Source organism: Camellia sinensis, chromosome 4, assembly GCF_055761805.1.
Source record: "Camellia sinensis isolate YWXY chromosome 4, ASM5576180v1, whole genome shotgun sequence".
NCBI classification, from domain to species: domain Eukaryota; kingdom Viridiplantae; phylum Streptophyta; class Magnoliopsida; order Ericales; family Theaceae; genus Camellia; species Camellia sinensis.
Genome location: NC_138964.1, coordinates 65,431,327 through 65,503,415, shown reverse-complemented (window position 1 = coordinate 65,503,415; position 72,089 = coordinate 65,431,327). Strand labels below are relative to the sequence as shown.

At 37.6% G+C, this 72,089-nt stretch overlaps 2 long non-coding RNA genes across 4 annotated transcripts; both read left to right on the top strand.

Annotated features, from left to right (window-relative positions):
• The first annotated feature begins 30,302 nt into the window (after positions 1 to 30,302).
• LOC145789152 (uncharacterized) lies at positions 30,303 to 34,351 on the top strand. Its single transcript, XR_014366652.1, has 6 exons — positions 30,303 to 30,472; positions 30,803 to 30,847; positions 31,601 to 31,648; positions 31,796 to 31,905; positions 31,988 to 32,064; positions 33,379 to 34,351. It is a non-coding gene; the product is annotated as an uncharacterized LOC145789152 (long non-coding RNA).
• Positions 34,352 to 34,590: 239 nt separating this feature from the next.
• On the top strand, positions 34,591 to 64,215 carry LOC145824697 (uncharacterized). Of its 3 annotated transcripts, none has more exons than XR_014366658.1 (4): positions 34,591 to 35,048; positions 49,008 to 49,184; positions 49,258 to 49,370; positions 64,016 to 64,215. It is a non-coding gene; the product is annotated as an uncharacterized LOC145824697 (long non-coding RNA). The 3 variants fall into 3 exon arrangements; XR_014366657.1 differs by lacking the exon at positions 64,016 to 64,215 and adding an exon at positions 51,178 to 51,358; XR_014366656.1 differs by lacking the exon at positions 64,016 to 64,215 and adding an exon at positions 49,597 to 49,791.
• The last annotated feature ends 7,874 nt before the right edge of the window (positions 64,216 to 72,089 follow it).

Sequence of the window (72,089 nt, the reverse complement as noted above, 5' to 3'; positions counted from 1 at the left end):
GGGTGATGCACCTATGTTGGGTCCAGAGTTAGTCCGAGAAACGATGAAAAAAATTTCACTTATCCGTAAGAGGTTGGTCACAGCTTAGAGTTGTTAGAAAAGCTATGCCGATCGTAGGAGGAGGCATTGTCTTTTGAGGTGGGAGATCACGTCTTTCTGAAGATATCACCTAGATGTGGTTTGATGAGGTTTGAAAAGAGCAGGAAGTTGTCTTCTAGGTTTATTGGGCCTATTGAGATCCTAGAGCGGATTGGGGAGATAGTTTATCGTTTGGCCTTGCCGCCATAGCTTTCTGGGTGTATGACATGTTCCATATCTGTATACTTCAGAAGTATGAGCCTGAATTAGAGGTTGATGAGGATGCCTCGTATGAAGAGAGACTGGTTAGAGTTTTAGATACTTAAGACCAAATCTTTCGAGGCAAGACGATTCCTTTGCTAAAAGTGTTGTGGCAACACCACGAGGTTGAGGAGGCCACTTGGGAACGTGAGGCAGATGTCTGTGAGAAATATCCGGACTTGTTTATTGATGTTTGAACATGCATTAAGACATTATTATGTTAATGTAATATAAACATTGTATATGTTTTAAAAATATGAATCGTATATCCAGTTATGAACAAATATTTATCTTGTTGATAAGGATAGATGACCGGTGGATGGGTCATGGTGATGATTTGAAATTATTATCAATGTTGTAATTGGTCAAAACATGGTTTTAAATGTTTGGTTTAAATTTCAGTGAAAAAATTCCTTAAGGGGGGAGGTCATAGCATTTCTGGTTTAAGCCCGGCCCATTTGACTTTTGGATTCAGTTTTCTTTTCCTTATATAGTTGTTTTTGCCTTGTTTCCTACTATTTCTCCTTGAGTTGAGCTATTGGGTTGTGTTGATTGCGTTTGAAACAGGTTGATAGCTTGTTTTTCAAACTTTTGTTGCCCAGATTTTCATTCCTTCGCTCGAGCGGTCTTTGTGAACATCTAGTATTTTTGCAAGTTTGCAAAACTACTGGGAGTTTGTATTCTTCGCTCGAGCAAAGCTTCTTGCACTCAAGCGAAACAACTTATTGTGTCTAGTCCCTCGAGCGACATATGTTGTGCTTGAGCGAACTATACGTATATCAGTTCGTAAAAACACTTTTCTTAGTCACTTTTTCATCTCTCTCTCTCTCTCTCTTTAGACATTTCAAAACCATAATATCTCTCACTCTCTCTAAAACTTGTCTCTTTCCCTCAAATACACCTAAATCTGTCGATCTTTTCACTTGTGTGCCTTCGTGAAAAAGGTAGAGTTTGATGAGGGCTTCGTTCTAACCAGAGCAAAGTTGAATTTCGACATCTTTGAATTTCCATCCCTCCTTCAATTATCTTTTAAGCTTGAGGTAGGGATATTTTCGCTCTTTCTATGAGTTAAGTTAGTTATTTATTATTTCTAAGCCATATTGAGATCTTTGGGAGATTTGGAACAATCTAGGGTTTTGAATAAAAATCAAAAGAGAGGTTTTTCAAATGGATCCTTGAAAATGATTTTGTTATGGAAGATGATGTTGAGTTGGGAATGAATCGTTGATTTTGAATGTTATTATTGGTTTTGGGAAGAAAATGGATTTTGCCCTACATGCCTCAAATGTTGATTTTATATAAATTATGGGATTGATATTGGAATTGTGAAATTGGACTGACGTTGATGAGAATGATGGAGTTAGATATGTATTATTACCTACCTTTTGAAAATTTGGAGAGTTCATCTTTATTCGTGATTGTTTGTCTGTTTAGAAATAACTATTTTGGACTATCAGAGTGTTATAGAAATTGCATATGAATTAAAATAATTGAAACTATTTTTCTCATTTATTTGCATTGAGCATTATCACACACTTATACATTCGAAATGTTACTGTTTGGAGAAAATGGGTAAATCTAGGAAAAGTATTGTTGTTATATCAAATAAGTTGGCTTGTGTGTCCAAGGTGAAAGTTTCGAAAACCACGCGTATACATGGGTGTCGATCCCTCGGATGAAATTTTCATGAAATGGCAATAGTAGTGCTTGTATAGTCTACATTTACATGGGTCCTGGCTTACGATTTCCTCCAGACAAAATTTCTAGGAAAGGTTTTATTGTTTTGAAATTTCAAAGGTGTGATTCACTACCCTGTTTTCTATTGTAAAGGAAATGATGTATGAACCATGATATTGATTTTGTAATACATGGTTTTGGAAAGAGATATAAAATGTTTTAACACATGCATTACATATGCATTCACCTTATAGCTTTGTTAAGATTCATATATTGTGATGGATTATTTTTACTGAACTTTGGCTTACCCTATGTGGGAAAAACATTTCAGATACTGATGATATGTCTCCGCCAAGGCAATAGCTTTGGAGGACTTGGAGTGAGAGCTTATGGTTATCTGTTTAGCCTTCATTTCTTTTCACTATCTTGTAACACATGCTGTAGATTCAGGATATACTGTTTGTGAATGTATATCGCATGTGTCATCTTTTGTATATCAAACTCTGATTAATGAAAGCTTATCATTTCATTTATGTTGCTATTTATTAGTTATTATGAGACGGGTATATTGTGTTTATTTCGGGGTGTTACAGTGTTCTAAATTTTTGGGAAAAAACTTACGCATTTTTTTGGTGAACTTACACATTTTTTTGAAATCAGTTACATGATTTATGAGAACTTACACATTTTGTGTTATTTTAAATTTTTGTGAACAAACTTATGCATTTTGTGTTGTTTTAAATTTTTGTGAACAACTTACGCATTTTTGTGTTCAGTTACGCATTTTTGTGAAATAATTTACTTGATTTGTGAAATCTTATGCATATTTGTGTTTTAAATTTTTTAGAACAAATTTACACATTTTTGTGAAATCACTTACGTAATTCGTGAAAACTTACGCATTTTGTGTTGTTCTAAATTGTTTAAAACAAACTTACGCATTTTTGTGTTCACTTGCGTATTTTTGTGAAATCACTTACATGATTTGTGAAAACTTATATATTTTGTGTTAATGTAAATTTTTGGCAACAAACTTACACATTTTTGTGTTCAGTTATGTATTTTTGTGAAATCAGTTACGTGATTTGTGAAAATTTACGCAATTTGTGTTATTCTAAATTTTTTAGAACAAACCTATGCGTTTTTGTGTTTAGTTATGCATTTTTGTGAAATCAATTACGTGATTTGTGAAAACTTATGCCATTTGTGTTGTTCTAAATTTTTGAGAATAAACTTGCCTGTTTTATGTAAACTTACGCATTTTTTTAGATATCATTTATGTGATTTGTAAAAATTTACGCATTTTGTGTTGTTTTAAATTTTTAGAAATAAAATTATGCATTTTTTTTTGTTCAGTTAAGCATATTTGTCTTCTTCTACATTATTTAGAACATACTTACGCATTTTTGTGTTCACTTACGCATTTTTGTCACCTACATGATTTGTAAAATCTTACGTATTTTGTATTGTTCTAAATTTTTGAGAATAAATTTACGCATTTTTGTGAAAATACTTACACGTATATAGTGTAATATATTATTTTTATATGTTTACCTGTAAGTTGACCTACTTAGCAGGCCAACAATATATAAATTTTAGGGGTACTTACGTGTAGGTCCTAATAAGTGGACTTATTATTTAATAGGTCCTATGAGAAAAAGTTGTCATAAAAAAAAGTCACTAATTGTAAATTTTAGTGTCAATTTATAAAAATCATGACAAAAAAAATCAATAATTGTCAATTTTTAGCGACATATATAAAAAATTGTCACCAAAAAAAAAAATTTTTAGTGACAATTTTACCAAGACCTATTTTCAATACGACTTGATAGAAATTAAGTCCAACTATTAGGACATATTGATAGTTTACCCTAAATTTTCTAACACAAAAATGTAGGAGTTTTAACAAAAATGTATGTATCCCAAACAATAAAAATATATGAGGATTCATATATGCCTTGCATATCTAAGAATTATCCAACCGTAAAGCTCAAGTTTATCACAAAATTAGGATTAGGTATGAAGTATTCAAATTTGACAAAAGAAAGTTATCTTGTTTTGAATCAATGCATTACACCTCATAAAAATAAAAAATAAAAATTACTTGTAAAATTTCAAACATGAAATGCAAGAAAAAAATTAATTTGAATTATACATATCAAACAGTAGAATTAATTACATTACAATGACTAAAATTTAACAGTGAGAAAATAAGCTGTATTATATTAAATTCAACAATCTAGCTCAATATATATATATATATATATAGAATATTCAACAATGACTTAAATTCATGTTTGTTATATATTTTATATTTATTAATAACAGAATTTGGGCTGTTCAAATTAGTGTTCATACATAACCAAAATAAAAATTTATATTGCTTATACTTCTAAAAAATTTCAAGTTGGACACGTGACATTCGGTATGGATCTACCAATCTTTTCTTCTTTCTTCTTTCAATTTTTTTTGTGGTAATAGATCTAGGAATTTCAAAATCATTACTCCCCCCAGCACAATCACTCTAATTCACTGCAAATTACTCCAAATTTATGGAGTTAACTAACTTTAGAGACACTAACAATAATAGTCAGCCTCACCTTAAGTGCTGATATAAAACCCATAATGATTATAAGTAATAAATTTTAAAAGATAGAGTAATTTAGCTAATGTGGTATATTGGAATGGCAAACACACAGGGTCACCTCATTAATGTTTTTCAGTTAGAAATGAAGAAGTGCCAAAGCAATAATCTAAACTGGTTCACATACAATTTTTGCAGAAATGGCCGAGCAAGTAAGAGTTGGAGGCAAAACCATAAATATATTTAAAACTTACCAAATGAAGTAGCATACATATAAACTGAATTGATTGTTCATCAACAAGTTAATTTTAAGTTAAATTACAACCATGGTGGTTGAAAAAGAGAAGCTCAAGTTGTTGTTGTCCATGTGTAAACCTGGCCTCCACTTGTGGCTCCTGCAAGCATCCCAATCTGGTAAGGGTGTGTATCAAAGCGGCATGGAATTGCAGACAAATTTGGGCTCTGTATAGGCGCAACACGTACTCTCCTAGCCGTGGAGATAACATGAACTTCTCTTTTCATATTACCAATGAAGAGATATGAATCATCCCAACCCCATATTGCTCTGCTTTTTCAACAAAAAGAAGAAGCTCTATTAGCGATCAATCCCATCTTATATAGATAGATACAAAGTTTTATATACAAATTTCTTGCGTTAAAATGAAGATCCAAAAGGTCGAGATTAATTTATCCTATTAAATCTTTTAATCACCAAAAGAACAACAAATCGTGCACGAGTATTGGTTATTTTCACACTAAATACTCTTAGAATTTGTATTGTGAAGTTTTCACAAAAAGAAGGAAAAAGGGGTACAAAATCTATCCAACTCGACAGTTCAAAAATCATATGAATTGTAGTGTTAATCGAATTGTCACTACTATAAAAACAATTAAAGATCATACTTTGACAAAATATCTCACTTTTATTAAAAGTGTGATAAAAAAAAATTAAATTAATATTTTAATCACACTTGATTTGATTAAGTGTGATAATATTTATTTTTTATCTCATTTTTCAATTAAGTGTGATTATATATATATTTTTTAATCACACATTCTAATTAACATGTGATTAAAGATCACATGAAAAAAATTTAAAATATCTTACTTTTATTAAAAGTGATTGAAAAAATTAAAATAATTTTTTAAGCACACATAATTTAATGAGTGAGATAATATTTTTTTTTTAATCACACATGTCTAAACTCTAACCTAACCACCATATCCTTATATATATATACGAGCGTATCACCCGTGCTATGCACAGATTGTGTTTACAATTATCTATATATGTGAATTGCGATTTTTAATTTTTTTTTAAATGTCTTCCTTTTTTTCCTTTTTTATATTATATTAAAGTTTAATATTTTAATAATAATCATATGTGTTAGACTTTTTAAGGAATTAAATGTCTTTTTTTATTATTATATTATATTAAAGTTTAATATTTTGATAATAATCAGATATGATAGACTTTTCAAGAAATTATTTTTATGCTTGTTCTCAATACATTAAAGTGTTATTATGAGAGATAATAATCATATGTGCTGGGACTTTTCAAAGAATTCATGTGTTGGATTTAAAATTTTTTTTTTTATGCTTGTTCTTAATGCATTAAGTGTTATTATGAGGGTAAGACTTGGGGGTTAGGAGAAGTTAATAAATGTTAAGGTTTTTTTTTTAAAATCAAAAAATCAGGAAATTTAGATTAAGAGATTGGAGCTCCCACAAGGCTTGGGGTTAAAAACCCCCCATTTGCTTAATATATAGTACTAGCATATCACCCGTGCTATACACGGATTGTGTTTACAATTATCTATATATGTGAATTGTGATTTTTAAATGTTTTTATTTTTATTTTTTAAATGTCTTTTTTTTCCCTTTTTTATATTATATTAAAGTTTATTATTTTGATAATAATTATATGTGTTGGATTTTTTAAGGAATTAAATGTCTTTTTATTATTATTATATTATATTAAAGTTTAATATTTTGATAATAATCATTTGTGTTAGACTTTTCAAGAATTTTTTTATATTTGTTCTTAATACATTAAAGTGTTATTATGAGAGATAATAATCATATGTGTTGGGACTTTTCAAAAAATTCATATATGTTGGATTTCAAAGAATTTTTTGTATGCTTGTTCTTAATGCATTAAAGTGTTATTATGAGGGTAAGACTTGGGAGTTGGGAGAAGTTAATAAATGTTAAGATTTTATTTTTTTTTAAATAAAAAAATCAGGAAATTTAGATTGGGAGATTAGAGCTGTCACAAGGTTTGAAATTAGAATCTCCCGTTTGCTTAATATATAGTATAGATAGATAGATAGATTTTCAAAGAATTCATATGTGTTGGATTTCAAAGAATTTTTTTTATGCTTGTTCTTAATGCATTAAAGTGTTATTATGAGGGTAAGACTTGGGGGTTAGAAGAAGTTAATATATGATAAGTTTTTTGTTTTTTTTAAATTAAAAAATCAAGAAATTTAATTTGAGAGATTAGAACTCCCACAAGATTTGAGTTAAAAATCCCTTTTCCTTAATATATAGTATAGATAGATAGATATATTATACAGAGGATAAATCCTAACCTAACATTCCCTCTCACTCTCCTCTCTCTTTTGCCCTGCTTGGTAGGGTTTATTTCTAACTTATTTCAGTTTTTAACTTAATTTAAGTTATTTTGATGTGTTTAATTTAACTTAACAATACAGTTTATAACTTTTTATAAGTTAAAAATCAACTTATTCTTTAATTAAGGGAAAAAAAACTTAATTTATAAGTCAAAAATTAACTTATATTTACAACTACAAAATATAAACTGTTAAATCTATATAATAAGCTAAGAGGTTTTTTGAAAATGTCTTAAAATGTATGTGAGATACATTTTAATCCAATGGCTGAGATAATCCCCAATCAATATCCAACGGTTGTCATCAATTTTTTTACCGCCCAAACAATTTCTGCTCTCTCTCTCACGTCTGCCTAAATCCCTTACCCTTTCCTCTCTCATCCAACGGTTCTTCTTCTTTCCTACCCTCCATCTTCGCTAGCTCCCGACGCTGCTCCCAGTCCTTGATATCTACCTCTCTCCTTCTCTCTCTGTCGGGTTGTGAGGTTTTTGTCTGATAGATTTCTTGCTGGTTCTGTTTGTGCAAATGATAGTGTTGCTTATTCTTCCGATTAAATCGCCGACAACGGGGAGCTCACGATTGTCGGACTGGAAATCGACCTCGAAGATCTCGAGATTCACCGACGAAGGCCATCGTCCTCGCCGCCATGTATGGGGGGGTCCGGTGCGAACGCCATCGACGCCGATCTGTTAACCCTCTTCACACACGCCATAACCACCACGACCAAAACTGATAGGTACAAACACACACACACACATATATATATATATATATATAGAGAGAGAGAGAGAGAGAGAGAGAGAGAAATTGGGGATCTGGGAAATGGATAAATAAGGAATTAGGGTTAGGGTTGAGAGATGTTATTGAAAATTGAGGAAGATTTAGATGCGAGAGATAGACAGATCATGAATGTGAATGTATTTTTCCATTATTTGTTCATTTGTATTTTTTCATTGTTTATTCTAGGTTGATCATTGAAGGATTTTCTGGTAATTGTGGAAAGGGGCTTCATTTCTTCAACATTTGAGCCTTTGGGGGCCTACATTGTGCTCTCTCTCCCCTCTCTCTATTCAAGTGTAAATAATTTCCTTATTGTTTCTTAGTTTTTAGTTTCATATCTCAGGTGATTTCTGCTGGGTTAAAACTCATACATTTGTGACTTTGTGCCTTAAAACTCTGCTGCCTTGAATTCTGACTTTGTGCCTTAAAATTCTGCTGGGTTAGTCTATCACTCCAGAGATGAATTTCAGAATAATAAAATTGACTCAGGTTGACTGATTTCCTGTTTTTTACACCATGCCTTGAGTAAAAATTAAAGAGTAGTCATGTTAATAACTCATGCTAAAATAACCGCAACTGGAGTTAAATGTGTGTTAAATTCTGAAATCACGTGTTAAATGTGTGTTAAATTCTGAAATCATGCTATGCTAAGAGAAAGACAAAGAAAGTGTTGTTGAATGAATTATAACCGCAACTGGAGTTAAATGTGTGGGGAATTGGAACGCATAGTATTATATATAATAATTTGACTTCCTATAGTCATCAAATTCTGAAATCACAAAATCAAATTTGACTTCCTGTAGTCATGAAATTCTGAAATCAAATTTGACTTCCTGTAATCAAATTCTGAATCAAATTCTGAAATCAATTTGAACACAATGGAACACACGGTGTAACTCAGTCAATTTGAACACAATCGAACACAAAATCAATGGAACACACGGTGTAACTCAGTCAAATTTGTGTTAAAATCTGTGTTTCCATTACTAAAAGGCAAAGTTTATTTAAGTGGAAAATCATAACTTCATCACTGATTTGACACAATCATTGAAGTGTGAGCTTTGCTCAAATTCTCTTGGTCCCCTGAACAACCACAAAAGAAGAGAGAGAGAGAGAGAGCTCTTTTTCCATTCTCAATATATTGTTATGTTCTGTCATTTTTTTTGGCTACGGTAATGGCCAAAACATAGATTATGTTTAGTCTGCCTTATTGTATAATCTTTTTTTTCTTTTTTTTTAAGTGTCACTTATTGTATAGTCTGCCTTAAATTGTTCAATTTTCCACTTTGAAGTTGGATGAACATACGTTTATTATATTTGCTAATTATTTTTACAGGTGTTGGAGGCTATTCATATTTGTATGAGCCACTTTGGTGGCTGGCATGATAACAAGTGAGTTTATTTTGTGCTTTCCTTTCAATAGATAACAAACTAAACTGGTTAATGCTATATTGCTATTGCATTATGTGATCTCAGTTTCCTAAGTTTTTTTAATTCATAATCTTCCCATTCTTAGTTTCTGCAGTCAAGGATTTTATTTTGCACAGAAGTTAATGGCTCTAGAATTCAAACGTCACATTTTCCTTTTTACCCCCTGTTTTACCATTTATTGTGTGGGAACTTCCTTATCAATTTTTTCATATTATACATCCTACAAATCACAATGCAAACGCAGAAAAGCACCAATAATAAAATTAGTAATTAAACAATGAATAAAACAAAACACATTGACTTGGTAAGTAATTGTTTTGTAACAAACTAACCATCATCTGTAGATTTTTCTCTTCAAGATAACATGGTCTCATGTTTAAATATTCACTGAAAGATAAATGGCAGTTATAATTAGCGTTACGGGTATAAATACAATTGTTGCTCGATACATGGTGTGCAAGGTGTTGATTTCCTGTTAAATAACTCATGTTAATAACTCATGCTAAAATAAAGGAAACAGAATTTCAATAACTCATGTGTTATCTCATGTTAATTTCAGAATTTCAATAACTCATGTGAGTCCTTGGAAGCTATCTCCCTATTCTGTCTGTTTGACTCTTTGTTGATTTCAGAATTTTTTTCCGGATTATCTTGATTACTCTTTGTTGTATTTTTTTTAGTTAGATACAATGTGTTGTCTCCTCTGTTATTGAGTTTTCCTCTATTATTGTGTTCCTTTATTCCTATAGTCAAATTTATTGTGTTTATTATTATTTTTATTTTTAAAATCTTAATTTATTTTGCTTTTATTGTTTGTTGGACAAACTACTAAATTGAAATTCTTAAACAACATAATAATTATTTATTTTGTAACGCCCTCAAAATAACAACATTAAACCCATCAGATAAGACATGCATTTACATATAAACTAACCACATTCTTTTATTCAACAGAGTTCCATTACATGAGTATTACATGTTAACATCAAAACAAAATACCCTACGGGCTTACAGCTTTCCAAGTAAACACTTGGTTACAACAAAAGAGTACTAACTCGTTTACACATTTAGCCCTTGGCTTGAAGTTACATGTAATACATCAAAAGTGTAACGCCCTCAAAATAAACCCATAATAACCATAACATTAACATGCATTTATAAAAGAAAATGAATCATTTGAGTTAGTCATCAGAGTATTCTTATTGACAGACTTTACTTGTAACATCCTGCAACATCAAAATAAATGCCCTAAGGGCTTACATCTTTCCAAGCTAACGCTTGGACCCAAAAAGGATGAGTACTAACTCATTTACAAGTTAAGCCCTAGGCTTGAATGTTTACATGAAATCCCAAAATAACAAAATAAAACATATAACTAAAGACAAGTCTTCAACATCCCAAACATCAAATCCTTCCAGGCTAAGTCCGTGGAGGTAGCTTATCACCTAAACCTGAAAATGATGTTCCCATAAAGGGTGAGCCACAGCCCAGTAGAAAAATACTAAACCAAATATAAGCATTGAATAAAGCTATAGCATTCAATAGATGGTTAATCAAGATAATCAATTTTATTATTAAACAGTCTCATGACACTAATGTCTAAGACACATTTCACTTTCCATTATTATCAACATGGCTCAGAACCTGGCCAAACTTACAACAGTGAATTATATATCATAATCACATTTCTTCCAATATCAACAAAACAAATGAGACTCATGCTCATGTCAAAACACTTCATACTTCCCATTTGATACACATTTTAGTGCTGTATCAATAATCATGTAAAAACACTTCAATATAATAAGCACACATAAAAAATGGTGCTAATGGAGTCCATCCCCTATCTCCTCCCAAACAAAAATCCGGTTTAGAGGTACATCCCCTATCTTCCCCTAAACCGTGGAGTACATCCCCTATCTCCTCCCACACAATATGCAAATGCAATGCTCAACCAATACACGTATTTTCAGTATTAATTCAATAGTCAAATTAATGACTTAACCAATGTGATTAGTTTCAGTTATTCCTAATCCACATGCAATGTCTACAACAATCACGACTATCCTCCACCGATAGCCCAAAACAGTTATTTCTAGACTGGAAATAAATATATCAACAATTTAATAGGTGAGTGATTTAAATCATCCAACTACACCATTTAATCTATGAATTCATCAATTTCATGAATTTAACCAAATTCCCCAATTCCCTTAAATTAATTTTACAAATTAATTAATTTATACAACTAGGGTTTTTCCCAAAATTATCTAAGTGACCTCAACATCTTAAAATACCAAAACTTAGAACAAAGCTTATAGAATAGAGTAGGAAATCCCTACCTTGAAGATCACAACTAAAATAGAGAAGATGGAGATGATGACCCAAAATCCAAAGTGCTCCAAATCCTCTCTTTTTCAGATTAAAAGAAAGATCTCGTGAAGCTCTACCTTTCTTCCAAAGGAACTAGGGTAGAAGACCACCGGAAATAGATCAAATCTTGGAGAGAAGGTAAGAGTAGAGAGAGAGACTCTCAAGGGGCGGTTTTTAAAAGTTAAGAGATGAAAAGGTAGGTCAAAAAGTGATCAGAAAAGTGAAATCACGGACTGATGTAGTCGACTCTACGCTCGAGCGTAGAAAGCCCCGCTCGAGCGTAAGACACAGAATCATGCTCGAGCGTGAAGAAAGCCGCTCGAGCGTCGATTGCACCCTTACAGAAGTTTTGCAGGCGCTGCACCCGCTCGAGCGTCAAACTCCCCGCTCGAGCGGAGGAGCAAAAACAAGGGATCACGCTCGAGCGTAAAAACTACCGCTCGAGCGGAAGAACTGCAGAGCAAAATACTGGGAGATGGAAAATCCCGCTCGAGCGTTAAAACTCCCGCTCGAGCGGAGAAGCAACAACGAAGGGCCCGCTCGAGCGTTAAAACCTCCGCTCGAGCGTGAAGGCCAAAATCTGGGCATCACCTATTGGCATCAACAATCAACCAACCTGTAACAGACCCGCCCAACACAACCTATAATTCAAATACTAAGAGATTAAAGGACAACAACAACCAATAAGTAATGACAGGATCCACGGAACCTAAGTCCGGATACAATAATCTAAAGATAAAAGACCGGGGTCGCTATAACCTCCCCCCCTTAAAAGAATTTCGTCCCCGAAATTAAGCACAAGGTTTTAAAAACAAGTTTTCTCAAATTCCAACAATATGTTAACTCAATAATAAACAACTTGACCCAACACCGGCCATTCCATCTCTCAACTAAGAGGCATGCCACAATATGCAAAACAAACATATATTTCAACCTGCATTAACACTATGCAATTTTCTTTCAATGTCAACAATTTTCAATATATTAAATATATACAATGTTCCATTAAACTTCCATTTCGAGGTAAGTTCCAAAATGTTTCCATTAACCAAAACATTCTAAATGTTTTACAGCTTAAGACATATATAAAAAGCTTTAAGGTTTGACAATATTACAAAATCTAACTACAAGATTACAAATCATTAAACATGTCCGGATATTTCTCGCGGACTTCCAACTCACGTTCCCATGTGGCTTCCTCCACCCCGTGATGTTTCCACAAAACTTTCACCAAAGGAATGGTCTTGCCTCGCAAGACTTGATCCCGCTTATCCAAGACCCTAACCGGTCTCTCTTCATACGAGACATCCTCATCAACTACTAAATCGGTCCAATCCAATACATGTGATGGATCCGGCTCATACTTCCGAAGCATACTCACATGAAACACGTCATGTACTCCGGATAACTGCGGCGGCAAAGCTAAACGATAAGCAGTCTCACCAATCCTCTCAAGGATCTCAAAAGGACCAATGAATCGAGGGGACAACTTCCCGCTCTTCCCAAACCTCATCAATCCCCGTCTTGGTGATATCTTCAAAAAGACGTGATCACTCACCTCAAACACCAAAGGTCTTCTCCTACGGTCGGCGTAAGATTTCTGACGACTCTGGGCTGTAACAAGCCTCTTACGGATAAGCTCAACCTTCTCCGTCGTTTCCCTCACTAACTCCGGACCCAACAGAGGTGCATCACCCACCTCGGCCCAACAAACAGGAGACCTACACGGTCGGCCGTATAAGGCCTCAAACGGTGCCATACCGATACTAGACTGGAAGCTGCTGTTGTAGGCAAACTCCACCAAAGGCAAGTGCCTCTCCCACGACCCACCAAAGTCAAGAACACAACCCCGAAGCATATCCTCAAGGATCTGAATAGTACGCTCGGACTGCCCGTCAGTCTGAGGATGATAAGCTGTGCTAAAGGTCAACTTAGTGCCTAAGGCACTCTGCAAGCTCTGCCACAACCTGGCAGTAAAACGAGGATCTCTATCTGAAACGATCGTCACGGGAACCCCGTGTAACCTCACTATGTCCTGAATATATAAATCGGCCAGATGATCAACTGAATCTTTAACACGCATAGGAATAAAATGCGCCGACTTAGTCAACCGGTCCACAACTACCCAAATAGCATCACTACCCCGTTGAGTCCTCGGAAGACCCACAACGAAGTCCATAGTGACATGTTCCCACTTCCACTCGGCAATAGGCAAGGGTTGCAACAAACCCGCTGGCCTCTGATGTTCGGCCTTCACTTGCTGACAAGTAAGGCACTTAGATACGAAAGCTGCCACATCTCTCTTCATACCCCGCCACCAAAACTGGCGACCCAAATCCCGATACATCTTAGTACCTCCCGGATGCACCGCAAGGCGTGAATAATGAAACTCTCGGAGTACCTCCTCTCGATGAGACTCCGGCACAAATAGACGGTCTCGGTATCTCACACTCAGGTCGGGATACACCGTCAAACCTTTCTCAACCTTCCCACCAGAAATCTTCTCACGGAGGGATTCTATCTCAAGGTCGCCCCTCTGAGCCTCTAACACTCGAGTCACAAGTGTAGGTTGTGCAACAACAGAAAACAAGGCCGCAGCCTCAACGGATTCGCCCAGAAGCAAATCAAACTCTCCAAGTGCACCTAACATCTCCCACTCTCGGATGGCTATACTAGCTATGTCACCAACAGGTTTCCTGCTAAGGGCGTCGGCCACCACATTGGCCTTTCCCGGATGATAATGCAATTCAAAGTCATAATCCTCTATGAACTCCATCCACCTCCTCTGCCTCAAGTTCAAGTCTTTCTGTGTAAACAAATATTTCAGACTCTTATGATCCGAGAATACCTCAAATCTCTCACCATAAAGATAATGCCTCCAAACCTTCAAGGCAAATATCACAGCTGCTAACTCTAGATCATGCGTAGGGTAATTCTGCTCGTGAATTTTCAACTGACGTGAACCATAGGCAACTACTTTCCCTTCTTGCATTAATACACAACCCAGACCCTCTCGTGAGGCGTCACAATAGACTGCATAACCCAACCCTCTCTCTGGAATAATCAATACTGGAGCGGTAGTCAGTCTAACTTTCAACTCCTGAAACGACTTTTCACAAGTCTCACTCCATACAAATTTAACTCCCTTCCGAGTCAGTCTAGTCAACGGTGATGCTAACCTGGAGAAGTCTTTCACAAACCGACGGTAATACCCAGCTAACCCCAGAAAACTGCGGATCTCAAACACACTCTTAGGCTGTGCCCAATCTTGCACTGCCTCTACCTTGGATGTATCAACAGACACTCCTTCACCGGATACCACATGGCCTAAGAATTTGACTTCTCTCAGCCAGAACTCACACTTCCCAAACTTGGCATACAGCCTATGGGCTCTAAGTAACTCAAGCACCACCCTCAAGTGTGCCTCGTGCTCCTCCTCAGAAGGCGAATAGATAAGGATGTCGTCCACAAAAACGACTACAAACTGATCCAAGAATTCCCGGAAGATCCGGTTCATCAAGTCCATAAAGACTGCCGGTGCATTGGTGAGCCCGAATGGCATTACCAAAAACTCATAATGGCCATACCGCGTACGGAATGCCGTCTTCGGAATATCCTCTTCCCTGACCCTCAACTGGTGGTAACCCGATCTCAAGTCTATCTTTGAGAAACAACGGGAACCCTTCAACTGGTCAAACAGGTAATCGATACGAGGCATAGGGTACTTATTCTTAACCGTAGCCCGATTCAATTTCCGATAATCTATGCAAAGTCTCAAAGCACCACCTTTCTTTTTAACAAAGAGGGCCGGTGCTCCCCACGGCGAAACACTAGGGCGTATAAAACCCTTGTCTAGTAACTCCTGGAGTTGGATCTTCAACTCAACTAACTCGGCTGGGGCAAAACGATAAGGTGACATAGAAATCGGCGCCGTGCCGGGCATTAGGTCAATAGAGAATTCAATCTCTCGATGCGGTGGCAAACCAACAAGATCCTCGAGAAAGACGTCCGAGTACTCACAAACCACCCTTGGCAACACAACCTGGGTCTCATCATCCTCACTAATCAAAAGGTTAGCAAGTAGCCCACTAAGCTCACTCCTTCCTCGTCGAACATACCCCGGTGGCAACACATCACCAACCCGGTCCCCCAGAAAATGAAAATACTCTCCGCTCACGGTACAACAAGTGACCCTCTGGCGGTAGCAATCAATAACTGCCCGGTATGACGATAACCAGTCCATACCCAAAATAACATCGAAACCTCTCATAGGCATAACTACAAAAGAAAATGGGATTCTATGGTAATCAACCTCTATATCACAACCCCTAACACCGTGTTTCAAAATCAATTCACCCCCAAGAGGCGACACTACACAAATAGGAGATGCCAACTGTGCTAACTCCAACTCCAAAACAGATGCAAATGCAGCAGACACAAAGGAATGAGATGCACCCGTATCAATCAAAACATTAGCAACCGAGTTGCAAAACAAGAAAGTACCTCTCACAACAGATGGAGCCGGTACAGGATCCTGCGCGGTAACAGCATACACGCGCCCAGATGACCTCTGATCAACCTGCTCACCCCTAGGAGCATAAGATTGCTGCACCGACTGAGACGATGAAGCCCCCTGATTAGCCCTCGAGGCCTGACCCGACTGAGCTGGCTGTTGACCCTGAATCTGCCTCAAACCAGATGCACCAGGTGTGCCACCCAACTGGGGGCAATACCTCTTCATATGCCCTGGCTGACCACACTGATAACACGAGAGTGGCTGACCTCTACCCTGACTCTGGCTCTAAGATCGAGCCGAAGAAGATGCTGCTCTCTGAACTCCTCCCCTCTGAGGACAAACTGGAGACTTGTGGCCCAACTGGCCACACTTGAAACAGGTAATGTCTCCCTGACTGCCTTTCCCCGAACTAGCACTCGGTACAGGAAAAGTCGATCTCGAAAAGCTACCATGAGACTGCTGGGGATTAAAACCCTTCTGTCTCCTACCATCACTCTGACTATCCTGACTCCTCTTGGAGCCCTTCTGCCCTTCCTCCTCCTCTTGCATCATGATCTCCATATGGGCTACAGTATCAACCATACGCCCATAATCCCGAATCATAGTTCCCCCAACTCTCAGCTTGAGGCCACGCCTCAACTTCTTCTCAAACTCAATACAGCGGCGTTCCTCAGATGCCACCAATTCAGGTGCAAACCTGGATAAACTAGTAAATGCAGCCTCAAACTCGGCCACAGAAGAACTCGACTGCTTAAGCTGACAAAACTGATCTCGCAGCTTCTCCCTAACTGCCGGAGATAAAAACTTCTCCTGGAAAGCATTCACAAAAGCCTCCCACGTACCTCCTATACGCCCCTTAGTAAACTTCCACCACTGACCCGCATCCCCCTTCAACTGGAAAGATGCCAAGGTCACTTTCAACCCCTCGTCTTCGATGCCAAGCATCTCAAACGTCTTCGTTGTCTGTTCGAGCCATTCATCTGCCTTAAGCGGCTCTTTAGGATCACCCACAAATTCATCCAGATTGGACCGGAAGAACTCCCTCTTCAGAAAGGAAGGTCCTGCATCCGCAATACCAGCCTGAGCTTGATTCTCAGCTCTGAGAATGCCTACTGACTCCCTGAATGCCCCCGCTATCTCTCGAGCTAAAGCGCCCAAAGCCTGCTGGCCTACTGGCTCGGCCACATTGGCCTGGCCAATTCCCTCCTGAACTATCGGAATCTCCTCTGGCGCAGGCACCTCCTGCCTACCCGGCCTACCACGCCTACCGCGTCCTCGTCCTCGTCCTGACATCCTAATAAAGGAAACAAAGACATTAGCACATTAATAAATGTGCCAAAGCTAAACACTCGCGTCCTAATACAATGGACAACAACAATTCATTCCACGTAAGCACATAATCACATAAGCACCTACGAATTTCATTCCCGGATAATGATAGTCCCAATGCGTTACTATAGTTCCGGTTGGAAGCAGCAGTGATCAAGTGCCTTTCCAACAAGACTACTAGAAACTCAAGGGTCAAATCACCATCCTAGAAACTACATTCCATACCCACATAGTCACATAAACATGTTATCACGTAAGCATATAACATTACACTAAGTCTCTATCAAACGAGACGAACCCATTGTGATACTAATCACTTCCCACGTACCCAAAGTATTCAAACCCGGTACGCTCTGATACCAAGTTGTAACGCCCTCAAAATAAACCCATAATAACCATAACATTAACATGCATTTATAAAAGAAAATGAATCATTTGAGTTAGTCATCAGAGTATTCTTATTGACAGACTTTACTTGTAACATCCTGCAACATCAAAATAAATGCCCTAAGGGCTTACATCTTTCCAAGCTAACGCTTGGACACAAAAAGGATGAGTACTAACTCATTTACAAGTTAAGCCCTAGGCTTGAATGTTTACATGAAATCCCAAAATAACAAAATAAAACATATAACTAAAGACAAGTCTTCAACAACCCAAACATCAAATCCTTCCAGGCTAAGTCCGTGGAGGTAGCTTATCACCTGAACCTGAAAATGATGTTCCCATAAAGGGTGAGCCACAGCCCAGTAGAAAAATACTAAACCAAATATAAGCATTGAATAAAGCTATAGCATTCAATAGATGGTTAATCAAGATAATCAATTTTATTATTAAACAGTCTCATGACACTAATGTCTAAGACACATTTCACTTTCCATTATTATCAACATGGCTCAGAACCTGGCCAAACTTACAACAGTGAATTATATATCATAATCACATTTCTTCCAATATCAACAAAACAAATGAGACTCATGCTCATGTCAAAACACTTCATACTTCCCATTTGATACACATTTTAGTGCTGTATCAATAATCATGTAAAAACACTTCAATATAATAAGCACACATAAAAAATGGTGCTAATGGAGTCCATCCCCTATCTCCTCCCAAACAAAAATCCGGTTTAGAGGTCCATCCCCTATCTTCCCCTAAACCGTGGAGTACATCCCCTATCTCCTCCCACACAATATGCAAATGCAATGCTCAACCAATACACGTATTTTCAGTATTAATTCAATAGTCAAATTAATGACTTAACCAATGTGATTAGTTTCAGTTATTCCTAATCCACATGCAATGTCTACAACAATCACGACTATCCTCCACCGATAGCCCAAAACAGTTATTTCTAGACTGGAAATAAATATATCAACAATTTAATAGGTGAGTGATTTAAATCATCCAACTACACCATTTAATCTATGAATTCATCAATTTCATGAATTTAACCAAATTCCCCAATTCCCTTAAATTAATTTTACAAATTAATTAATTTATACAACTAGGGTTTTTCCCAAAATTATCTAAGTGACCTCAACATCTTAAAATACCAAAACTTAGAACAAAGCTTATAGAATAGAGTAGGAAATCCCTACCTTGAAGATCACAACTAAAATAGAGAAGATGGAGATGATGACCCAAAATCCAAAGTGCTCCAAATCCTCTCTTTTTCAGATTAAAAGAAAGATCTCGTGAAGCTCTACCTTTCTTCCAAAGGAACTAGGGTAGAAGACCACCGGAAATAGATCAAATCTTGGAGAGAAGGTAAGAGTAGAGAGAGAGACTCTCAAGGGGCGGTTTTTAAAAGTTAAGAGATGAAAAGGTAGGTCAAAAAGTGATCAGAAAAGTGAAATCACGGACTGATGTAGTCGACTCTACGCTCGAGCGTAGAAAGCCCCGCTCGAGCGTAAGACACAGAATCATGCTCGAGCGTGAAGAAAGCCGCTCGAGCGTCGATTGCACCCTTACAGAAGTTTTGCAGGCGGTGCACCCGCTCGAGCGTCAAACTCCCTGCTCGAGCGGAGGAGCAAAAACAAGGGATCACGCTCGAGCGTAAAAACTACCGCTCGAGCGGAAGAACTGCAGAGCAAAATACTGGGAGATGGAAAATCCCGCTCGAGCGTTAAAACTCCCGCTCGAGCGGAGAAGCAACAACGAAGGGCCCGCTCGAGCGTTAAAACCTCCGCTCGAGCGTGAAGGCCAAAATCTGGGCATCACCTATTGGCATCAACAATCAACCAACCTGTAACAGACCCGCCCAACACAACCTATAATTCAAATACTAAGAGATTAAAGGACAACAACAACCAATAAGTAATGACAGGATCCACGGAACCTAAGTCCGGATACAATAATCTAAAGATAAAAGACCGGGGTCGCTATAACCTCCCCCCCTTAAAAGAATTTCGTCCCCGAAATTAAGCACAAGGTTTTAAAAACAAGTTTTCTCAAATTCCAACAATATGTTAACTCAATAATAAACAACTTGACCCAACACCGGCCATTCCATCTCTCAACTAAGAGGCATGCCACAATATGCAAAACAAACATATATTTCAACCTGCATTAACACTATGCAATTTTCTTTCAATGTCAACAATTTTCAATATATTAAATATATACAATGTTCCATTAAACTTCCATTTCGAGGTAAGTTCCAAAATGTTTCCATTAACCAAAACATTCTAAATGTTTTACAGCTTAAGACATATATAAAAAGCTTTAAGGTTTGACAATATTACAAAATCTAACTACAAGATTACAAATCATTAAACATGTCCGGATATTTCTCGCGGACTTCCAACTCACGTTCCCATGTGGCTTCCTCCACCCCGTGATGTTTCCACAAAACTTTCACCAAAGGAATGGTCTTGCCTCGCAAGACTTGATCCCGCTTATCCAAGACCCTAACCGGTCTCTCTTCATACGAGACATCCTCATCAACTACTAAATCGGTCCAATCCAATACATGTGATGGATCCGGCTCATACTTCCGAAGCATACTCACATGAAACACGTCATGTACTCCGGATAACTGCGGCGGCAAAGCTAAACGATAAGCAGTCTCACCAATCCTCTCAAGGATCTCAAAAGGACCAATGAATCGAGGGGACAACTTCCCGCTCTTCCCAAACCTCATCAATCCCCGTCTTGGTGATATCTTCAAAAAGACGTGATCACTCACCTCAAACACCAAAGGTCTTCTCCTACGGTCGGCGTAAGATTTCTGACGACTCTGGGCTGTAACAAGCCTCTTACGGATAAGCTCAACCTTCTCCGTCGTTTCCCTCACTAACTCCGGACCCAACAGAGGTGCATCACCCACCTCGGCCCAACAAACAGGAGACCTACACGGTCGGCCGTATAAGGCCTCAAACGGTGCCATACCGATACTAGACTGGAAGCTACTGTTGTAGGCAAACTCCACCAAAGGCAAGTGCCTCTCCCACGACCCACCAAAGTCAAGAACACAACCCCGAAGCATATCCTCAAGGATCTGAATAGTACGCTCGGACTGCCCGTCAGTCTGAGGATGATAAGCTGTGCTAAAGGTCAACTTAGTGCCTAAGGCACTCTGCAAGCTCTGCCACAACCTGGCAGTAAAACGAGGATCTCTATCTGAAACGATCGTCACGGGAACCCCGTGTAACCTCACTATGTCCTGAATATATAAATCGGCCAGATGATCAACTGAATCTTTAACACGCATAGGAATAAAATGCGCCGACTTAGTCAACCGGTCCACAACTACCCAAATAGCATCACTACCCCGTTGAGTCCTCGGAAGACCCACAACGAAGTCCATAGTGACATGTTCCCACTTCCACTCGGCAATAGGCAAGGGTTGCAACAAACCCGCTGGCCTCTGATGTTCGGCCTTCACTTGCTGACAAGTAAGGCACTTAGATACGAAAGCTGCCACATCTCTCTTCATACCCCGCCACCAAAACTGGCGACCCAAATCCCGATACATCTTAGTACCTCCCGGATGCACCGCAAGGCGTGAATAATGAAACTCTCGGAGTACCTCCTCTCGATGAGACTCCGGCACAAATAGACGGTCTCGGTATCTCACACTCAGGTCGGGATACACCGTCAAACCTTTCTCAACCTTCCCACCAGAAATCTTCTCACGGAGGGATTCTATCTCAAGGTCGCCCCTCTGAGCCTCTAACACTCGAGTCACAAGTGTAGGTTGTGCAACAACAGAAAACAAGGCCGCAGCCTCAACGGATTCGCCCAGAAGCAAATCAAACTCTCCAAGTGCACCTAACATCTCCCACTCTCGGATGGCTATACTAGCTATGTCACCAACAGGTTTCCTGCTAAGGGCGTCGGCCACCACATTGGCCTTTCCCGGATGATAATGCAATTCAAAGTCATAATCCTCTATGAACTCCATCCACCTCCTCTGCCTCAAGTTCAAGTCTTTCTGTGTAAACAAATATTTCAGACTCTTATGATCCGAGAATACCTCAAATCTCTCACCATAAAGATAATGCCTCCAAACCTTCAAGGCAAATATCACAGCTGCTAACTCTAGATCATGCGTAGGGTAATTCTGCTCGTGAATTTTCAACTGACGTGAACCATAGGCAACTACTTTCCCTTCTTGCATTAATACACAACCCAGACCCTCTCGTGAGGCGTCACAATAGACTGCATAACCCAACCCTCTCTCTGGAATAATCAATACTGGAGCGGTAGTCAGTCTAACTTTCAACTCCTGAAACGACTTTTCACAAGTCTCACTCCATACAAATTTAACTCCCTTCCGAGTCAGTCTAGTCAACGGTGATGCTAACCTGGAGAAGTCTTTCACAAACCGACGGTAATACCCAGCTAACCCCAGAAAACTGCGGATCTCAAACACACTCTTAGGCTGTGCCCAATCTTGCACTGCCTCTACCTTGGATGTATCAACAGACACTCCTTCACCGGATACCACATGGCCTAAGAATTTGACTTCTCTCAGCCAGAACTCACACTTCCCAAACTTGGCATACAGCCTATGGGCTCTAAGTAACTCAAGCACCACCCTCAAGTGTGCCTCGTGCTCCTCCTCAGAAGGCGAATAGATAAGGATGTCGTCCACAAAAACGACTACAAACTGATCCAAGAATTCCCGGAAGATCCGGTTCATCAAGTCCATAAAGACTGCCGGTGCATTGGTGAGCCCGAATGGCATTACCAAAAACTCATAATGGCCATACCGCGTACGGAATGCCGTCTTCGGAATATCCTCTTCCCTGACCCTCAACTGGTGGTAACCCGATCTCAAGTCTATCTTTGAGAAACAACGGGAACCCTTCAACTGGTCAAACAGGTCATCGATACGAGGCATAGGGTACTTATTCTTAACCGTAGCCCGATTCAATTTCCGATAATCTATGCAAAGTCTCAAAGCACCACCTTTCTTTTTAACAAAGAGGGCCGGTGCTCCCCACGGCGAAACACTAGGGCGTATAAAACCCTTGTCTAGTAACTCCTGGAGTTGGATCTTCAACTCAACTAACTCGGCTGGGGCAAAACGATAAGGTGACATAGAAATCGGCGCCGTGCCGGGCATTAGGTCAATAGAGAATTCAATCTCTCGATGCGGTGGCAAACCAACAAGATCCTCGAGAAAGACGTCCGAGTACTCACAAACCACCCTTGGCAACACAACCTGGGTCTCATCATCCTCACTAATCAAAAGGTTAGCAAGTAGCCCACTAAGCTCACTCCTTCCTCGTCGAACATACCCCGGTGGCAACACATCACCAACCCGGTCCCCCAGAAAATGAAAATACTCTCCGCTCACGGTACAACAAGTGACCCTCTGGCGGTAGCAATCAATAACTGCCCGGTATGACGATAACCAGTCCATACCCAAAATAACATCGAAACCTCTCATAGGCATAACTACAAAAGAAAATGGGATTCTATGGTAATCAACCTCTATATCACAACCCCTAACACCGTGTTTCAAAATCAATTCACCCCCAAGAGGCGACACTACACAAATAGGAGATGCCAACTGTGCTAACTCCAACTCCAAAACAGATGCAAATGCAGCAGACACAAAGGAATGAGATGCACCCGTATCAATCAAAACATTAGCAACCGAGTTGCAAAACAAGAAAGTACCTCTCACAACAGATGGAGCCGGTACAGGATCCTGCGCGGTAACAGCATACACGCGCCCAGATGACCTCTGATCAACCTGCTCACCCCTAGGAGCATAAGATTGCTGCACCGACTGAGACGATGAAGCCCCCTGATTAGCCCTCGAGGCCTGACCCGACTGAGCTGGCTGTTGACCCTGAATCTGCCTCAAACCAGATGCACCAGGTGTGCCACCCAACTGGGGGCAATACCTCTTCATATGCCCTGGCTGACCACACTGATAACACGAGAGTGGCTGACCTCTACCCTGACTCTGGCTCTAAGATCGAGCCGAAGAAGATGCTGCTCTCTGAACTCCTCCCCTCTGAGGACAAACTGGAGACTTGTGGCCCAACTGGCCACACTTGAAACAGGTAATGTCTCCCTGACTGCCTTTCCCCGAACTAGCACTCGGTACAGGAAAAGTCGATCTCGAAAAGCTACCATGAGACTGCTGGGGATTAAAACCCTTCTGTCTCCTACCATCACTCTGACTATCCTGACTCCTCTTGGAGCCCTTCTGCCCTTCCTCCTCCTCTTGCATCATGATCTCCATATGGGCTACAGTATCAACCATACGCCCATAATCCCGAATCATAGTTCCCCCAACTCTCAGCTTGAGGCCACGCCTCAACTTCTTCTCAAACTCAATACAGCGGCGTTCCTCAGACGCCACCAATTCAGGTGCAAACCTGGATAAACTAGTAAATGCAGCCTCAAACTCGGCCACAGAAGAACTCGACTGCTTAAGCTGACAAAACTGATCTCGCAGCTTCTCCCTAACTGCCGGAGATAAAAACTTCTCCTGGAAAGCATTCACAAAAGCCTCCCACGTACCTCCTATACGCCCCTTAGTAAACTTCCACCACTGACCCGCATCCCCCTTCAACTGGAAAGATGCCAAGGTCACTTTCAACCCCTCGTCTTCGATGCCAAGCATCTCAAACGTCTTCGTTGTCTGTTCGAGCCATTCATCTGCCTTAAGCGGCTCTTTAGGATCACCCACAAATTCATCCAGATTGGACCGGAAGAACTCCCTCTTCAGAAAGGAAGGTCCTGCATCCGCAATACCAGCCTGAGCTTGATTCTCAGCTCTGAGAATGCCTACTGACTCCCTGAATGCCCCCGCTATCTCTCGAGCTAAAGCGCCCAAAGCCTGCTGGCCTACTGGCTCGGCCACATTGGCCTGGCCAATTCCCTCCTGAACTATCGGAATCTCCTCTGGCGCAGGCACCTCCTGCCTACCCGGCCTACCACGCCTACCGCGTCCTCGTCCTCGTCCTGACATCCTAATAAAGGAAACAAAGACATTAGCACATTAATAAATGTGCCAAAGCTAAACACTCGCGTCCTAATACAATGGACAACAACAATTCATTCCACGTAAGCACATAATCACATAAGCACCTACGAATTTCATTCCCGGATAATGATAGTCCCAATGCGTTACTATAGTTCCGGTTGGAAGCAGCAGTGATCAAGTGCCTTTCCAACAAGACTACTAGAAACTCAAGGGTCAAATCACCATCCTAGAAACTACATTCCATACCCACATAGTCACATAAACATGTTATCACGTAAGCATATAACATTACACTAAGTCTCTATCAAACGAGACGAACCCATTGTGATACTAATCACTTCCCACGTACCCAAAGTATTCAAACCCGGTACGCTCTGATACCAAGTTGTAACGCCCTCAAAATAAACCCATAATAACCATAACATTAACATGCATTTATAAAAGAAAATGAATCATTTGAGTTAGTCATCAGAGTATTCTTATTGACAGACTTTACTTGTAACATCCTGCAACATCAAAATAAATGCCCTAAGGGCTTACATCTTTCCAAGCTAACGCTTGGACACAAAAAGGATGAGTACTAACTCATTTACAAGTTAAGCCCTAGGCTTGAATGTTTACATGAAATCCCAAAATAACAAAATAAAACATATAACTAAAGACAAGTCTTCAACATCCCAAACATCAAATCCTTCCAGGCTAAGTCCGTGGAGGTAGCTTATCACCTGAACCTGAAAATGATGTTCCCATAAAGGGTGAGCCACAGCCCAGTAGAAAAATACTAAACCAAATATAAGCATTGAATAAAGCTATAGCATTCAATAGATGGTTAATCAAGATAATCAATTTTATTATTAAACAGTCTCATGACACTAATGTCTAAGACACATTTCACTTTCCATTATTATCAACATGGCTCAGAACCTGGCCAAACTTACAACAGTGAATTATATATCATAATCACATTTCTTCCAATATCAACAAAACAAATGAGACTCATGCTCATGTCAAAACACTTCATACTTCCCATTTGATACACATTTTAGTGCTGTATCAATAATCATGTAAAAACACTTCAATATAATAAGCACACATAAAAAATGGTGCTAATGGAGTCCATCCCCTATCTCCTCCCAAACAAAAATCCGGTTTAGAGGTCCATCCCCTATCTTCCCCTAAACCGTGGAGTACATCCCCTATCTCCTCCCACACAATATGCAAATGCAATGCTCAACCAATACACGTATTTTCAGTATTAATTCAATAGTCAAATTAATGACTTAACCAATGTGATTAGTTTCAGTTATTCCTAATCCACATGCAATGTCTACAACAATCACGACTATCCTCCACCGATAGCCCAAAACAGTTATTTCTAGACTGGAAATAAATATATCAACAATTTAATAGGTGAGTGATTTAAATCATCCAACTACACCATTTAATCTATGAATTCATCAATTTCATGAATTTAACCAAATTCCCCAATTCCCTTAAATTAATTTTACAAATTAATTAATTTATACAACTAGGGTTTTTCCCAAAATTATCTAAGTGACCTCAACATCTTAAAATACCAAAACTTAGAACAAAGCTTATAGAATAGAGTAGGAAATCCCTACCTTGAAGATCACAACTAAAATAGAGAAGATGGAGATGATGACCCAAAATCCAAAGTGCTCCAAATCCTCTCTTTTTCAGATTAAAAGAAAGATCTCGTGAAGCTCTACCTTTCTTCCAAAGGAACTAGGGTAGAAGACCACCGGAAATAGATCAAATCTTGGAGAGAAGGTAAGAGTAGAGAGAGAGACTCTCAAGGGGCGGTTTTTAAAAGTTAAGAGATGAAAAGGTAGGTCAAAAAGTGATCAGAAAAGTGAAATCACGGACTGATGTAGTCGACTCTACGCTCGAGCGTAGAAAGCCCCGCTCGAGCGTAAGACACAGAATCATGCTCGAGCGTGAAGAAAGCCGCTCGAGCGTCGATTGCACCCTTACAGAAGTTTTGCAGGCGCTGCACCCGCTCGAGCGTCAAACTCCCTGCTCGAGCGGAGGAGCAAAAACAAGGGATCACGCTCGAGCGTAAAAACTACCGCTCGAGCGGAAGAACTGCAGAGCAAAATACTGGGAGATGGAAAATCCCGCTCGAGCGTTAAAACTCCCGCTCGAGCGGAGAAGCAACAACGAAGGGCCCGCTCGAGCGTTAAAACCTCCGCTCGAGCGTGAAGGCCAAAATCTGGGCATCACCTATTGGCATCAACAATCAACCAACCTGTAACAGACCCGCCCAACACAACCTATAATTCAAATACTAAGAGATTAAAGGACAACAACAACCAATAAGTAATGACAGGATCCACGGAACCTAAGTCCGGATACAATAATCTAAAGAGAAAAGACCGGGGTCGCTATAAAAAGTTAAGCGACTAAAGTATGTCCGCCTCTAGCCTCCCAGCTATGTCCTTGGAGGTGGCATGCTACCTGTACCTGAAAATGATATTCCCATATAGGGTGAGCCACAGCCCAGTAGAAATATACTAAACCAACCATGAACAATGACTAAAATATTAGCAATTGATAGATGGCCAACACTGATACAATCACATAAATCACATATTTATGTCATACGACTTATGAGTCCAAGTTTCCTTTCATTTTCCCTTTTTCAACGGGTAGGCATATAAGCACTACCCACATTCCCAACAGATATGTATAACAACAATATCCACAGATAAGCATAAAAGCTATATCCCCACATCACAAAGATAAGCATATGAGCTCTATCTTCACTTCTTTAGACAAGCATATGAGCTGTATCTACGGAGTTCATCCCCTATCTTCTCCCAACACTATCCGGTTTAGAGGTACATCCCCTATCTTCCCCTAAACCGCGGAGTACATCCCCCATCTCCTCCTCTACACATAACGTATACAAACACATGGGTTCTATATACAATCACTCAATACATATAGTTAATGTATTCTATCAACCGTCAAGTTCCATGACACACTTCATTGATTAGTTTCAGTTTGCCTAATCATCATGCATTGTCTACAACAATCACGACTATCCTCCACCGATAGCCCAAGCAGTTATTTCTAAACAGAAAATAAATGCACAAATGGATATTCAATCAACATTTCATTTCCTCATTTCTCACCATTAATTATCCCAATTAATCAAACAATGTAATTAGGCCATTTTCCATAATTACCATTTCAACCCTTAGGTCCCATTTTCATCAATGATTTAACATCAATTCCATTTCTCTATGCCAAACATGCATCTAGGTTTATTATGAATAAAACCCCAACTTTTGTAAAATTCACACAAAAGCCCCAAACTTTCACAAAATTACCAAGCCAAGCCCAACATCTCAAAATACCAAAATTTAAAGACAAAATCCATAGAGAGGAGTAGGGTATCCCTACCTCGAAGTTTAAGCCAAAAAGGAGATGAAGACTCGAAGATCAACTTGCTCCAAATCCAAACTTTTTCAGATTAAATCAAAGCTCTCAACGCCCTCTATCTTTTTAACAAAGGCTCTAGGCTAGATTCACACTCTAGGGAGATCGAATCTTAGAGAGGGTGTAAGTTTAGAGAGAGAAAGTCTCGGATTTAGGGTTTGATCAAAAAAAGAAGTGAAAAACTGAAGTTCAAAATCGCTACTGTCCGCTGATATAAAACACGCTCGCTCGAGCGAAGCCTTTGTCGCTCGAGCGACTAGACACAGAAAACTCTCGCTCGAGCCAAGAAGTTCTCGATCGAGCGAAGAAAAACCCAGACCGCTAGAGCGAAGGAAGCTCGCTCGAGCGAAGAAAGGCAACTCTCAGGTCCAGAACCAGACGCAACACTCGCACGAACCTCACTCTCGCTCGAGCAACCAACTCCTCGCTCGAGCGAAGGTCCAAAAATCTGGGCAGCAACACTAGGCTCCCAAACACAACCAACCTGTAACAAACCTGCCCAACACATCTTATAACTCAATATACAAAGTAAAGAGGATGCAAACATGATAATAAACAACTACCAACATCCACGGACACATGTCCGGATCACTGTACAACAAGGGTAAACCCGGGATCGCTATATATTTGGTAGTATTATATATACCAATGGATATAAATAATAGAATAATTATTTGTTTGCCGGCTGTGGGAGTATTTCGGTGCTTCTTTGTGACTTACATCACCGGAGTTTTGGATTATTTCGTTGTTATTTTATTTGAGTTTTATAAAACTTAAGATACAAGTAAAATTGTTACAATTTTTTAAAAAGAATAGTATTTCTTTATATTTTTTCAATATTTTTGTCAAAAAAATTACAGACTTCATAATAAATTTTAATATGATACGTATGAATTACAACTGTATGTTGATCACAAAATTATTTATATCGTGCCTTCAGGCACGGGCATACGCTAGAACATAAAATTTTATGAATTACAACTCTCTAATTTCTGTTATTTGTAATTTTTATTTTTGTTCAAATTTTATGTTGTAGATAGAACATAAAATAAGATAGAACTATTTTATCAAATCAGTTGAGTAGTGGTTTGTTGAATAATGGATTGTTAGTGTTTGTTGCTGGAGATAGAACTGCTTTGCTGAACAGTGGTTTGTTGCTGGAGATAGAACTGCTCTGAATAGTGGTTGAATAATGGTTTTTTGGTTTTTAGTACACATTTTTTTGAGATTTTAAAAATTATTTATGATGGCCTCTTATAGAGTTTCGTTTTAAAATAAAATGGATTTTATTAATCTTATTTGAAGGTATGAATTTATCATGGTGAGTTTGAGGTATAATGCCTTCAAAATCTGTCACCATTAAAGAATTTGTTACTTTCCCTTTTATCACATCTTCCCCATCTTTTTAGTTTACCCTACTATGGTGGCTTAATTTTCGTCTTCACAGCCTTACCCCACCATCAAATACTAATTCTCAAACACATTGTACAATCAAATATGATGTACCCTACTATGATGTTTACAAGCTTAATAGTCATTTTGGAGGGTTTGAACATTGTGTAGACAGCATAATCAGTTATTTGTTAAAAACTGACATTCTGCTGGAGTTAGTGCAACATGTTATGTGCACATCCTTTTTGATATCTTAATTTTTATGTGATTATCCTAGGTTTGCTTGCTTATGGTTGCATCCATTTGAATGGACAAGTAACTTATTGGAAAATAAAAAGAAAAGAAATAGATTCAAGGCATTTTGTCTTCTGCAGGTTGGTAATAATTTGTTATTTGTCTTCTGCAGGTTAAGATTGCAATGATTGGAATCATGGCTGGTGGTGAAGGACTTGATTTTTCATCAGCTGCCTCAGAACCCATCTCATATGTCTCAGGTGTAATTAATTTGCATATCCTTGAGCATTACTGAATCTTCTCTTTAATCATCAAGAAATTGGTGGATGGTTAAAATTGTCTGTTACTGGTTTAAATTCAGTTATGAACTAATGATTTTCTATTAAGTGGTTTAGGTTAAAGTCTTCTCATTTCTAAATCTTTACCTTACTCTTTATGTATGATGAAGTTATCTTAGCTGGACCATTCAGTGGTCCTGCTTACAAATTTAAGCTGCCAGCCACTTTGTTCTTGATATCGCTGCTATTTTTATTGTTATTCTTTTAATATTCTTTCAATTCGCAACCCTTTGCTTTGAATTGCGATTTCAGATTTTGCCTTCAAAGGCTTGCGAAGAAAGCAGAAAAATATTTTAGGTGAGATTCTCATTTCTATTTATCTCAATCCCTCTTTGTTCCTCTTCTTTATCTCTCCCTTCTCTCCGACTGGCTTCAATTCGCAACCCTTTGATTTGAAATTTTTGAATCATTTTTTTCATGGAAATCTTATAAGCCTCCTCGAGTTCTTGAGTGGTTAACATAGTTGTTTATTCTGAAATCTATGCTTTCCAGATTTATTCTGAAATCTATTCTGAATGAGTTTATGTCGTTCATTCTATTTATTTCTTTTGTGTAGTATAAGTTTGGTTGCTGAGAAATTTGGAAGAAAAAGGGGAAAAAGACTCTATCATTGAGAATTAGAAGTCACACCCATTACGTGTTTGTTTGAATGGGTCTGAGATGTTCTTCCATTTTTTAACTGAATCGACAGTTGGGTTTTCTTGAGCTATCCATTTCATGGGTTTGTGCTGCTGGGTTTTCTGGTTCGGGTTCAAGATGGTATTACCATTGAAAACACTGAATTTATACACACACAAAAAAAAAAAGCTTAACAAAGTGAGATGAGAAAAAATCCCAAACTGTTTAAGAACATTGAATTATTGAAGAACATTGAATTTTTTAAACACACACCAAAAATTTAAGAACACAGTTTTTAAACACACAAAATGAAGACACAGAAAATTTAAGAACATTGATTTTGTTTTTTTTAAACACACCAACAAATTTTATGAACACTGATTGTATTAACAAATAAATCAAACTAATAAACATTTCAATTTCCTATTTCAGTTCCAAGCTTTGCGAGCTATGGTGCAGGCCAATCCACAAATTTTGCAGGTTCTTATCCGCCACTCTGCAGCCAGTCTTTTTGTTTGTCCATCTAACATTTAAAAATGTGAACATTTTATTTTTCATTTTTCTTCTGAAAAAAAAAGAAGAAAAAAACCCACCCTAAACAGCCTCAGTTACTCTTCTTATTGACAGCCCATGCTTCAGGAGCTAGGGAAGCAAAACCCTCACCTGATGAGGCTTATTCAGGAGCACCAGGCTGATTTTGTTCGCCTGATCAATGAACCTGTTGAAGGTGGAGAGGGGTATGTTCTCTGGTTGGTTATATTCATTTAAATGATAGTTATGAATGTTCACGGTCCTAATTTGCTGTTAATATGTTATCAGTAACGTACTGGGACAGCTTGCTGCAGCAATGCCAGTCTGTAACAGTTACACCTGAGGAGCGTGAAGCCATAGAACGTGTAAGTATTGCCTTTTCCTAATTTTTATTTGAATTTAGATGTGTTTAGTGTGGTGGTCTTGAAGTGATCTTTTGATAGGGGTTTTTTTCCCAGTACCTATGAATTCTATTGGACCCATAACTATACATTGGAAGACTCCTTTGGATCTCCTAGAAATATATCCATACCTGACCCCTCACATCAATTCCATGATCCTCTTAATCCTTTCTCATTCGAGTCCAACATCTGTTGGAATTGATACTTTGGATCCAGTTAGATAATATTTTGTAAATTTTAATTTTTTGTCAATTGTCCTTTATGTAAGCCACTTTATTTATTTGCATTTTTTTTGTCCAACTCATGTTTTTTGTTGTTCAAAAGTTTGACTTTTGTATTAGATGCTTGCTCTATTATTAGAATCTTGCGGTTTGCGATTCAGGTCATGATTCGATTTGCAATTCATGCTTATATTGATACAAATCTATGGGTGAATCTATTATTAGAATCTTAATTGAATGTTTTGGTGGTCATAGGTTATGTTAAAGGAATAGTTTTGGTGGATATAGCAACCATGGTTTAAAGGAATATTATGAAAATATTCAAAGTTTGATTTTTTTATTTTGTATTCAAACAATCTGCCTTATTTTTACAATATGCTTTATTTTTGTATTCAAACAATCTGCTCTATTTTTATTTTGTATATGGAAAGTATTTTTTCTGAGTTCTGAGGTACGGAGATAAATAAGGATTATAAGATTTACGTGGTGTGAATGCAACTGTTTTTTGTGTTTGGAAAAAACTCTGGGAATCTTGAATTCCCTCTAAATGGGCAGTATTCGTGTGGAAGTGTCTTCATAATATAGTATCTGTGAGATGATAGTTAAAGATAAGAGATATTCCCAATCCAGTGTGATTGATTTGCGAATGCGGCCGAAACCATTGAACATCTCTTTTTTCAATGTCATGTATCACAAAGAATTTGGAGAGGTACTTCTAGGGGCTTGGACTTTACCTGTGGCCACCCAGTTTGCTTTAAACATGGTGGATCAATTGGGTTACAATGATTAAAGAAGAGGACATGATTGTTCAATCTATTGCCTTGCTATGGGCAATTTGGAGGCAGCGAAATAGTGTGGTCTTCCATAATGAAAAGATGACAATAGAGCAGAACTATTTCAATTGCTAATGAGATTCATCAACGTTGGACTAACTGTGCATTCATGTTTTCCAATGATAATATCTTAGAATGTCTTACTGATATCTTTGGAAAAAGATGGAAATACAGAGAATTGTGGTCTTCTTGCTAATAACCTATCTTTAAATTCTGTTTTCCAGTTATATACATGTGTGGTAGATGGAGCATGGAAGTGCAAAAATGGAGAGGCAGGAATAGCATGGGTCTGTTTCAATGAAAATCAAGACATTGTCTATCAACAAGCTGATTGTCTATCAATGAAAATCAAGACATTGCAGAATCCATTTTTAAGAAGTAAAACATGCTTTGGGAATTTTGAATTTTTATAATGAGCAGATGTTTTGAAGATGTTTTTATAAAAATGGAGTGCAGTAATTTTGAATTCAAAATTTTTTATAAAAACATCTGTAATTTTGATTTTACAGATGTAATTTTGAGCAGATGTTTTGAACAAAAATGGAGTAATTTTGAAAATGGAGTAATTTTGAACAAAAATGGAGCAGATGTAATTACTACACGTGATGATGTTTTTGTAAAATTACTGCACTCCATCTCATTAATTTTTGATTTCAAAATTTTAATTTTTGAATTCAAAACATCTGTTTTATAAAAATTCAGAATCCATTAATTCAAAATTTTGAAGTAATATTACTTTGGGAATTTTGAATTTTTACAAAACATTTGCTCATTTTTAAAACATCTGATCAAAAATTACTGCACTCCATGTAATATCCATTTTTATAAAACATGTTTTTATAAGAAGTAAAAATTACTTCTGTTCAAAATTACAGCTGTTTATAAAAGTATGTTTAAAGCATCTTTATAATGAGCATCTGTTTATAACATATGTTTTTGAGATGATAAGTAATATCTCAAAGCATCTTTATAAAACATATTTTTGTAATCTGTCAATAAATAAAAATTTATTAGTGACAACATTTTTAAAGTAGAAAAATTGTCAGTAAATCTAATTTGAGGGGTGCATTAAGTATTAGATCCAAGCTTTGGTCTTTGTTGTTTATAAAGACTCGTATGTTTGTTTCTCTTATGTAGTTAGAATTTGATTGGCAGCAGTAATACTAACTGGTGTGTATTTTAATTTTAATTTCTTTTAAATTACAGAGTACTGGTTTGTGTGCATTATTAGATATTTATTATTATTATTTTTTTATATTTGATTTGTTTTGAATTGTAGAGTGTAGTCTATTAAATATATTTTTATAATTACATTTTTATCTTAAATTTAAATAGTGTTGCGATTACAATTATATTATAATCCTAACATTATTTACACCGTGCCTTCCGGCACGGGCATACGCTAGTATATATATATTATACAGAGGGTAGACCCTAACCTAAGACTCCCTTTCATTCTCCTGTCTTTATCTCTTCCGCCTCCTACGTCGTCACCTCTGGTGGCGCAACCGGCGACCACCACTGCCGCCGCCACCACCTCCTCTCTCACCGCCCTCTCTCTCTCCTCCTATTATCTTCACCGATCTTCACTGGTCGTCTACTTCGTCTTCTCCACTCTCGTCATCGGTTCCAAAACCCTAACCCTACATTCGATGTTCTCCAATTCCTCTACAAGCCATATGTTCAAATCCAGACCCTACACTCCTCTCAACTGTTTCAGAACCTTTATCTACAAAGGACTACCACCGGACTCGTCAGAATGGCGATCTCGAACGGGCTGATTACGATGAGAAGGATCAGGCGGCGGGCACATTAATGCCTCAGAAACGAAATTGGAGGATGGACGGTTCATTTTTGCCCTAATTTTCCTCTCCATTTTATGTGGTGCATTTAGGTGAGGAAAAAATTACCTCCGTGAACATTAATGTCACGCCCTCAAAATAAACCCATTATATGTATATCATTGACATGCATTATTTAAAGAAAACAATTTATTCATTCATTCATCAGAGTATTACTAAATAAAAACATTACATGTAACATCAAATTAAATGCCCTATGGGCTTACATCTTTCCAAGCCATCACTTGGACACAAAATATGAGTTCTAACTCAAATACAAATAAAGCCCTAGGCTTGATTATTCATCAAATAAAAGCAAACAACTAAAGCTAGTCTTCAAAATCCAAATCCTTCCAAGCTAAGTCCTGGGAGGTAGCTTATCACCTGGACCTGAAAATGATGTTCCCATAAGGGTGAGCCACAGCCCAGTAGAAATATACTAAACCAAATATAAGCATTGAATAAAGCATTAGTATTTAATAGATGGTTAATCAAGATAATCAATTTTATTATTGAACAGTCTCATGACACTAATGTCTAAGACACATTTCACTTTCCATTATTATCAACATGGCTCAGAACCTGGCCAAACTTACAACAGTGAATTATATATCATAATCACATTACTTCCAATATCAACAAAACAAATGAGACTCATGCTCATATCAAAACACTTCATACTTCCCATTTGATACACATTTTAGTGCTGTATCAATAATCATGTAAAAACACTTCAATATAATAAGCACACATAAAAATGGTGCTAATGGAGTCCATCCCCTATCTCCTCCCAAACAAAAATCCGGTTTAGAGGTCCATCCCCTATCTTCCCCTAAACCGTGGAGTACATCCCCTATCTCCTCCCACACAATATGCAAATGCAATGCTCAACCAATACACGTATTTTCAGTATTAATTCAATAGTCAAATTAATGACTTAACCAATGTGATTAGTTTCAGTTATTCCTAATCCACATGCAATGTCTACAACAATCACGACTATCCTCCACCGATAGCCCAAAACAGTTATTTCTAGACTGGAAATAAATATATCAACAATTTATTAGGTGAGTGATTTAAATCATCCAACTACACCATTTAATCTATGAATTCATCAATTTCATGAATTTAACCAAATTCCCCAATTCCCTTAAATTAATTTTACAAATTAATTAATTAATACAACTAGGGTTTTTCCCAAAATTATCAAAGTAACCCCAACATATCATTATACCAAAACTTAGAACAAAACTTATAAATTGGAGTAGGAAATCCCTACCTTGAAGATCACAACTAAAATAGAGAAGATGGAGATGATGACCCAAAATCCAAAGTGCTCCAAATCCTCTCTTTTTCAGATTAAAAGAAAGATCTCGTGAAGCTCTACCTTTCTTCCAAAGGAACTAGGGTAGAAGACCACAAGGAATAGATCAAATCTTAGAGAGAAGGTGAGAGTAGAGAGAGAAACTCTCAAATGGCGGTTTTTAAAGGTTAAGAAAGAAAAGGTAGGTCAAAAAGTGATCCAAAAAGTGAAATCACGGACTGATATAATCGACTCTACGCTCGAGCGTAGAAAGCCCCGCTCGAGCGTAAGACACAGAATCATGCTCGAGCGTGAAGAAAGCCGCTCGAGCGTCGATTGCACCCTTCCAGAAGTTTTGCAGGCGCTGCACCCGCTCGAGCGTCAAACTCCCCGCTCGAGCGGAGAAGCAACAACGAAGGGACCGCTCGAGCGTTAAAACTTCCGCTCGAGCGTGAAGGCCAAAATCTGGGCATCACCTATCGGCATCTAAAATCAACCAACCTGTAACAGACCCGTCCAACACAACCTATACTTCAAATACAAAGAGATTAAAGGACAACAGCAACCAATAAGTAATGACAGGATCCACGGAACCTAAATCCGGATACAATAATTTAAAGAGAAAAGACCGGGGTCGCTATAACCTCCCCTCCTTAAAAGAATTTCGTCCCCGAAATTAAGCACAAGGTTTCGAAAACAAGTTTTTTTTTCTCAAATTCCAACAATATGATAACTCACTAATAAACAACTTGACCCAACACCGGCCATTCCATCTCTTAACAAAGAGGCATGCCACAATATGAAAAACAACCATATATTTCAACCTGCATTAACACTATGCAATTTTCTTTCAATTTCAACAATTTTCAATATATTCAATATATACAATGTTCCCTTAAACTTCCATTTCGAGGCAAGTTCCAAAATATTTCCATTAACCAAAACATTCTAAATGTTTTACAGCTCAAGACATATATAAAAAGCTTTAAAGTTCGACAATATTACAAAATCTAACTACAAGGTTACAAATCAATAAACATGTCCGGATACTTCTCGCGGACTTCCAACTCACGTTCCCATGTGGCTTCCTCCACCCCGTGATGTTTCCACAAAACTTTCACCAAAGGAATGGTCTTGCCTCGCAAGACTTGATCCCGCTTATCCAAGACCCTAACCGGTCTCTCCTCATACGAGACATCCTCATCAACTACTAAATCGGTCCAATCCAATACATGTGATGGATCCGGCTCATACTTCCGAAGCATACTCACATGAAACACGTCATGTACTCCGGACAGCTGCGGCGGCAAAGCTAAACGATAAGCAGTCTCGCCAATCCTCTCAAGGATCTCAAAAGGACCAATGAATCGAGGGGACAACTTCCCGCTCTTCCCAAACCTCATCAATCCCCGTCTTGGTGATATCTTCAAAAAGACATGATCACTCACCTCAAACACCAAAGGTCTCCTCCTACGGTCGGCATAAGATTTCTGACGACTCTGGGCTGTAACAAGCCTCTTACGGATAAGCTCAACCTTTTCCGTCGTTTCCCTCACTAACTCCGGACCCAACAGAGGTGCATCACCCACCTCGGCCCAACAAACAGGAGACCTACACGGTCGGCCGTATAAGGCCTCAAACGGTGCCATACCGATACTAGACTGGAAGCTGTTGTTGTAGGCAAACTCCACTAATGGCAAGTGCCTCTCCCACGACCCGCTAAAGTCAAGAACACAACCCTGAAGCATATCTTCAAGGATCTGAATAGTACGCTCGGACTGCCCATCAGTCTGAGGATGATAAGCTGTGCTAAAGGTCAACTTAGTACCTAAGGCGCTCTGCAAGCTCTGCCATAATCTGGCAGTAAAACGAGGGTCCCTATCGGAGACAATCGTCACTGGAACCCCGTGCAACTTCACTATGTCTCGAATATACAAGTCGGCAAGATGATCTACTGAATCTCTAACGCGCATAGGAATGAAGTGCGCCGACTTAGTCAACCGGTCTACAACCACCCAAATAGCATCACTGCCCCGCTGAGTCCTCGGAAGACCTACAACGAAGTCCATAGTGACATGCTCCCACTTCCACTCGGCAATAGGCAAGGGTTGCAACAAACCCGCTGGCCTCTGATGTTCGGCCTTCACTTGTTGACAAGTAAGGCACTTAGATACGAAAGCTGCCACATCTCTCTTCATACCCCGCCACCAAAACTGGCGACCCAAATCCCGATACATCTTAGTACCTCCCGGATGCACCGCAAGGCGTGAATGATGAAACTCTCGGAGTACCTCCTCTCGATGAGACTCCGGCACAAACAGACGGTCTCGGTATCTCACACTCAGGTCGGGATACACCGTCAAACCTTTCTCAACCTTCCCACCAGAAATCTTCTCACGGAGGGATTCTACCTCAGGGTCGCCCCTCTGAGCCTCTAGCACTCGAGTCACAAGTGTAGGTTGCGCAACAACAGAAAACAAGGCCGCAGCCTCAACGGATTCGCCCAGAAGCAAATCAAACTCTCCAAGTGCACCTAACATCTCCCACTCTCGGATGGCTATACTAGCTATGTCACCAACAGGTTTCCTGCTAAGGGCGTCGGCCACCACATTGGCCTTTCCCGGATGATAATGCAATTCAAAGTCATAATCCTCAATAAATTCCATCCACCTCCTCTGCCTCAAGTTCAAGACTTTCTGTGTGAACAGATATTTCAGACTCTTATGATCCGAGAATACCTCGAACCTCTCACCGTAAAGATACCAAATCTTCAAGGCAAATATCACAGCTGCTAACTCTAAATCATGCGTAGGGTAATTCTTCTCGTGAACTTTCAACTGACGTGAGCCATAGGCAACCACTTTCCCCTCTTGCATTAACACACAACCAAGACCCTCTCGTGAGGCGTCACAATAGACTGCATAACCCAACCCTCTCTCCGGAATAATCAAGACTGGAGCAGTGGTCAGTCTAACTTTCAACTCGTGGAACGACTTTTCACAAGTCTCACTCCAAACAAATTTGACTCCCTTCCGAGTCAATCTAGTCAAAGGCGAAGCTAATCTGGAGAAATCTCTTACAAACCGGCGATAATACCCAGCTAATCCCAGAAAACTGCGGATCTCAAACACACTCTTAGGCTGTACCCAATCTTGCACTGCCTCTGTCTTGGATGTATCAACAAACACCCCTTCCCTAGAAACTACATGGCCTAAGAACTTCACCTCCTCTAGCCAGAACTCACACTTCCCAAACTTAGCATAAAGCTGATGGGCTCTAAGTAAATCAAGCACCACCCTCAAGTGTTCCTCGTGCTCTTCCTCTGAAGGTGAATAGATAAGGATGTCGTCCACAAAAATGACTACAAACTGATCCAAGAATTCCCGGAAGATCCGGTTCATCAAGTCCATAAAGACTGCCGGTGCATTGGTAAGCCCAAATGGCATCACCAAAAACTCATAGTGGCCATACCGCGTACGGAATGCCGTCTTTGGAATATCCTCCTCCCTGACTCTCAACTGATGATAACCTGATTTCAAGTCTATCTTCGAGAAACAATGGGAACCTTTCAATTGATCGAACAGATCATCTATACGGGGCATAGGGTACTTATTCTTAACCGTAGCCCGATTCAATTTCCGGTAATCTATACAAAGCCTCAAAGCACCACCTTTCTTTTTAACAAAGAGGGCCGGTGCTCCCCAAGGCGAAACACTAGGACGTATAAAGCCTTTATCTAGTAACTCCTGGAGTTGGATCTTCAACTCAACTAACTCAGCTAGGGCAAAACGATAAGGTGCCATAGAAATCGGCGCCGTGCCGGGCACTAAGTCAATAGAGAATTCAATCTCTCGATGCGGTGGCAAACCAACAAGATCCTCGGGAAAAACGTCCGAGTACTCACACACCACCCTTGGCAACACAATCTGAGTCTCACCGTCCTCACTAATCGAAAGGTTAGCAAGTAGACCACTAAGCTCACTCCGTCCTCGCAGAACATACCCCGGTGGCAAAACACTGCCAACACGGTCCCCCAGAAAATGAAAACACTCACCATTCACGGTACAACAAGTGACTCTCTGGCGGTAGCAATCAATAACTGCCCGGTATGACGATAACCAGTCCATACCCAAAATAACATCGAAACCTCTCATAGGCATAACTACAAAGGAAAATGGGATTCTATGGTAATCAACCTCTATATCACAACCCCTAACACCGTGTTTCAAAATCAATTCACCCCCAAGAGGCGACACTACACAAATAGGAGATGCTAACTGTGCTAACTCCAATTCCAAAACAGATGCAAATGCAGCAGACACAAAGGAATGAGATGCACCCGTATCAATCAAAACATTAGCAACCGAGTTGCAAAACAAGAAAGTACCTCTCACAACAGATGGAGCCGGTACAAGATCCTGCGTGGTAACAGCATACACGCGCCCAGATGACCCCTGATCAACCTGCTCACCCCTAGGAGCATAAGATTGCTGCACCGACTGAGACGATGAAGCCCCCTGATTGGCCCTCGAGGCCTGACCCGACTGAGCTGGCTGTTGACCCTGAATCTGCCTCAAACCAGATGCACCAGGTGTGCCACCCAACTGCGGGCAATACCTCTTCATATGCCCTGGCTGGCCACACTGATAACACGAGAGTGGCTGGCCTCTACCCTGACTCTGGCTCTGAGATCGAGCCGAAGATGATGCTGCTCTCTGCACTCCTCCCCTCTGAGGACAAACTGGAGACTTGTGGCCCAGCTGACCACACTTATAACAGGTAATGTCTCCTTGACTGCCTTTCCCCGAACTAGCACTCGGCACAGGAAAAGTCGATCTAGAAAAGCTACTCTGAGACTGTTGGGGATTAAAACCCTTCTGTCTCCTACCATCACTCTGACTATCCTGACTCCTCTTGGAGCCCTTCTGTCCTTCCTCCTCCTCCTGCATCATGATTTCCATGTGGGCTGCAGCATCAACCAAACGCCCATAATCCCGAATCATAGTTCCCCCAACTCTCAGCTTGAGGCCACGCCTCAACTTCCTCTCAAACTCAATACAACGGCGTTCCTCAGACGCCACCAATTCAGGTGCAAACCTGGATAAACTAGTAAATGCAGCCTCAAACTCGGCCACTGAAGAACTCGACTGCTTAAGCTGGCAGAACTGGTCTCTCAGCTTCTCCCTAACTGCTGGAGATAAGAACTTCTCCTGGAAAGCATTCACAAAAGCCTCCCATGTACCTCCTATACGCCCCTTAGTGAACTTCCACCACTGACCCGCATCCCCCTTCAACTGGAATGATGCCAAGGTCACCTTCAACCCCTCGTCTTCGATGCCAAGCATCTCAAACGTCTTCGTTGTCTGTTCGAGCCATTCATCTGCCTTAAGTGGCTCTTTAGGATCACCCACAAATTCATCCGGATTAGACCGGAAGAACTCCCTCTTCAGAAAGGAAGGTCCTGCATCCGCAATAACAGCTTGAGCTTGATTCTCAGCTCTGAGAATGCCTACTGACTCCCTGAATGCCCCTGCTATCTCTCGGGCTAGAGCGCCCATAGCCTGCTGGCCTACTGGCTCGGCCACATTGGCCTGGCCAACTCCCTCCTGAACTGCTGGAATCTCCTCTGGCACAGGCACCTCCTGCCTACCCGGCCTACCACGCCTACCGCGTCCTCGTCCTCGTCCTGACATACTAATAAAGGAAACAAAGACGTTAGCACATTATTAAATGTGCCGAAACTAAACACTCGCGTCCTAATGCATGGGACAGCAATAATTCATTCCACGTAAGCACATAATCACATAAGCACCTACGAATTTCATTCCTGAATAATGATAGTCCCAATGCGTTGCTATAGTTCCGGTTGGAAGCAGCAGTGATCAGGTGCCTTTCCAACAAGACTACTAGAAACTCAAGGGTCAAATCACCATCCTAGAAACTACATTCCATACCCACATAGTCACATAAACATGTTATCACGTAAGCATATAACATTACACTAAGTCTCTATCAAACGAGACGAACCCATTGTGATACTAATCACTTCCCACGTACCCAAAGTATTCAAACCCGGTACGCTCTGATACCATGTTGTCACGCCCTCAAAATAAACCCATTATATGTATATCATTGACATGCATTATTTAAAGAAAACAATTTATTCATTCATTCATCAGAGTATTACTAAATAAAAACATTACATGTAACATCAAATTAAATGCCCTATGGGCTTACATCTTTCCAAGCCATCACTTGGACACAAAATATGAGTTCTAACTCAAATACAAATAAAGCCCTAGGCTTGATTATTCATCAAATAAAAGCAAACAACTAAAGCTAGTCTTCAAAATCCAAATCCTTCCAAGCTAAGTCCTGGGAGGTAGCTTATCACCTGGACCTGAAAATGATGTTCCCATAAGGGTGAGCCACAGCCCAGTAGAAATATACTAAACCAAATATAAGCATTGAATAAAGCATTAGTATTTAATAGATGGTTAATCAAGATAATCAATTTTATTATTGAACAGTCTCATGACACTAATGTCTAAGACACATTTCACTTTCCATTATTATCAACATGGCTCAGAACCTGGCCAAACTTACAACAGTGAATTATATATCATAATCACATTACTTCCAATATCAACAAAACAAATGAGACTCATGCTCATATCAAAACACTTCATACTTCCCATTTGATACACATTTTAGTGCTGTATCAATAATCATGTAAAAACACTTCAATATAATAAGCACACATAAAAATGGTGCTAATGGAGTCCATCCCCTATCTCCTCCCAAACAAAAATCCGGTTTAGAGGTCCATCCCCTATCTTCCCCTAAACCGTGGAGTACATCCCCTATCTCCTCCCATACAATATGCAAATGCAATGCTCAACCAATACACGTATTTTCAGTATTAATTCAATAGTCAAATTAATGACTTAACCAATGTGATTAGTTTCAGTTATTCCTAATCCACATGCAATGTCTACAACAATCACGACTATCCTCCACCGATAGCCCAAAACAGTTATTTCTAGACTGGAAATAAATATATCAACAATTTATTAGGTGAGTGATTTAAATCATCCAACTACACCATTTAATCTATGAATTCATCAATTTCATGAATTTAACCAAATTCCCCAATTCCCTTAAATTAATTTTACAAATTAATTAATTAATACAACTAGGGTTTTTCCCAAAATTATCAAAGTAACCCCAACATATCATTATACCAAAACTTAGAACAAAACTTATAAATTGGAGTAGGAAATCCCTACCTTGAAGATCACAACTAAAATAGAGAAGATGGAGATGATGACCCAAAATCCAAAGTGCTCCAAATCCTCTCTTTTTCAGATTAAAAGAAAGATCTCGTGAAGCTCTACCTTTCTTCCAAAGGAACTAGGGTAGAAGACCACAAGGAATAGATCAAATCTTAGAGAGAAGGTGAGAGTAGAGAGAGAAACTCTCAAATGGCGGTTTTTAAAGGTTAAGAAAGAAAAGGTAGGTCAAAAAGTGATCCAAAAAGTGAAATCACGGACTGATATAATCGACTCTACGCTCGAGCGTAGAAAGCCCCGCTCGAGCGTAAGACACAGAATCATGCTCGAGCGTGAAGAAAGCCGCTCGAGCGTCGATTGCACCCTTCCAGAAGTTTTGCAGGCGCTGCACCCGCTCGAGCGTCAAACTCCCCGCTCGAGCGTTAAAACTTCCGCTCGAGCGTGAAGGCCAAAATCTGGGCATCACCTATCGGCATCTAAAATCAACCAACCTGTAACAGACCCGTCCAACACAACCTATACTTCAAATACAAAGAGATTAAAGGACAACAGCAACCAATAAGTAATGACAGGATCCACGGAACCTAAATCCGGATACAATAATTTAAAGAGTAAAGACCGGGGTCGCTATAATTAATTTATTCATGTGCATTTTCAATTTTTAGAGAATCACTTTTGTTCGTGTTCATATTTAAGAAACATTAAAAAAAGAAGAAGAGATAGATAAATAAATAAAATAAAATTTTCATACATTTTCATCTATCATGTATATTTCTATCTTTGGAGAACCATTTGTGGCAGTATTTTTTACATTTAAATCATAAACATGTTAAATTAATTAATATACCCTCATTTGTTTGAAGTTTTAAGTTTAAGAAACATAAGTTTATATTAAATTTAAGAAACATAAGTTTATGTTCATTTAAGAAACATGTTTAAGAAACATAAGTTTTTACATTAAGTTTATATTAAACATATGTTCATATTAAAAAACATATGTTCATGTTTCTTAAACATAAGTTTATATTCAAAAACATAAGTTTATATTAAATTAATTAATATACCCTCATCTGGAACCATTTGTGGCAGTATTTTTTACATTTATATTGAATCATAAACATGTTTATTTATTTATCTATAAACTTATATGAACTTATGTTTATGAACATAAGTTAAATAAACATAAGTTTATAAACTTAAGTTTAATATAAACTTAAGTTTATGTTCATAAACATAACTTAACTTATTAAACATAAGTTAAACATAAGTTATTAAATATAAATAAACATAAGTTTAATAAACATAAGTTATAAACATAAGTTTATGTTCATAAACTTAAGTTTATGTTTATGTTTATATTAAACTTAAGTTTAAACATAAGTTTAATAAACTTATGTTTATGTTTATGTTTATCCTTCTCATCGTAACATAAGTTTATATTAAATATGTTTAATAAGTTTTTACATAAGTTAAATATTAAACTTATGTTTATTTATAAACTTATGTTTATGTTTATGTTTATCCTTCTCATCGTAACATAAGTTATAAACATAAGTTTACATAAGTTTATGTTAAATATTAAACTTATGTTTATTTATAAACTTATGTTTATGTTTATAAACTTAATAAACATAAGTTATGAACATAAGCATAAGTTATTAAATATTAAACTTAAATATTTAATATTTATTAAATATTAAACTTATGTTTATATTTAAATAACTTATTTAATAACTTAAGTTTATGTTTCTTAAACTTATGTTTAATATTTAACTTTTGAATATAAACTTAAGTTTATGTTTATTTATTTATTTATCTATAAACTTATGTTTTTTAATATTAAATATGTTTAATAAGTTTTTACATAAGTTTATATTAAACTTATGTTTCTTAAACTTATGTTCATAAATTTAAGAAACATGTTTTGAATATAAACTTATGTTTTTGAATATAAATGTTTATGTTCATTTGTGGCAGTATTTTTTACATTTAAATCATAAACATGTTAAATTAATTAATATACCCTCATTTCAATATAAATGTAACCATTTGTGACGAGATAAGGATGGCTGGGGAGTTGAGGTTTCCTTCTATTATTGTAGAAGTTGATTTGCAGGGTGTGGTGAATATGTTTAATGTGAATAGGGAAATGGACCAGAGTGTGGCTATTATTCTTGATGATATGATTCAGCCTTGGATTTTGTTGATGGATTGCAGGATCTACTTTGTTAGGAAGGCTGGAATAAGGCCTATTTGGTGGCTAGATTTGGGGTTAATGGGGGTGGGGAAGTATTGTATTTGAGTTAATGGTTATTTATCAAAAAAAAAAAAAATCTTACATTTGTTTTTCCAAAACAAAACCACCTTCAATCAAGTCCTCATCCCAAAACAAACCTTGGGAGGGATGAGGATCTCATAGAAATTCATATCATTTTTACATTTGTTTGATATGGTTAATGGGGACCTTTTGCTGTAAGTCGAGATGCATTTTTGGGAATCTTTTATCATCTAGCATTTGTTTTTCCAAAACAAAACCACCTTCAATCAAGTGGAAAGGTGCATTTTTTAAAACAATCCAAGAATAAATGTAAGATAAAAAGAATGTGTTGAAGTTGAACAATCTAAAAAGTGACATTGAAAAGCAACTTATTGTTTTGCATTTTCAATTTAATCATGCCATTTCTTTCTAATTGTTTTACATATTATGAAAGCCAAATCTAACTTTTGCATTCATCTTAGGACATGGAATTTAACAGAGATTCTTTATCCCTTCCCTAAAGTAAGAATGTATCTTTCTGGATAATTTAAGCCTTTAACTTGTAAAAAATAGAAATAAATAAATAAAATAATCTTAAAATCAATAAAAAAATAATCTTAAATCACGAAGTATCTAACAATTATACTCAACCATTACATTGGATCACTCAGGTTTTTGGTTGGGGAAGCATCAAATCCCTAGTTACATCGAATCACAATAGGGAGTAGCTAGAAAGCACACACTAACCTAATCAGAATGCTTCTGGTTGTTAAAGATGCTAATTTTACATCTAACCTATTCTAAATCGATGCAAATTTTGTTAGGCAACACAGACTACTCTTGCAACAAAAGGTATATAATTCTTCCAAAAAACAAAAAAAAAACAAAAAAAGAAGATAAGATACGACCAATTTTTTCGTATATAATTCTTCAAACTAGGAAAGTGTTTCAAACATGATAAAACCTATCTCTGCAGTAGCCTGGCCTTCCATCAACAGCTTCAGCAGCAGCTGCTGCTAGATCATCATCAGACTTCACCTTCACCGGCAATCTTAGCAACTCATATTTTCTATATATTTTTACATAGACATATCTGTCCTACAGTTGTTACCTGTTCAACTTTGATTTTTTCTTTTTTTAAACAGAAGTTACCATAGATGCTCTTAGCAAGTTGCGCTTGACTTTAAGACTTGTATATAGAGATTCCAATAATTGACTTGAAGCTTTAACTCCCTCTTAATCAACTACCAATTGTCTCTGCTTTATTGTGAGAATCATGGTAGCAATGATAACACACATACATGGATCTCTTTAATCTGCCCCTGTTTGGCCATTGAAAAAGCATTTGCCAAACGCCACTTAACATAGTACTTTATTATTTATTTTTTCCGTATTATTAATCTATTTTTAGCAAATTACAGCGGCATTTTGCAAAGTGGGTTTGCTATGTTCACACATAATGCTCTATCGGATTATACCCCAATTATCCATTATCCTGATGCCTCAAATTATTTTAACTACATCATGAGTTTCTCTAAACATGATAAGATGAGAGAATTGGTGACTGGGGATTTGATCTATGTTTTATCATTATAAGCTAGTTTACATCATCTTTGATTGAACCACCATAGAATTTGCATATGACCTTCCTCTGATGTTGATTTGTAAGAGCAATCCTTCACAACTTTTTTCTTTGAATTCAAATTTGTAGTTAAAAAAATAAATTTAAAAAAAATCTTTTCTTGAAACTTATGGTAAATTAAAAAATAATTTTTTTATGAAATTAAGAATGAATCAAATCATTAAATTTTAAGAATTATATTTTGTTCAAATTTAGTAAAATTTTAAAAACCATAAAGATTGGATGTGATTGAGATTTGTATAAGTATTTTATAAATTGGTGTTTCCCATTTTGCTGTTATGGATTTTCCATTCAAACTTGGAAGAAATAGAAAATTCCAAGTTGGTGGTATAGTGATGCAGGGCATTTTCATGTAATTGGATCAATTGTAATAATCATCAAAACCCACAAAAAAAGTCTTACTTCTCAGGTGATATTGAAGACAATGAGTGTTTCTTCAAAAATTCAAACTTCCAAATCATTGTTTGCTTATGAAGATTATTTGCTTGTCTTTCACGGTGAGGTTGAAGATGGGTCACACATGCGAACTTCCAAATCATTGTTTGCATTCTTGCAGAAATAGGGTCAGCTATGGCTTAGAAACATCTTAACAGTTTTCTAACATGGATGCTTACAAATACACCTTCCTATATAAGTATGATGTCATTGACATTGAGAGTTTTTTTAATGATTATTGCGAAATAATATATTCCCAAAAATTCTATTGGTTTTTGTTAAAAAGAAAAAGTAAAGTTGCTTATGATCTTTATCATGTTGGATAGGATGAGGCTTGAAAGATTCCATAATTGTGGGGTTGTCCATTGTCTAGGGCTTAGAATTAGAAAAAAGTTGCAGAGATTATTTAGATGTAATCACTTTTTCTTTCATAATTGCTCCTGTTTTTGCATTTCTGTTCTGTCTGCTTTCTTTTAGTAGACACCGTCTTCTGTCAGATAATTTGTTCTCTTTGCTTCAATCGTAAGTTCTTTAAAGGATGCTCTCATTCCTCTTCCTTCTCCTTTACCTGTTCTAGTTTTAAAGAAATTTTGTATAGAGTGGATTTGTTGAGTATAATGTTCCCCTCTAATGGCTGGTCATATAGCTCAGATCAGAGTTGGCCTTTTGGGCTTTGCTATTCCAAATCTAATTCTTGTACCTATATCAAATTTTAACACTACTAACTGCACCATTGTGCTGCAGAACATCAGTGACTTTAGCATGGGGTACTCAGAATTTTTTCTTATAATTTTTTTCTTATTAATATAAAATAGCTCCTATGGGGTCCTCAGAATTTTTTCTTATAATTTTTTTCTTATTAATATAAAATAGCTACTATGGCTGGTCATATAGCTTTCCAAATACCATGAATTAGTTACCACTGACCAGAAAGTGAGCTTTCAACTAATTGACCGTCCATGTGGATCTACTCTGATCAGCTGTTCTCTCTCTATCTCTCTCTCTCTATTAATTTTTCCCTTGGAATTGAATGTACAAATAATTAGAAAACTGTTTCTTGTTTCTTCTGACTCTCTTTTCTAGGTTCACTAGCAAGAAACTCTATGAGGCTATGTCGCAGGAGTATTAACAACTCAAAGGGTTCTAATTGTTTCAGCAGATCTAGATATATTGGCTAGCAGTTCTACAAAATTTGATAAGGAACTTCCTTTAATATCCTTAGATGGAAAACTTATTGCATATTGGCTACTTTTCTAATAGGTACACTTTTTGTTATATGACATGATTAATAGTTATTAAAATTGTTTGGGTCCTTAACTTATGATTACTTTAGATCCCTTCTCTGGGTTGGACCTGCACTTCTATTTTCAACTGCCACTGCAATCAGCATGCTTGGGTGGGATGGAAAAGTGAGGACAATTCTTTCCATTAGTATGCCCAATGCAGGTATCATACATCGTTTCAGTTAGTTAAAATTTTTACTTTCATATTTGAGGTTCCTCAGCATCATGTTATTTTCTCTACTCTTGTTTGATCTATGTATCAACAATTGCAACTTTGTACTATACCACTGCATTTTTGAGCCATCAAGATGAACTTCTGTACAATGCTGTTTGGTGCATTGAATGATCGATTGTTGCTCACAAACCTAACAAAGATAAATCTGAAACAGAAAAGGGGGTTTAGATAAAGAGCTGTCTTGTTGGGCTTCTCGAACCTCTTCTTATTGGATTTGCCACAATGTAACAGAGTTTTGAGCAGAAACTAGACTTGTCAGAATATTGTATCAAATAACATCCAGGTTTTACTTTCCCCTACTAGTAGGCATGTGTTTTGTCACATATACAACTCCTTTGGATATTCAACACTTGTTGGATTCTGTTATCCTTTTCATTTCTATTGTTTGGCTTATAAAGATTATTTAAAAAGCACTATCAATGTAGATTATTTCATTAAGAAGCATCCAGTAAACTAAAAGAAAATTGACATAGGAAAGACAGCTTAGAAGAGAATTCAAAATTGATGTGTTCACTTGGGTTTGTTTCTGGAAATTCTTCTGCCATTTCTGTCTGAAAGTAGTAGTCTTGCTGTATTCTTTATTTATTTGTTTTTCTTTTTGGGTCTTTCTGCATGTGTGCGCGCGTGAGAGAGAGTTTTGCTCTGCCTTTTCTAGCATTTTGTGCTCTGCATGGCTGCACTGTGATCTCTGTGAACATCTCTTGGTCATTTTGGTTGTGTTTTAGCTCTCTTAATGCCCAACTAGCTTTGTTTTGGGTCTGTGACATCTAATGTTGTAGACTCTTGGTGTATTTTTTGTGTAACCTTTTTCTATTTTAGCCTCTGAAACATTACTTCTGGAATTCCTTTTTTCCCTTAATTTGTGCAGTAGCCTAGGATTAGAAACGCTCAGGTTTATGCAAAATCTCAAATACATTATAGGTTTTTCCTTTAATTTGTGCAGTAGCATATGATAGCATGCTCAAAGTACTGATTGATATATTACACATTTTTATGTGCTTGGGAATAAGTCAATGTGAGTGGAGTAGTGGTGCTAGTTAATGAGGTTTAAACTAACTTGTGCAAGTAATTGCAAGTTCACTTCATAGTTACAGAACTATCTGACACATGCTTGAAGTACTGATATATTGCACATTTTTTGTGCTTGAGATTAAGTCAATATAATAGAGTTGTGGCCTGTGAGTGCTATTCATGGATGATAGGGATTTGAATAGCCTGATGATGTATCACTTTCTTTTCTTTTCGCTGGCATACAAACTTAGGTTACCAGCTCATTCATGTCATATTTTGCATAATATGGCTTATTGTAATAATACATGTGTTAATATGATAGGATTAGAAACACTCAGGTTTAAATCATACAGTTCCATGGCCTAGTCAATTCATAAGCTTCAAGAAATATATGATCTTCAAGATGCAATAGGAAGTCCAGTTGCATGACCTAGTTAATTCATTCTTTTGGACTAAATATTAGACTAATTGATTTACGATTTGTAGTTATACTTTTTGGATGTTTAAAGTCGTATTTTAGAGATTAGTGAATCTTATGATTTGGATACTTTTTTTGGTTTGTATGTTTGAGGCTGTTATCAGCTTGATATGATAGAAGTTGAGGATGAAAGTTAATATGCAGGTTGTTTGGTGTATGGATATTAGTTTTTTTTGCTTACTTCATAGTTAGTTTATTCATATACTTTTAGTGGTTTTTGAATTAATTTATGTTTTTATTTTTCAGGTTAGAAATTTTTTGGAGAGATGCAAAATATGGTCAAAGAATTCAAGAACTTAATTTTTCAAGCTTTTTCATTTTTTAATATATGTAAGCACAGTTTAAAACTTTTTATTTAATTCTTTTGTATATACTTTTGAACATATTTAACTTTCATTTATGAAATATATGACGTTATTCTATTCAATATGGTTGTGATTCAAAGTATAGTATATAGCGTGTATTACATTATTGAAATGCGTGTACAAAAATAATATTGATTATTCTGCAAATATGTTGAACTCTTTTTTTATCACACGCGTTAACTGTGATGAGAAATGTATATAACGTGTGATCTTATTTCATTATTAATCATAGGTTTTTTTAGGTATTAATCACACTTAAAATTTGTGATCTAAATATTTATTATCACAGGTTTTATTAGTAATTAATTACACTTAAAAGATGTGATCTAAATATTTATTATTACAACACTTTGTATTCTTGGGTTTAGAATTGAAGTGAGGTGTAATTGAAAGTAGTCAAGGTTTGGTGGTTATGTATGGGTGCTCATGCTTTGTTGTGAACTAGGAGTTGTTAAGAATTGGTGAGCATAAGGTTGTTGCTATTTTTGTTAGAACGGATGCAAATTTCGGGGACGAAATTTCCTAAGGTGGGGAGTTTGTAAAACCCGTGTCCTTTAATCCATTGGAGTGTGTATTTAATTCAATTATTTTCTTTTGGGAGTCTTTGGAATTGTTGCATGTTGATTTCGGAGGAGTATGATCCAATTTAAACTCGTTGGATTTGTTTGTTTGCATTTGTTCTTGTCAAAATGTTCCTTGGAAACTTAAAAATTTTGCCTTGGGGTCTACACTATCCTTCCTAAGGGTCGACCCTTGCATGTTGTAATGTTTCTGGAAGTGTGCTGGAATATAGGGTCGACACCAGCCTTGGTGGTGTCGACACCTGCCTCTTGTTGCTGTCCACAAGGGTAGACACCAGTCTGGGAAAGGGTCGACCCTCTTGTGTTGCCGAATCTGTGTATGTTGGTGGCGGGAAAATAGGGTCGACACCCGCGTGTTTTTTTTCAGATTTTTGGGCTGGTTTGGGCCTTACCTTTGGGGGGGTTTTGGGCATATTATTTTATTGACCTTGGGGCTACTTGTCTACAGCTGTAAATAGGCTCCAAATACATTTCATTCCACTTCTTCTCTTCTTTCCTCTCTCTTAAACCGTGAGTGCTCCTCTCTCTCTCTCTCTAAACTCAAGCTTTTGGCACCAAAACCTCTAGATCTACTCACCTAGAGTGATTGTTCCACCTTGGTCCCTTAAGCAAAGTGTAGATCTCATCAGAAGCTTCCTCTTGGTCCGATTGGTTCGTGGCTTCGTCGCCATTGATGTTTGGGTCGTCATCTCTTGGCTTCAAGAGGTAGGGGTCCTAGTTCTCCTTCAATGCTTACATTGATAGATAGATTTGTAGTATTTTGGAGTATATAAATGCAAAATCTACATTTTGAGCATATAGTGTAAATTATGAAATTTTGGGGTTAGGATTTGAAATGTTGGGGTTCTGTTATTGGGTTTAGATTATGGTTTATGGATTATGGACCTAGGGTGTATGATAAATGGGAAGATTGGAATAAAAAGTAATGGGTTAAGAAATTTGGATATTTTTTGAAATTTCTAGATTTTTCCTGAAACCCTAGGTTGATTTATGATAATAATCAATATTTTGGCCCAAATTGAAAGTAGAATCATGAAATTGGTAGGTTGAATTATATATGTACAAGTTTAATTGGAATTTGGTTATGTTTGAAAATTATGTTTAAAATTTGCGAATGAACTTTGTTATGAGCGTTGTAAATCATGTTATAATGAGAAAGGAAATTGGGGGAAATGATTTATTAATGATATAGATGACATAAACTCGATTATGAAATGTTGAAATGGGATTTAAGAATTTCTCTTGAATTATGTTGAATTATATTTAAGGGGAAATTATCAGAAAGTCCTATTTATCAATCTGTTACTCCATCTGGTCCCACGTTTATTCTCTTGGATGGACAAGTCCTGTTTGATATGTTTTGTGAACAATCAAGTCCCGTTTTAAATTTATGTGATGTGTGTAGACGGATTTAACCCTATTTTGTTTTTTCTCTACAGGTGTATATATGGGATTGAATGCAGATTTTGTGGGATACGTTTCCTAATCTACGTTTGGCAATTCGGATCTGTCATTCAAAATCCCCATTACCATCATCGCTGTCTTCACTCTCAGATTATCATCACACTCCACAAGCTCCTCCATGGCCGATCTCAGCCTCCCGATCACTAATTCCACGTGATTCGCATCTCCGTTCACCGCCGTCCTCGCCGCCTCCACCACCACCAGCGTCGCCATCCTCGCCTGAACGCTAACCACCTCCTCCTCCAATTCCCTCTCTTCTCCTCCTACCTCCGCCGCCAATCTTTCCAATCTCCTCCTCTGCTCCGTCAATAGATCCACCACGTACTTCTCAACGAGTTGAGAAACGAGTCCTGGTTTGAACCCCGCGATCCACAGGAACGAGCGCTCCAGCGAGCTCAACCAAGTCGGGGACAAAACGATGAACACGTTCTGTCGAATTGCTCTCGATTTTTCGGCATAGTACTGTTTGTAGTGAGCGGAGACTCGAGCAATTAGATCTCTATATTTGAATTCATCTTCTTCTTCTTCGATTCGTTCTATGACGAACTAGCCAGCCATTGAAGAAGACTTGAAAGGCTTCGACATTGTTGAGTTATTAAAATGTGGGACTTCACGGGATGGACTTGCAGTATGAAGTGGGAAACCAAAATGTGGTTCAACAAATTGACGTGGGCCATCAAAAAGTGGTTCAACAAACTGATGTGGTCTACCAATTTGTGGTTATGAAAAATGAAGTCTGCTTTCCAAACGTGGCTTTCCAAAATGTTTTGACCCACCAACGTGTGGGTCACAGGGTCGACTTCCAGTACGATGTGGATTGGATTATGTGTGAACCCAACCAATGATTTGGTTCACGTCGAAACGTCACAAATGGCAATTGAAAAACAAAGTGTCAAACTGTGGAGAAGTTGAAACGTGACACAGTTACACGTATCAAATTGCTTGTTCAAACTGTGTCAAATTACTTGGTTCACAAAAAAAAAAAAAAAAAAAAAAAAAGTGTCAACTTACTTCTGTTCACGTCACAACCCACGTCTCATGTTGTGAGTGTTACACACTTACTAAATTAAAAAAAGTATTAGTGTACTTTTTCGATCAGCATGACACACAAACACCCATTCATCTTCTCCCACACAAACCCACACCAAATGTCAATCAGTAATACTAGCAGTGGCAAAATTGTCAACAAACAAATTAAGGGACCATCCAGTCACTAAGAAAACATTCAGGACCTTATGAATTACAAGTCCACAAAATAGGATTTACTAGTCAATTCCCCTATATTTTATGATGTTGAGTTGAATCAAGTTGAATCATGTTGCTTATGTTGAATTGTGATGATTACGTGGAATTGTATTGATTATGTTGATTTTGGTTTTGTGATCTAAGATGTAGAGTTTCCAAAAATGGGCTTAATCTCAAATCATTTTATTAAATTCCTAGTGGGCTTGTTTAGTCATTCAACTCAAGAGGATGATTCAATGGGGCTTCTTTATGGGGATGGGAAATGTTTGGTTTTTTGTGAAAATACTAGAAATTTAGAGATTTTGGGGAACATGGGAATGTTCATAAAACTTCTTTCTTTCTTTGAATAGAAGATGAATGGGTGTAAATTTCATAATGTGTTTTGCAAAGAATGGTAATCTTTTAAATATATTGAGTTAGAGAAATGGTTTTGAAAACTTCATGTGTAGTCCTGGATGAGACCATGTTGCTATGACTTGTGAAATAAGGAAGTTGTTGGTATATGGTTGACTTGAGAAGGAATGTTATGAACCATGGAAATTTTTGCAATCGCATATCATTTCATTTATTATTGTGCATGGTGGTTCTAAATCAAGGAGATTTGCATTCATGACAGAAAATGGTTTGTATGAGAAATATGGAAATGTGTATGGCGTAATACGTTGGTAAGTCCAGATAGGGGGTGTAGATGAATTTGATAAGTTGGCCTGAGTGTCCAAGGTGAAATACCCGAAAGCCGCGCAGATAGGTATCGAGCCTTCCGGTTAGCACCGGTAAAAATGACAGTTTGGTAGTGCTTGTTGAGCCTACTTGCAGACACCAGCCTAGGGATTACCAGTATCGTATTTACCGCCCCTATTGAATTAATATTGGAAGTTTGAAATTGATGAAATCATATGATAATATTGAGAACATGGCGACTTGAAACAATGTATTGAACTGAATATTTTTCCTCATTGATTTCCCTTGGCATGGCATTGCATTTACATTTACTTTTGTGTTGAGGAAAAAGCATAACTATATATATATCTTGTGAGAATTCTCTACAGAACATGGAAATTAATTACAAAAATGGTTGGTTTTCGAAATGAATTGGGTGCCCACTATCCCGCCGTTGTAAGTCGGCAAAAGGTGGATTGTGTTGAACTATGTGTTGAGTTGATGATGTTATTGTTGCTTGTGATGAATTTGCGAAATTACATATTGATGGATAATTTGGTTTAAAGAGGAAATGTGCATAGGCATTATTTGTAAATAACGGAAAAAAAAAAAAAAAAGATATGAGGATTATAGACTGATGGTAAACTTAATGAAGTAGTGGTGTTAATAGAAGTAAATTGTAAGCGTTGTTCTATAATTAAATAAAGGATTGAATTGAAAGGGGTTATTAACATTGTGTTATCTTGAAATGAAACTTTGCGGGTGTAATTAACGATGTGAATTGAGTATAGGAGAATTGTTGGTGAGTTAAAAAGGAACCTGAACTTGAAGTTATGGGATTTTAAATTAAAAATGAAGAGTAGAAAAGAAGAATGAAAGGAAAAGAGAAGTATTAAAATGGAAAATTAAATGAGAAATCTTTTGGGAATTGGTTAATAACCTTTAAATGATGTTGTGTCTTAAATATGGTTGTTTTACAAGGATCTATGGTTTTCTAAAGTTAAGGGATGATTTTAATGGCTGAAGGTTTTTCTTAAAAGTGTTTAAATACTTTTTTTTGAGAAAAAGATACCTTACTTATGATATTTTGAGATTATGAAATGTCACTCTACTATATGGTATCGCCCTGCATGCATGATCATTTCTATCTGTGTGTTAGTTATTGATTGAGGACTATGAGATTTCTACTGGGGCATTAGTGCTCACCCCGTTGTTTTATCTTTTTACCGGAAGAATGTTTGGATTATTTGATTGAAGATGTATGAAGTTCTTGAGTCCATTTGTATGACTTCATAGTAGGTGTAAAGGAAGTGGATTTTATATTTGTATTTATTTATTTGTAGCACAATAAGAGTTTGACATGTATGATTGTCATTGTAATGTTCATTGAGAGAGAAAGAGCATGTATCATGGTATTCCTATTACCCAAGTGTAATAGATATTTGTTTATGAAAAAAAAAAAATGGACCTAATTTTAAGGCTTTGGTAATGTTTCCGAGTAATAAAAATTGGGGCGTGACAATTATCAAGGTTTATTAGTTATTAATCACTTAAAAGATGTGATTTAATGTTATTTATCACACTAAAAAGATGTGATCTAAATGTTAATTATCACAGGTTTTATTAGTTTTTAATCACATTTAAAAGATGTGATCTAAATGTCATTAATCACACTTGAAAGGTGTGATTAAAAACGTTATTAATCATACTTAAAACGTGTAATTAAAAATGACTCTTTTTAATCACACTCTCAAAGATCACTTTGACAAAATTTAAAAAGTGTGATTAAATAGCATAGATCACACAAAAAAAAAGTGTGATCTTTATTTGTTTTTATGGTAGTGTGTGAATCATAAGATTTATTGTAAATTCTATTCCACAATAGATTCACTTATAGATTCGCATCCATCTATGCATGACCGTTGATTCTAACAACTACATGACAAAAGTGGGAACATGAACACATTAAAAACAAATAGGAGATAATATACATGTAACGCCCTCAAAATAACTACATTAAACCCATCAAATAAATATGCATTGATATATAAAAGTCCCACAACCTTACATTCATCAGAGTTTCATTACAAAAGTACCACATGTTAACAACAAAAGCAAAATGCCCTACGGGCTTACAACTTTCCAAGTTAACACTTGGTTACAACAAAAGAGTACTAACTCATTTACATATTTAGCCCTTGGCTTGAATTTACATGTAATACATCAAAAATAAAACGACAAAAGTATGTCCGCCTCTAGCCTCCCAAGCTATGTCCTTGGAGGTGGCATGCTACCTGTACCTGAAAATGATATTCCTATATAGGGTGAGCCACAGCCCAGTAGAAATACACTAAACCAACCATGAACAATGACTAAAAGATTAGCAATTGATAGATGGCCAACACTGATACATTCACATAAATCACATATTTATGTCATACGACTTATGAGTCCAAGTTACTTTTCATTTTCCCTTTTTCAACAGATAAGCATGTTAGCTCTATCATCATTTCAACAGATATGTATAAAACTATATCCCACATTCACAGATAAGCATATAAGCTATATCCACATTCCCAACAGATATGTATAACAACAATATCCCACATTCACAGATAAGCATATAAGCTGTATCCACACTTCACAAAGATAAGCATATAAGCTCTATCTTCACTTCTCTAGACAAGCATATGAGCTGTATCTACGGAGTTCATCCCCTATCTTCTCCCAACACTATCCGGTTTAGAGGTACATCCCCCATCTTCCCCTAAACCGCGGAGTACATCCCCCATCTCCTCCTCTACACATAACGTATACAAACACATTGGTTCTATATACAATCACTCAATACATACAGTTAATGTATTCTAACAACCGTCAATTTTCATGACACATTCCATTGATTAGTTTCCGTTTGCCTAATCATCATGCATTGTCTACAACAATCACGACTATCCTCCACCGATAGCCCAAAGCAATTATTTCTAAACAGAAAATAAATGCACAAATGGATATTCAATCAACATTTCAATTCGGTGTGTGATAAACAATTCAACTACACCCTTTAACCCCTTGCACTCCCAATCTCAACAATTCCATTTCATTTCCTCATTTCTCACAATTAATTATCTCAATTAATCAACAATGTAATTAGGTCATTTTCCATAATTACCATTTCAACCCTTAGGTCCCATTTTCATCAATGATTCAACATTTATTTCATTTCTCTATACCAAACATACATCTAGGTTTATTATAAATAAAACCCCAACCTTTGTAAAATAACACAAAAGCCCCAAATCTTCACAAGATTACCAAACCAACCCCAACATCTCAAAATACCAAAATTTAAAGACAAAATCCATAGAGAAGAGTAGGATATCCCTACCTCAAATTCGGAGCTCCAAGGGAGAAGATGACAAAACCCAACGTGCTCCAAATCTCGAAATTTTCAGATTAAAATGTAGCCCTCGACGATCAACAACTTTTTTGTAAAGGCCAAAGATGAGCAAATCACTCTTACTAGATCAAAACCTAGAGAGAAGGTAGAGTTCTAGAGTGAGAGGCTCAACAATGGTGGTTTTGGAAAAGTAGGAGAGAGAAGAGAAAGTGAAAAAGTGATTTGAAAATTCAAAACACGGAACTTAAACCCAGTCGACCCGCTCGAGCGTCAAACACCCCGCTCGAGCGTCACTCACAGACTCCCGCTCGAGCGTCAACAATCCCGCTCGAGCGGAGGATACACACTCCCAGAACTTTTACAGAACCAGGTCTCCGCTCGAGCTTCCAACTCCCCGCTCGAGCGGCACTCACACAACCCCGCTCGAGCGGCCAACCATACGCTCGAGCGTCCAACACTGCACAGGAAATACTGGATGGGTGCAATTCCCGTTCGAGCGCCAACACCCCCGCTCGAGCGGACAGGTCAAAATCTGGGCAACTAGTTTTGGTTTCTAAACTCAACCAACCTGTAACAAACCTGCCCAACACATCCTATAACTTAAGTACGAAGTAAAAGGATGTAAACAAGATAATAATCAACTACCAACATCCACAGACACATGTCCGGATCACTGTTCAACAAGGGTAAACCCGGGATCGCTATAATATACATCTGCATGGGTAGGATGATGATTCATTTTTCATTTTATTCTTTCATTACAAACATGTAAGGCTAAATAGAAATGGTAATGAACAACCAGCATAAAAAAAAATTGTGAATGCTTCGTATCTAATAATCTATACATGGATGTCTATTCTGAGTCTAATCTAAAAGTTCTGAGTCAAGGTAGATTTTGCAAAGTGAATCAGTTACAAAAGCACATAAATCCAGTTTAAGTTTAGATGAGAAAACACCCACAAATCTAAATCAGTTTTACCAAAGAACAGTGAGCTGATTGTTCCAGACCTAATCACAACAGCATGACAACAAACAAAAAACTATACCTGAATGAAGAAATCCATCTGCCTGTCTTATTATTATGGTTGATCATAGTTACCAAACCAAACCAAACCAAGCCTTAAGTCCCATCAAATGGGGTCGGCTACATGAATCCTTCTTCTCTACGCGGCCCTATCAAAGGCCATATCATTAGTCAAATCAAGTAGATTCATATCTCTATTTAAAATGCTAGTCAACGTTAATCTAGGCCTACCCCGTCCCCTAACACTTCCATCTATCGTTACAGTATCGCATCTCTTCACTACTGCCTCTGTTGGTCTCCGTTGAATATGACCAAACCATCTCAAACGATTCTCTCTCAACTTATCTTCTATCGGTGCTACTCCTACCCATTCCCGAATACACCCATTCCTAATCCTGTCTTGTCTAGTCTTACCACACATCCACCTTAGCATCCTCATCTCGACCACACTCATCTTATCTACATGCTGTTTCTTGGTTGCCCAACACTCCGTCCCATACAACATAGCTGGTCTAATAGCCATTCTATAAAACTTACCTTTTAGTCTAGTGGGTATTCGTTTATCGCACAATACCCCAGACGCACTTCTCCACTTACACCATCCCACCTTAATCCTATGGGCCACATCTGCATCAATCTCTCCCCCTGTTGTGATAATCGACCCTAGATAACGAAAATGTTCACTCTTAGGCAATTCTTGATTCTCAATCTTCACTTCTCCTCTGTTTTCATTGTTACTATTACTAAATTTACACTCCATGTATTCTGTCTTAGTTCTGCTTATCCGAAATCCTTTAGATTCAAGAGCTTTTCTCCAAATCTCTAACTTTGTGTTAACTCCTTCTCTAGTCTCATCCACTAGCACAATATCGTCTGCAAAAAGCATGCACCATGGCACGTCATCCTGAATATTTATCGTCAACTCGTCTATAACTAAAGCAAAAAGATAAGGACTTAAGGTAGATCCTTGGTGTAACCCTACAATGATAGGAAATTCATTTGTCTCTCCAGATGGCAATCTAATGGTGGTCACCACCCCTTCATACATGTCCCTAATCACGTTAATGTAACCTTTTGTCACCCATTTCTTCTCTAACACCCACCATATTATATCCCGGGGCACTCTGTCATATGCTTTCTCAAGGTCGATAAACACCATATGCATGTCTCTTTTCTTTTCTTTATACTTTTCTATTACTCTCCTCAAAAGATAGATCGCTTCCATTGTTGACCTACCAGGCATAAACCCAAATTGATTCTCTGACACCTCTGTAACATCTCGCAATCGGCGTTCCATCACCCTCTCCCACACTTTCATTATATGACACATTAGCTTGATTTCTCTATAGTTGTTATAATTCTGGACATCACCTTTATTCTTATAGATTGGCACTAAAATACTATTCCTCCACTCATCTGGCATGTTCCTAGTCAACAAAATTTTGCTAAACAACCTAGTCAACCAACCAACTCCCTTTTTACCCAAACACTTCCAAGCTTCAATAGGGATATCATCGGGTCCTAAAGCCTTATTTGATTTCATTTTCTTAAGTGCAATTTATACTTCAAAGTTCCTAATCCTGCGATAGAACCTATAGTCTTAGTTTATCGTATTATTGGCTATTTCTTCCCTTATTGTCGTACCTCCATGTTCCTCATTTAATAATTTCTCAAAATAATTCTTCCATCTTTCCTTAATCTCATCATCCTTCACCAATACCTTAGAATCCTCACTCTTGATGCACTTTACTTGATTAAAATCTCTTGTTTTCCTCTCTCGTATCTTAGCAAGTTTGTATACCCTCTTTTCTCCCTCCTTACTATCTAGTCTAGTGTATAGGTCATCATATACTTTCAACTTGGTCTCTCTTACTACTTTCTTGACCTCCTTATTAGCTAATCTATAGCTCTTAAGGTTTTCCTCAGTTCTATCCTTCTGTCACTTTTTAAAGCACTCTTTTTTTTCCTTAACTACTGCTTAAACCTCTTTCCTCCGCCACCAAGTTTCCTTAGAACTGGGTCCCGTTCCTTTCGACTCTCCAAGCACTTCCCTTGAGATTCTCCTCATACAATTGGCCATCGAGTTCCACATAGTGTTAGCATCACTTTCTAAGTCCCAAGTACCTTCCTTATCCATTCGATTCTTAAATATTTCTAGTTTATCCCCTTTTAGGTCCCACCATCTCGTCCTATGACGCCCACCAGCCTTCTTAGCTTGGTATTGTCCTCTAAACACATAAATCTAGTACCAAAATCCTATGTTGAGAGACCAGACTCTCTCTAGGAATCACCTTACAATTATTGCATTTTGGGGGGTCCACTTTTCTCACTAAGAAGTAATCTATTTGACTCTTAACTAATCCACTCTTAAAGGTTATCAAATGCTCCTCCCTCTTCTTATACATAGTATTGGCCACCACCAGGTCAGAAGCCAACGCAAAATCTAAGATACTCTCTCCAGCCTCATTTCTGTCACCAAAACCATATCCACCATGCACCCTTTCATAACCTAGTTTATCTATGCCCACATGGCAATTAAAATCTCCACCTATAACTAGGTTCTCTCCTACGTGTATCTCCTGTAAGATCTCATCCATTTGCTCTCAAAAATCCCTCTTAGTCTGATCATCTAACCCTACTTGAGGGGCGTATGCGCTAATAATGTTCACTATATTCCCTCTAATAACTAGTTTAACTAGCATAATCATATCTCCTTTCCTAGTGACCGCCACTATACTTTCCACAAGACCCTTGGCAATTATGATTCCTACCCCATTCCTGCGTCTATCCTTACCACTATGGTTGATCATAGTTATGTCTTCAAAATTAGCTCCAGTCAGTAAGCCAACATTGTCATCAATACTGTGAAGAGATTGAAATTTCAAAGATCAGTAAGCCACCAAACTGATTATCAAAGTAACAGATTCCTATGACCACTTCCAGAGTGATATGCAAGTTATTTTTGACAAAAATAAGATTTGATCATATAACATAATTTATATATACTAAAAAAGAATTGGTAACTCAAATACTTTATGACTAAAGTGGAAGGGTTGACTAGTAACTAGTAACCATACCTTCTTAACAATTAATTAGTACCTCCATTAAAATGGTGGTAAATTGAAAGAGAAAACCTACCTAGAACCCAGAGCAAATAAGCCGAAGTGCAATTAGAAGTTGAGCATCAACGCATTTTTAACTCATGTTGTGACGATGACTAATATAAATTTTCTTTTCTTTTCCTTTTTTTTTTTGGTTTTTAGTAAAGTTTAATAATAAATTGTGAACATCTTAACTTAAATTCAGAGTATACATACTAGAAATAGAAAAATATTTAAGCTGAGGCCCCTTCAAAATTTATACACCATCTTAAAAGTATCATCACCAGCTTTCTCTTGAGTGTTAATTTGTGATCTCAAAAGAAATGGTAGACTTAAAACCTAATGTAATACCCAAGACATGCATGTAACTAATATATGAAGAGGGTAACTTTGTAATTTTAAAAAAATTAGGTTAATAACCTCGCTAGGTTTTATAGTTATTCTCAAAAAGTCCAAAGAAGGGGATCTCTTGAGGGTTCCAACAAAAAAAGGTTGAAGAATCAATTCTTGGTACTAGGTCAATCTATTTGTTCTTAAAGGTAAGAACTCTAGTACAACCTCTCCTCCTTTCTATTATTTATTGTATTTCAATTTCGGGTTAAATTTCTTTAGGGTTTGGCTAGAGCCCACAAATTATGTATGATGTTTGGGTAGTTTTTGGCAATTAACCCGTGAGAAGTGCCTGAGGTAGCAGAGCATGGCAACATTTGTACCTTGCTTGGGTCGGTGCAAGAAGCAAGGAGCCAAGGTGTGTTGTGTGGGATTCATATCACTTGCTTCTATATATATATGGCTGGTTGGATATCATAGAAACCATAGTTGAAAAAAAAAAAGAAAAAAATAGAAAAACTGAAAAAGGAACTTACGAATGAAATTGCTTAATCAAACTGGTGAGTGTATGGGCATTAATATTAATCGGCAAAGGTGATTGGATTATTATAAGTGGGTATGGGTTAAGGGCGTTTGCAAGACCTGAAGTAGATAGAATAGATGACTGTTGTGGACAATGAACAATCCTAGACTTTGCATGAACACACATTAGGCAATGTTTTCTTTGATAATTATTGGGGAAATTATATATCAGTGTAAATTTAGAAAAATAATTACATATTAGTAGTCAAAGTTTATGAATATTAATAATTAAAATTATAGATTTTAATGTATTTATAATTTTTTTTATTTATTTATAAATACACTGGAGTGTAATCCTTCTATAATTATTTATGTGGTGTTATATTTATTAGGACTATGAGATTGAAGTGGATCGTGGTATTTTGAAGTTAGTTTTGAGATTCTTTTAGCACTTGAGGTAAGTGACCCTCTACCACTGTCAGTGTTTCAGCCTCAATGTTCTACCTGCAAAATGCTTCTTTGAGTGAGATCGAGGCCAATTACTTGACTTTGTTTTTTTGTTGATAATAAAAAATATTTTTCATTGATTTTCGTTTTCCATTATTCCAAACACGAGAAAATACAAACCATGCAAAAAGTTCCAACCCTAGATCTTCAGTATGGGAAACAATATCTTTACTACTTAATAATAGCACACAACATACTCATTTTTAAATCAAAATTAAAATTTATATTTTACAAATTTAACAGCACACTTATCAAGTAGACACACGCTCACTAACATACATATACATTCTAATCTTTGATATTGTATCTGCAACTTCCCAACATTGTGTAATGCATCAGCTTGACCAAAATTTGCCATGGCTCCAAAAAGCTATGCCACTTGGATCAAATTGAAATGCAACGCAACTACATGACACAAATCAAAGATTGTTACAGTTACTGAATTCCCTGAGCATATTGGATTTGACATGCATGTCACCCAAATATATTTTGAAAACCATGTATATGCTGATTAGATAGCTTCAATTAATGTATGATAACAATGAAAAAAAAATGAAAACAATGAAAACACTTTCGGTGTTGCTCAATTTTAATGGGAAAGGATTCTCTCCCATCCACAATTTTACTAGAGGGGTGTTGTTGGGATTTATAGAGCCACCGCATATCCTATTTTGATAATTTAAAAAAAAAAATAGATTCATTATATTCATAACTATATGATTTCATTATATTTGTTTAAAAAAATGAATGACAAGTATAATTTTGAAATTGTCCATTCATTTTTTTAAAGACCAATATGAAAAAAATTGTATGGATATAAATATGGCATTAATCTAAATTTTATCCTAAATGATCTACACAATTTTATTTTATTTTTACAAATTGTACGATTCAGATCATCAAAATAAGATCTATAATGTATCTTACGAACCGATTATCACACTCGTAATTCAATAGCAAATTAGACAAAACTCTTTCCCATATTAATAATAGAAAGCAAAACATAAAAGAGGGCTTGTTTTCTTCAAATATTAAGGGAGACCTATGTAATTTACTCTAAACTGTACAACCAAAAACATATTTGTTTTATTCATTATTTGAGATCAGAGGTAGAGAGGAATATAAGTGTTTAGTTGTAAAGGGTGAGCTGTCTAGTAAGTGTGAATAAGAAAAAAAATAGGGGTTAGTTGTACCATTTAAATTTTCTAAATTCTTAAATTATTTTTTTTACCCATTAGATTAAATTTTCACTATTGCTGATTTGCGGATATTGTATCCAATTAAACCATATGAACTGAAATAAGAAACAATAAATGGATGCAACTAATAAATTAGGAATGAAGTAAAAAAAATGCGACTATAGTTTACTGTATAATAAAATATAAAAATGTATTGAATTTTAATATATATATATATATATTTGTATTTTTTTTTTGGTGAATTTTTTATTTTATAAATATTATACTTTTTAAGTGTATCTAAATTAGATATATTTAATAAATAAAAAAATTGCCTAAAATATTTTTAAAAAAATTCACTAAAAAGGAAAAAAAAAAACCTCAATTTTTTGAAAAGTGAATTAAACCAAACAAGGCAAACATATTATTTTTTTATTCATATAACTAATGAATTACTAATAAAAATAAGCTAAGTGTTAACCCACTATAATTAGGAGGGCAGTCATTTTCTTATTCATTATTTGAAGCAGAGAGAAATCTGGGTTTTTGGTTGTCTAAATTGTAAAATTATTTTTTTAACCATTAGATTAGATATTTAGCATTAATGATTTGGACAAATTGTCTCCCATATGAACTGAAATCATGAACAATAAAGACTAAATAGATGCAATTAATAATATAAAAATGAAGTAGAAAAAGTGACTATAGTTTAGGGTATAAAAGTAAATTTAAAAAGAAAATGAAAAACTATTAAAAAAGTGTCCAAGTCTTGTACCTTTTGTCAATTGCAGCTATTAGAGTCAATAACAAACCTTTATTTTCACTATTCATTTATTACGTCCATGATTTTATTTTTTAATTTTTCGCATGATGATTTCCAATCAAGTGCTTTGTATAAACATCAAAGGAAATAAACTAGCTTTATTATGTATGATACAAATAAACTGCTAAGAAACTAAAAATAGACTAGATAACAACCATAACCAAGCCATAATTTTTCATGATCAAGCAAAAGGATGCAGAAATTCATTGTAATACTTACCAAAGGACACCATTTGCATTGGCTAATTTCACCTTCCTCTGTTCTTGTGAGCATGCTTTTTAAATCTCTTTCTGCTTTCGTTTCGTTCACCTTCAATGATCCTCACAAGCCATTGAGGTTTTCCTCTAGAGAACATAAGATATCCCATAACAAGTCCCCACACAAGCCCACATATATAACCCGGTAATATGACTTCCCAATTGAATCCACTTGAAGTATTGTCTTCTTGTTGAAACATCAAGGGTGGTGGTTGTGGTGTCCTTGGATTGCATGTATTAAGCAATGGAGGTCCACATAATGCCAAGTTGCCAATGTAGGAATCATTTAAAAATGTACCAAATTGGTTGTCTTGTGGTATTGGTCCTATTAGTTGATTCTGCGAAAGGTTAAAGACTTCAAGGAATTTCAAATTTCTTAGTTGTTGAGGGATCTCTCCAGTGAGTTTGTTGGAAGAGAGATCTAACCATTCGAGCATTGTCAAATTAACAAGAGCTGCTGGTATATGACCTGTAAGGTGGTTGTGAGATAAGTTGAGCCCTCGGATTGAATTTAGCCTTCCAATGATCTTTGGAATCTCACCTTCAAAATTGTTTTTCGATAAATCAATTGCAGTGAAAATGGTTAGGACTTTTACCATTTCTATGGTTGATCCTTTGATTACTATAGTCAAACAATCATTATAGTAATACATTGAACTACCAGGCATCCCTAAGTATTTCAATTCAAAACTAGCTTCATCGACATTCATCATAGCATTGAGATTCTTGAAATATTTTCTTGGCAATGGACCAGTAAAATAATTGTTTGATAAATCCATAACTCGCAAGTTGGGGAAGGGAAATTTGCGCTCTGAGTTCGGAATAGGTCCATGGAATTTGTTAAATCTCAAAATTAGAACTTGTAGCGAAGTTAAATTTTCCAACCAATATGGAAATTTATCGGAGAACTTGTTATGTCCAAGGTCTAGCACTTGTAGCATTTTGCAATTGACTAGAGACTTTGGTACTGGGCCCTCAAATCCATTTCCATCAAGGTTGATTGTTTCGAAGGAATTTCCCTTTACAAATGCATCAGGAATGGTGCCAAAAAAATTATTCTTCCGCAGATCAAGCACAGAGAAACCTATGCTGAAATTTCCTAAACATTGTGGAATAGAACCATTAAAGTTATTACTGGACAGGACAAGAATTTCAAGGGAAATTGCATGACAGAGCATGTCTAATTCACCACTGAAATTATTTGATGAAAGAATGAGAGTAGTAAGATTCACGAGTTTGAAGGTTGAACTTGGAAACCTACCATGTAGGTTGTTATTGCTCAAATCAACAACAATTAAATGAGTGGATTTGAACTCTTGGAAACCTACCATGTAGGTTGAAGTAATTCAATGCTGGTAAGCTGAAGACCCAAGATGGAAGGGGTCCTGTTAGCTGAGTATTTGACAACTCTAAGCCAACAAGTATAGCGATCCCAGGTTCACCCTTGTTGTATAGTGATCCGGACATGTGTCCGTGGATGTTGGTAGTTGTTTATTATCTTGTTTACATCCTTTCTTACTTTGTATTTGAGTTATAGGATGTGTTGAGCGGGTTTGTTACAGGTTGGTTGAGTTTAGAAACCAAAACTAGTTGCCCAGATTTTTGGCCTGTACGCTCGAGCGGTGGTGTTGGCGCTCGAGCGTAGTTTACATCCATCCAGTATCTTGTTGTGCAGTGTTGTGAGCTCGAGCGTAGGGTTGGGAGCTCGAGCGGAGGCCTGGTTCTGCAAAAGTGCTGGGCGAGTGCATTCTGCGCTCGAGCGGGAGGTTGGCCGCTCGAGCGGAAGTCTGTGAGTGGCCGCTCGAGCGGGGTGTTTTACGCTCGAGCGGAAGACTGGGTTTAAATCCCGAAATTGTGACTTTTCAAATCACTTTTTCACTTTCTCTTCTCTCTCTTACTTTTCCAAAACCACCATTGTTGAGCCTCTCACTCTAGACTCTACCTTCTCTCTAGGTTTTGATCTAGTAGGAGTGATTTACTCACCTTTGGCCTTTACAAAAAGGTTGTTGATCGTCGAGGGCTTCATTTTAATCTGAAAATCTCGGGTTTTGGAGCACGTTGGGTTTTGTCGTCTTCTCCTTTGGGACTCCGAAATTGAGGTAGGGATAACCTACTCCTCTCTATGGGTTTTGTCTTTAAATTTTGGTATTTTGAGATGTTGGGCTTGGTTTGGTAAATTTGTGAAAGTTTGGGGCTTTTGTGTAATTTTACAAAAGTTGGGGTTTTATTCGTAATAAACCTAGATGCATGTTTGGCATAGAAAAATAGAATGATTGTTGAATCATTGATGAAAATGGGACCTAAGGGTTGAAATGGTAATTATGGAAAATGGCCTAATTACATTGTTTAATTAATTGGGATAATTAATTGGTGAGAAATGAGGAAATGAAATGTTGATTGAATATCCATTTGTGCATTTATTTTCTGTTTTAGAAATAACTGCTTTGCGCTATCGGTGGAGGATAGTCGAGATTGTTGTAGACAATGCATGATGATTAGGTAAACGGAAACTAATCAATGGAACGGGTCATGGAACTTGACGGTTGATAGAATACATTAATTGTGTGTATTGTGTGATTGTATATAGAACCAATGTGTTTATATACGTTATGTGTACAGGAGGAGATAGGGGATGTACTCCGCGGTTTAGGGGAAGATAGGGGATGTACCTCTAAACCGGATAGGTATTGGGAGGAGATAGGGGATGAACTCCGTAGACAGAGCTCATATGCTTGTCTAGAGAAGTGAAGATAGAGCTCATATGCTTATCTTTGTGAAGTGTGGATATAGCTTGTATGCTTATCTGTGGATATTGTTGATATACATATCTGTTGTAGCGTGTGGATACAGCTTGTATGCTTATCTGTGGATATTGTTGATATGCATATCTGTTGAGAATGTGGGTATAGCTTTTATGCTTATCTGAATGTGAGATATAGTTTTTATACATATCTGTGGAAATGATGATAGAGCTAGCATGCTTATCTGTTGAAAAAGGGAAAATGAAAAGTAATTGGGACTTGTAAGTCGTTGACATAAATATGTAATTTATGTGATTGTATCAGTGTTGACCAACTATCAATTGCTAATGTTTTAGTCATTGTCCATGGTTGGTTTAGTGTATTTCTACTGGGCTGTGGCTCACCCTATATGGGAATATCATTTTCAGGTACAGGAAGCATGCCACCTCCAAGGACATAGCTTGGGAGGCTAGAGGCGGACATAGTGTAGTTGTTTTACTTTTGATGTATTACATGTAACTTCAAGCCAAGGGCTTAATGTGTAAACGAGTTAGTACTCTTTTGTTGAAACCAAGTGTTAACTTGGAAAGCTGTAAGCCCGTAGGGCATTTTGTTTTGATGTTAACATGTAATACTTATGTAATGGAACTCAATGAAATAAAGGAATGTGGTTAGTTTATATGTAAATGCATGTCTTATCTGATGGGTTTAATGTTATTATTTTGAGGGCGTTACAACTTGGTATCAGAGCGTACCGGGTTCGAATACTTTGGGTACGTGGGAAGTGATTAGTATCACAATGGGTTTGTCTCGCTTGATAGAGACTTAAATGTGGTATCATATGTTATGTGCTTAAGTGATAACATGTTTATGTGACTATGTGTGTATGGGATTTAATTTCTGGGATATTGATTGGATCCTTGAGTTTCTGGGAGTCTTGTTGGAAAAGCACTTGATCAATGCTGTTTCTAACCGGAACTCTAGTAACGCCTCGGGACTATTATTATCCGGAAATGAAATTCGTAAGTGCTTATGTGTTTATGTGCTTATGTGGAGTGAATTACAGTTGTCCAGGCATTAGGACGTGAGTGTTTAGTTTCGGCACATTTATGAATGTGCTAACGTTCTGTGTTGCCTTTATTAGGATGTCAGGACGAGGAAGAGGTGCTAGGCGTGGTAGACCTGCGAGGCAGGAAGTACCGTTACAGGGTGAGATTCCGGCAGTGCAGGAGGGAGTTGGGCAGGCCAATGTGGCCGAGCCAGTAGGTCAGCAGGCTATGGGTGCCTTGGCCAGAGAGATAGCAGGAGCTTTGGGTATTCTTAGAGCTGGGAATCAGGCAGCTGAGACAGGACCTTCCTTCTTGAAGAGGGAGTTCTTCCGGTGTAATCCGGACGAGTTTATCGGGGATCCTAAAGAGCCGCTTAAGGCAGATGAATGGCTCGAACAGACAACGAAGACGTTTGAGATGCTTGGCATCGAGGACGGAGCACTGAAAGTGACCTTGGCATCCTTCCAGCTGAAGGGAGATGCGGGTCAATGGTGGAAGTACGAGAAAGCTCGTGTTGGTGGTACTTGGGAGGCGTTTATAAATGCTTTTCAGGAGAGGTTTTTGTCTGCAGTAGCAAGGGAGAAGCTGAGAGATCAGTTTAGCCGGCTTAATCAGCAGGGCTTGTCAGTGGCCGAGTTTGAGGCTACTTTTACCAGTCTGTCTAGGTTTGCACCTGAACTGGTGGCGTCTGAGGAACGCCGTTGCTATGAGTTTGAGCGGAAGTTGAGGCGGGGCCTCAAGTTGAGAGTTGGTGGGTCTTATATTCGAGAGTATAGACACCTAGTGGATGCTGCAGCTCATATGGAGCTTATGATGCAGGAGGAGGATGAGGGTCAGAGAGGCTCCAAGAGGAGCCAGGATAGTCAGAGTGATGGCAGGAGGCAGAGGGGTTCTAACCCTCAGCAGTCGCAGGGTGGTGTTGTTAGATCGACCTTCCCAGTGCCGAGTGCAGGCTCCGGGAGAGGTGGTCAGGGGGAATTCACCTGTTACAAGTGTGGCCAGCTGGGTCACAAGGTTTCTGTTTGCCCGCAGAAGGGCGGGGGTCAGAGAGCTGCTTCTTCTTCAGCTAGACCGCCGAGTCAGAGTTTGGGCAGGGGGCAGCTCTTGACTTGTTATCAGTGTGGACAACCTGGGCACATGAAGAGGTTTTGCCCACAGTTGAGTGCCACTTCGGGAGCGTTTGGTTCTAGGCAGACGCAGGGTTTTCAGCCAGCTCAGTCTGTGCAGGCCTCGAGGGCCAATCCGGGAGCTTCGTCATCCCAGTCTGTGCAGCAGTCTTTTGCTCCGAGAGGTGAGCAGGTAGACCAGGGGCCTACGGGGCGCGTGTATGCTGTTACCGCGCAGGATTTAGTACCGACTCCATCAGTAGTGAGAGGTACTTTTCTGTTTTGCAACTCAGTTGCTAATGTGTTGATAGACACGGGTGCATCTCATTCTTTTGTATCTGCTGCATTTGCATCTGTTTTGGAATTGGAGTTAGCACAGTTAGCATCTCCTATTTGTGTGGTATCGCCTTTGGGTGGTGAGTTGATTCTGAAACAGGGTGTTAGAGGATGTGATATAGAGGTCGCCGACTATAGGCTTCCTTTTCCGTTTGTTGTCATGCACATGAAGGGTTTTGATGTTATTTTGGGTATGGACTGGTTATCGTCATACCGGGCTGTTATTGATTGCTACCGCCAGAGGGTTACATTGTGTACCTTGAGCGGGGAGTGGTTCCATTTCTTGGGAGACCGGGTTGGTAGTGTTTTGCCACCGGGGTATGATTCGCGAGGGCGAAGTGAGCTTAGTAGTCTACTTGCTAGCTTTGAGAGTGGTGAGCGTGGTGAGACCCAGCATGTATTACCGAGGGTGGTTTGTGAGTATTCGGATGTCTTTCCCGAAGATCTTGTTAGTTTGCCACCTCACCGA